This window comes from Tachyglossus aculeatus, chromosome 10, assembly GCF_015852505.1.
Source record: "Tachyglossus aculeatus isolate mTacAcu1 chromosome 10, mTacAcu1.pri, whole genome shotgun sequence".
NCBI classification, from domain to species: domain Eukaryota; kingdom Metazoa; phylum Chordata; class Mammalia; order Monotremata; family Tachyglossidae; genus Tachyglossus; species Tachyglossus aculeatus.
Genome location: NC_052075.1, coordinates 58,483,753 through 58,554,833, shown reverse-complemented (window position 1 = coordinate 58,554,833; position 71,081 = coordinate 58,483,753). Strand labels below are relative to the sequence as shown.

The 71,081-nt window shown below is 51.4% G+C and overlaps 1 protein-coding gene across 7 annotated transcripts; it reads left to right on the top strand.

Annotated features, from left to right (window-relative positions):
- Positions 1-26,720: 26,720 nt before the first annotated feature.
- PPP1R1A (protein phosphatase 1 regulatory inhibitor subunit 1A) lies at positions 26,721-67,532 on the top strand. 7 transcript variants are annotated; one of them, XM_038753257.1, is made up of 8 exons: positions 26,721-26,939; positions 31,981-32,041; positions 33,203-33,240; positions 33,565-33,628; positions 33,885-34,079; positions 65,798-65,839; positions 66,830-66,859; positions 67,387-67,525. In XM_038753257.1, the coding sequence occupies exons 1-8, from the start codon at positions 26,856-26,858 to the stop codon at positions 67,467-67,469; spliced, it is 597 nt and encodes a 198-aa protein (XP_038609185.1). In that variant the 5' UTR covers positions 26,721-26,855; the 3' UTR covers positions 67,470-67,525. The 7 variants fall into 7 exon arrangements, 5 of the variants coding, with proteins under 5 accessions (XP_038609185.1, XP_038609186.1, XP_038609182.1 ...); XR_005452594.1 differs by lacking the exons at positions 26,721-26,939; positions 31,981-32,041 and adding exons at positions 46,213-46,350; positions 52,648-52,805 and having other exon boundaries at positions 32,919-33,240; positions 67,387-67,532; XM_038753258.1 differs by lacking the exons at positions 65,798-65,839; positions 66,830-66,859; positions 67,387-67,525 and adding exons at positions 34,311-34,438; positions 34,736-35,171 and having other exon boundaries at positions 26,722-26,939.
- Positions 67,533-71,081: the final 3,549 nt, after the last annotated feature.

Sequence of the window (71,081 nt, the reverse complement as noted above, 5' to 3'; positions counted from 1 at the left end):
TCAGTTACCTTGTCTGTAAAAATGGGGATTAAGACTGTGAGCCCCACCTGGAACAACCTGATAACCTTATACTTTCCCCAGCGTTTAGAACAGTGCTTGGCACATAGTAAGCGCTTAGCAAATACTATTATTATTATTGTCTTCCCATGAGATTTGGTCCTGAGGGCAGGTACCATATTTCTTCCTCCTCCCTCTGTCCTCCTTAGACACAAGTGTGGGCTCCGGGCACATCCCAAATTTGCAGGCTGATAGGATTGTAGTTAGATTGTGGAAAGTCTTCAAACATTACTATTAGGGTGATTTCAACAGCGCCGGGAGGCTTATAGTGATGATGATAATGGTATTTGTTAAGCACTTACTAAGGACTGGAGTAGATACAAGATAATCAAATCCAGGGTTTGAGTCCTTGCTCAACCACTGGATGGGCTGTGCATCTTTGGCACAGTTACCTAACCTTTCTGAGCGTCCCAGGGATGGGCCGAGGAGCCTGAGACCGTGGTTGAGAAGGCCAGGGCCTGCTGGACTACTCACAGGAAAAGGCCAGCGAGATGGCCAGGGTGGCCATGATCAGGATCAGCAGTAGCTTCATGTCAGCGAGGAGGCCGAGGGTGGGGTAAAGACGGCTGTGGAATAGCTTCAGTGGAGGCTGTGGAGGCTTTGAGTGGCCGACACAGCCAAGGAGTCTCCAAGGAGTCTAGGAGTCTGCACGACTGACCATTGCCGGCCCTATAAAGGCTTCGGGACCAATGGGAGCTGGGCTGGGGTCTGGAAAGCCGGGGGAACAAGATTGAGGAAGGGGAAGGACTGTGCACCCGCCAGGCCTGGGTTGAAGCCGATCATTCTTCACCATTCCACTTATCCCTTCTTGCTTCCTCTGTCCTGTTTTCCTCCTGCTTTCCAACTGCTTTCCAACTGTTCCTCAAAAGGAAGTCCCCTCAAGTGTTCTAAATGCATGTTTTCCATCCAAGCCTCTGACCCCACCCTCTCTCCTCCTAATAATAATGGTGATACTTATTAAACATTTCCTATATGCTAAGCCCTGTACTAAATTCTGGGATAGGTACAAGAGAAGCACATCAGACACAATCCCTGCCCCACATAGGGCTCTTAGCCTAAGAAAGAGGGAGAACAGGTACTGAATCCCCATTTTATAGATGAGCAAACTGAGGTACAGAGAAGTTAAGTGACTTGCCCCAGGTCACCCAGCAGGCAAATGGCAGAGCCAGGACTAAAACCGAGGTCTCCTGACACCCAGGCCTGGGTTTTGTCTACTAGTCGGTGCTGGGAGCCGAATGCACTGGGACACAGGGGAAAAAAGAAGAAACGTGCAGGTGAGAGGCTGGCAGACCCATCTGGTTTTGCTGGGGCTGGGAAATCATCCAATCAATCAATCAGTAGTACTTATTGGATGCTTACTGTGTGCAAAGCACTATACTAAATGCTTGGGAGAGCACAATATAACAGAGTTGGAAGACACATTCTCTGCCCACAATAAGCTTTCAGTCTAGTAGGGGAGACAGATATTAATAGAGATAAATAATTTACAGATATGAGAAAGGAAGGGGAGAAGTGGGGACAAGGGGGTGGGGGAGCTAGGAAGGTTTGGACCAGGAACTCAGCGCAGACATGTTGGCTGCAAGATTGTTGGAAGATCAATATTGAGCTAAACCAAGCACTCCTGTTTGCACATCTCTTTTCACTGAGGAAGTTCTGCCTGGTTTGGCACAATCCAATTTGGGAATCAGACCGAGTTTTTCCTCTGTCCCTGGAGCCCGGGTCTGGGAAAGGGCAGCGTGGCCCGGTGGATAGAGCACAAACCAGGAAGTCAGAAGGACCTGAGTTCTAAACCTACTTCTGCCATTTGTCTGTTGTGTGACCTTGGGCAATTCACTTCATTAGGTCTTAGTTCCCTCATCTCCAAAAGGGGGATTCAATACCTGTTCTCCCTCCTATTTAGACTGTGAGCTGCATGTGGGACCTGTTTAACTTGAATCTATCTCAGCCCTTAGAATAGTGCTTGGCACACAGTAAGTGTTTAACAAATATCACTATCATTATCATTATTATCATAGAGAAGCAGTGTGGCTCACTGGAAAGAGCATGGGCTTGGGAGTCAGGGGTCATGGGTTCTAATCCCAGCTCTGCCACTTGTCAGCTGTGTGACTTTGAGCAAGTCACTTAATTTCTCTGGGCCTCAGTTACCTCAGCTGTAAAATGGGGATTAAGACTGTGAGTCCCATGTGGGACAACCTGATTACCTTGCATTCCCCCTGGCGCTTAGAACAGTGCTTGGCAAATGCCATTATTATTATTATTATAGCTATTATTATTAACCCAGTACAGACCCCCATACCCTCCACCTCCTCCCCAGCCATCAGGTATCTCCAGCCTGGAGGCAGGGGACTGCCCCAGATGACCTCTCAGAAATTGGAAATCACCTTCCTTCACCTCTGGGTTGTCCCTCTCTGATCATCCCTGGGCTGCCTCTGTTCACTCTGATTTTGGAGGCAGGGTAATGAACGAGATGAACTCTAGCAACCTTCCCCTTCTTGCAACAGCGGAATCCCCCTCAGACCAAGCGCTCCTAGGATCCCTGGTTTCTCCATGTCTGCTCGCTCAGCTTGGCCCCAGAGAGTAGTAAGGTCAGGGCAAGTCAGAGTCTGAACAATGATCTCCCTGCCCTCATAGTTCTCAGGTTTATTTATTTTTTGTTTATGATACTTGTTAAGTGCTTACTATGTGCCAAGCAATCTTCTAAATGACAAAATAGATATAAGATAATCAGGTTGGACACAGTCCCTGTCCCAAATGGGGCTCACAGTCTAAATGCGAGGGAGGAGGATTCAGTCCCCATTTTACAGATGTGGGTAACTGAAGCACAGAAAAATGAAGTGATTTGCCAGAGGTAACACAGCAGACGAGTGGCAGAGCCGAGATTGGAACCTAGACCCTCTGACATCCAGGCCCATGCTCTTTCCACTAGACTATGCTCAGGAGCAGAAAAACTCCTCCTCCATTGGCTTTAAAGCACGCCACCACCTTGCCCTCTCCTACCACACCTCAGTTCTCTCCTTCAACAACCCAGCCTGCCCACTTCACTCTTCTAGCGCTAACCTTCTCACTGTGCCTCAGTCTCACCTTTCACACTGCCGACCCCTCTCCCAAGTCCAACATTTGGCCTGGAACACCTCCCTCCTCAAATCTAACAGACTCTCCCCACCTTCAAAGCCTTACTGAAAGCACATCTCCTTATTGAAAGCCTCTTGCAAGAGGCCTTCCCAAACTAAGCCCCACTTTTCCTCATCTCCCACTCCCTTCTGTGTTGTCTGACTTGCTCTCTTTTCTCTCCCCGCCGATACTCACAACACTTATGTTAATATCTGTAATTTTATGTATTTGTATTAATTTTATTTATTTGTACTGATGTCTGTCTCCCCCCCCAAAACTGTAAGCTTGTTGTGGGCAGGAAATGTGACATTGTTGTATTGTACTTTCTCAAGCACTTAGTACAGTGCTCTGCACACAGTAAGCACTCAATAAATATGATTGAAAGAATGGATGAATGAATGAAAAACCCACATCCTAGATCGGTTGCCTGTTCCTGGGTTTACCGTCCCCAGAGAGGATGCTCTTCCTTGAGTCTAACCCAGCTCCCTCAATCAATCAATCAATGACATTTATTGAATGCTTACTGTGGGCCAAGCACTGTACTAGGCCCTTGAAAAAATACAGTACTACAGTGCTCTGCACACAGTAAGCGCTCAATAAATATGATTGAATGAAAGTTGGTCAACATGGTCCCTGCCTACAAGGAGCTTACAGTCTAGAGGAGGAGATGAACATTAATATAAATAAATAAATTACCGATATAAAAAAGAGTGCTGTGGGGTTAAGGGTGAGGTGAATCCCATATGCTAAATGATAACATTTATTAAGCACTTACTATGTGCAAAGCACTGTTCTAATAATAATAATAATAATGATGGCATTTATTAAGCACTTACTATGTGCAAAGCACTGTTCTAAGCACTGGGGAGGTTACAAGGTGATGAGGTTGTCCCACGAGGGACTCACAGTCTTCATCCCCATTGTACAGATGAGGGAACTGAGGCCCAGAGAAGTTAAGTGACTTGCCCAAAGTCACACAGCTGACAGTTGGCAGAGCCAGGATTTGAACCTATGACCTCTGTCTCCAAAGCCCATGCTCTTTGCACTGAGCCACACTGTTTCTCACAAGCAGCTTCTCATGTGCTTGAAGTATTAAGTACTTCCTCCTGCTGAAATTTCAAGCAATGTCTCCGATTCGGTCTGTGCAGACCCAAGGCCCAGTCAATTCATTCATTCATTCATATTCATTGAGCGCTTACTGTGTGCACACCACTGTACTGAGCTCTTTGGAGAATACAATATAACAATAAGCAGGCACATTCCTTACCCACAATGAGCTTACGGTCTATGTCTACCTGTGGAGACACCTCAGGGCCTAGAGCCATTGTTTAACATGGCCTAGTAGCTAGAGTCTGGGCCTGGAAATCAGAAGGTCATGGGTTCTGATCCCAGCTCTGCCACTTCTCTGTAGTGTGACTTTGGGCAAGTCACTCAACTTGTCTGGTCCTCAGTTCCCTCAACTGTAAAAGAGGGATTAAGTTCATGACCCCTACATGGGACATTAACTGTGTCCAACCTGATTATCTTGTACTTTCCCAGCACTTAGAACAGGGCCTGGCACATAGCAAGCGCTTAACAAATACTATAATTATTAATTATTATTAGTATGGTCCAGTGCTTCAGCCTTCTCTTCCCCAGCCGTGTGCCCCTAACTGTCTACTTCCTCAACCTGGTTCCAATTCCATCCCTGCCCAGGGCCCAGGCCCTGCCTTCAGCCTGAAGTCACGATGTCCCACAGCCCAGTCTTCCCCTACCTCTCTTTTCCCTCCCCACCTTCATGACTTTGTGAAATGGCAGGAGGCTATATACAGCAAGCAAGGGAGGGGCAGTCTCAGGGGATGCTGAGATGGGACTGCAACTTACTCGTCGGGGAGAGAAGGGCAAACAGAGGTTTTTGGTTTAGTTCAATGTTGATTTTTTAACAATTTGGCAGCCACCACACAAGCGCAGAGTTTCCGGCCTTAACTAAACCCAGACGGCTATCACAGCTCCTAACCTGAACACCTCCCTTTAATAAATAATAATAATAGTAATACTGATGGTATTTGTTAAGTGCTTACTATGTGTCAAGCATTGTTCTAAATTCTGGGGTAGATATAAGATCAGGATGGACACTGTTTCTCTCCCGCATGGGGCTCACAGTCTTAATCCCCATTTTACAGATGAGGTACTTATGAGGTATTTATTGAGCACATACCGTGCTTTGAGAGAGAGTACAATGCAGCAGACTTATTAGGCAGGATTCCTACCCTCTAGGAGATTAGCATGGCCTAGTTCATAGAGCTCCAGTGTTCAGAACAGTGCTTTGCACATAGTAAGTGCTTAACAAATGCCATCATCATAGAGCACAGGCCCGGTAGTCAGAAGGACCAGGGTTCTAATCCCGGCTTCAGCATTTGTCTGCTCCATGACCTTGGGCAAATCACTTCCCTTCTCTGCACCTCAGACAAGTAGCAGAGAAGGAATTAGAACCCAGGTCCTTCTAACTCCACTATGCTTCTTCCTTCCCCAGTCCCCACCAACCCCAAGAGCATAAGAAGCAGTATGGGATGGTGGAAGGAGCATGGCACTGTGAGTCAAAGGACCTGGGTTCTAATCCCCACTCTGCCAGTTGCTTGCTGTGAAACCTTGGCCAAGTTACTTAACTTATTTCATTCATTCTTCTTTGTTCTTTCTTCAGCCCCCCTCAACCCCAGTCAGATCCTGGAGTCCCTCACCTCGCCATCTCCACTTTCTTCCACACACCCCTGCAAACCAACCACACCTCGATAGTGCCTGTGCATGGGGGTGGAACAGCAGAAAAAAGAAGACAAATATCTAAGACCTGCACTGAGACACCTTATTGGGGCCGAGGCCAAAACACCTAAGACTTGAACCAGGATGGCATGCTGCAGGGGGCCAGACTCCTTGAAACTCCTCTGACATGGGACTATCTTCAGGAAACTTGGGGAAGCCATTCGGATTGTAATTTGGTGCCATGACTCGAATGACAACGCTTGACAATGGTCAGGAGCAGTCCATCACTCAGTGACCCTCAAGCACAACCGCAGAGCCCAACCCTCACACTCTGCTCTTCTGGTGCTAACTTCATTGTGCCTCTATCTCACCTGTCCCGCCATCGACCCCTGGCCCATGTCCTACCTCTGGCCCAGAATGCCCTTCCTCCTCAAATCTGCCAAAAGATCACTCTTCCCCACTTCAAAGCCCTAATGAAGGCTCACCTCCTTGAAGAGGCCTTCCCAGACTAAGCCCCACCTTTCCTCAGCTCTCCCTCCCACCTGCATTACCTTAACTCACTCCCTTTGCTCTTCTCCTCTCCCTACCCCACAGCACTTATGTATTTATGTATATATGTATAATTCTATTCATTTATATTGATGCCTGTATACTTGTTTTGATGTGTATGTATCTATAATTTTTTTATTTATATTGCTGCCTGTTTATTTGTTTTGGTGTCCATCTTCCCCCTTCTAGACTGTAAGCCCTCTGTGGGCAGGGATTGTCTCTCTTTATTGCTGAATTGTACTTTCCAAGCGCTTAGTACAGTGCTCTGCACCCAATAAGTGTTCAATAAATATGATTGAATGAATGAATGAATGAATGAATGAATGAATGGAGAGAAGTATCCTGGAGCCAGCCTACCAGTGTCGATACTGGGGTATCCAGGTTATTCTGATCCACTTGAGGGGGAGTAGAACAGGTCCACAGAGTACTGCAGGGCTGTTTAACCACATTAACCATCCAAGCGGGTTGTCCATATCCAATCAATGAATGGCATTTACTGAGCATTTACTGCATTTCAGTTAGATTTTCCCTATCAGTCACTCCATTGCATTTATTGAGCATTTAATATGCTTCAGTTACATTTTTCCTGTCAGTCAATCAATGGTATTTATTGAGCACATACTGTGCTTTGAGAGAGAGGACAATACAACAGACTTGGTAGGCAGGTTCCTTACCCTCTAGGAGATTAGCAAGGCCTAGTTTATAGAGCATGGGCTTGGTAGTCAGAAGGACCATGGTTCTAATCCCGGTTTCAGCACTTGTCTGCTGCATGACCTTGGGCAAATCACTTCCCTTCTCTGCACCTCAGACAAGTAGCAGAGAAGGAATTAAAACCCAGGTCCTTCTAACCCCTAGGCCTGTGTTCTATCCACCTTGCTGCTTCCTTCCCTAGTCCCCACCAACACCAAAAGCATAAGAAGCAGTATGGACTGGTAGAAGGAGCACGGCACTGGGAGTCAAAGGACCTGGGTTCTAATCCCCACTCTGCCAGTTGCTTGCTGTGAAAACTTGGGCAAGTCACTTAACTTATTTGTGCTTTGTTTACCTCAACTGTACAATGGGGATTAAATCTTGGCCTGTGAGCCTCATGTGGGACAGAAACTACATCCAAATAGATTAATTTGTTTCTATTCCAGCACTGAGAACAAATACCAGCTTTAAAAAACCCAGAATCCCCATCCCCAAACCCGCATGACTCTTTTTCTTTTCCTAGAACTCCCAGCCCCATCCAGATCCTCCAGCAAATCACCCCCATGACTTCTGTTCTTTCTTCAGTCCCCCTCAACCCCAGGCAGATCCCAGAGTACCTCACCTCGCCATCTTCCCTTTCTTCCACACACCCCTGCAAACCAACCATGCCTCAATTGTGCCTGTGCATGGGGGTGGAGACAGGTATTCTGGAGCTAGCCTGCCAGTGTAGTAACTGGGGTATCCAGGTTATTCTGATCCACTTGAGGGGGAGTAGACCAGTTCCACAGAGTACTGCAGGGCTGTTGAACCACATAGACCATCCATGCGGGTTGTCCATATCAATCAATTAATAGCATTTATTGAGCACTTATTCATTCATTCATTCAAATTTATTGAGCACTTACTGTGTGCAGAGCATTGTACTAAGCGCTTACTGCATTTCAGTTAAATTTTCCCTATCAGTCTCTCCATTGTATTTATTGAGCATTTAGTGTGTTTCAGTTACATTTTCCCTGTCAGTCAATCAATGGTATTTATTGAGCACATACTGTGCTTTGAGGGAGAGGACAACACAACAGACTTGGTAGGCAGGTTTCCTACCCTCTAGGAGATTAGCATGGCCTAGTTCATAGAGCACAGGCCTGGTAGTCAGAAGGACCAGAGTTCTAATCCCGGCTTCACCACATATCTGCTGTGTGGCCTTGGGCAAGTCACTTCACTTCCCTGTACCTCAGTTACTTCATCTGTAAAACGGGGATTAAGGTTGTGCTCCCTATGTGAGACAGGGACTGTGCCTAACCTATTTTGCTTGTATTTACCACAGTGCTTAGTACAGTGCCTAGTACATAGTAAGTGCTTAACAAATATCACAATCGTTATCATTGTTATTATTATTATCTAGTAAGGAAGAGAGACCTTAAAATAAGTTACAGATAGGGGAGGGAGCAGAGTTTAAAGATATGTTAAAAAAAGTGTTTTGGGGGTGAGGAGTGGGCTCAATATCAAAGTCCTTAGGGGGTACTAACCCAAGTGTATGGGTGACACAAGAGGCAGGGAGAATAGGGTGATGAGCCATGGGGCACCAATATGGGGGATTAGGGCAGTGGAGATAGCTCACCGGGAGCTTTCTCGGAGACAGAGCCGTGTATTGCCAGTTCCTAGCAGGATGATGGGCTGGAGCCAGGGTTTTGCCAAAACACCCAGGGTGCCAAGGAGACATGGGCACTGGGAACGAAGGTGGGGGAGACCCAGGGAGACCTGGCAGCAGGTCTTCCTAGACCCCCAGCTGCGCGACGATTGTGGTGGAGGGGAGGTGTCAAGGGGTTAATCAGATCTCCATCCACCCTGGACTCCGGCCCGCCCTGACAGAGACAATGGAGAGGAGGTATCAAAGGCTTAATCCGATCTTCATCCGCCCTGGCCCCGGGGCGGCTCCCGCGGCCTCACCCCAGGCCTGCTGGGGGCACAGTCCTTCCCCTCCCTCAATCCGGTTCCCCAGGCTTGCCAGATCCCAGCCCAGTTCCCATTGATCGCACCGCCTTTATAGGGCCCGGCCGGGGAGCAGTCTTGCACACTCTGAGACTCCCTCCAGACCCTCGGTGCCGCTACAGCCGCTATCAGAGCCCTTCCGCAGCCATCCCTGCCGTGCCCTCAGCCCCCTCGCTGACATGGAGCTACTGCTGATCCTCACTGTGGCCACCCTGGCCGTCTCACTGACCTCTTCCCGTGAGTTATCCAGCAGTCCCTAGCCTCCCCAGCTGCAGCATCGGCCTCCTCCAGCGCTTAGAACAGTGCGTTGCACATAGTAAACGCTTAATTAGAGAAGCAGCGTGGCTCAGTGGAAAGAGCACGGGCTTTGGAGTCAGAGATCATGGGTTCGAATCTCGGCTCCACCACGTCTGCTGTGTGACCTTGGGCAAGTCACTTAACTTCTCTGTGCCTCAGTTATCTCATCTGTAAAATGGGGATTAAGACTGTGAGCCCCACGTGGGACAACTTGATCACCTTGTATCCCCCCAGCGCTTAGAACAGTGCTCTGCACATAGTAAGCGCTTAACAAATGCCATTATTATTATTAAATGCCAACATTATTATTATTATCCCCAGGATGCCCAGAGAGGTCTGATGACTGTGCTGAAGATGCACAGACCATCTAGGGGTTGAGCATAGACTCAAACCCAGGATTTGCAGGGATACCAGCTGTCAGTTATGGGCCCCTATCCCCTTGCAGAAAGGATTCTGGCTCCAGAAAGTCCCAATGGCAGGGGTTTGACCTGCAGCAAGAGCAGGGAAGGGCCCCCATACACCCTGGGTAGCCTGACAATACAAGCCCAAATGCCCAGAGCCCGAATTTGTGGGCTACCCCAGCCTTCCCATCCAAGCCAGAGCTGGGTCTCCACAGCTGGGCAAAGCAAGAGAGCTGCTATTGCTGGGGATCAGCAGGAAGGGGTCAGGCTGTGGGAAGCTATCGGGGGGAGGGGCAGGAGAGGGGTGGTGACTGATCCAGGCCTGTGTGGGTTCCTAGAGCTCCCATGACCATCCCATGTCCCTACCCACCCTCAAGCCCCATGCCCTACATCCCTATCTGCCCAGTCACCTCCTCCAAGATGCCTCTCTGGCCCCCCTTCATGTCCTCCCCTGTCCTGAGCCCCAACCCCATCCTGTCTTTCCAGAGAGCACGCAGGAGACCTCAGCAGCCCAGAGCACGACCAACAGAGGTAAAGGGCATGGGATGGAGATTGATGGGAGTTTAGGGGAGGAGGAAGGCAGTGTCGGAGTAATGGGTCCATGTCTCTAGATGTTGGGTTTGGATCCCCCCCTCTCCCTGACACACACACACACACACACACACACACACACACACACACACACACACACACACACACACACACACACACACACACTGTGTGTTTAGAGTTTGGAGCTTTCCTGGGCCCAGGCTTTGCCCACCCAGAGTCTGGCCCAGGTCCCAAGTCAATTATTGGTTCTGAAGCATGAGGATGATTACCTGTGGATGGATGCTTGTTTTTCAAGAATCTAACTTATTGTCTGCCTCGCCTTTCCCCACTTCTCACTCCCTCCTGCCTCTCCAGTCCCCTGCCTTGCTCTACTTTGCCTCTCCCTGACCTCTCCTCTCCCCAGCAAAATTATTTCTCCACCCTTATTGACACCCATGCCCATTGCCCTCACCAGTTGTTCCAGACATTTAATTCCCTCCTCAAACCCCCTGTCCCCTCACCTTCTCCATTCCTCGTTCCTAATGACCTGGCCATCTATTTTATTGAGAAAACTGAAATTAACAGGCATGATCTCCCTAAAATCTCCCCTGCCTCTCCCCAGTCCCTCCCAGGTCCTTCTCCTTTTTCAACTCTCCCATCTTTTCCAGCCATATCTCTAGAGGAGATCTTGTGCCTTCATTCAAAATCCATCCCCTCCCCCTGTGCATCCGACCCTATCCATTCTCACCTTATCAAAGCACTTCCCTCCCTAGTCACCATCTTCAACCGTTCATTCTCCAATGGCTTCTTCCCCATTGCTTTCAAGCATGCTTCTCTCACCCCTATGATAAAAAAAACCTCCCTTGACCCCACGGCTCCCTCCATTTATCACCCTATCTCCCTTCTACAATTTCTCTCCAAACTCCTTGGTCAAATTTTCTACACCTGCTGGCTTTCCCAATTCTCTCCTTGACTCCCTTTAATCTGACTTCCTTCCCTTTCATTCCAGATAAACCACCTTCTCAAAGATCCCCGAGGTCTCCTCTTGCCAAATCAAATAGCCTGTATTCCATCCTAATCCTCCTAAACTTCTCACCTGTCTTCAACACTGTCTACCGTCCCCTTCTCCAGGAAACATTATCCTACCTTGGCTTCATTGATACTTCCTCTCTTGGTTCTCCTCCTATCTCTCTGACTGCTCATTCTTGGCCTCTTTCATGGGCTCCTCCTCTGCCTCCTACCCCCTAACTGTGGGTGTCCCACAATGTTCAGTTGATCTGCTGGAAGGGCAGGAAAGGTCCCTCGCACACCCTGGATTGCCTGGCAGTGGAAACCCAAAAGCCCAGAGCTTGAATCTTAGGGGTGCCCTGGCCTTTCCATACAGCCCAGAGCTTGTCTCCACAGCTGGGCCTAATGGAGCACACTGTTCTTCCTGGGGAGTGGCAGTCTGATAGGAGGGGTCAGCCTGCAGAAGGATGTTGGTGGGAGGAGCAGGAGAGGGGTGTGGCTGATAGCGGTCTGCGTGGGTCCCTGCAGCCCCCGTGATCATCCCTTGCCCCTGCCCACCCTCAGGCCCCACCCCTTTCTGCCCTGACATCTCCTCCCAGCTGCATCCCTGGTCCCCCTCCGATACCTGGCCCAGCCCTGAGCCCCAACCCCATCCTGTCTTTCCAGCTAACACGACGGCCACCTCACAAGGGACCTCGGCAGCCCAGAACACGACCAGCCAAGGAAGAGGGCCCGGGATTGGGGGTTGTTGGCAGTTTGGCAGAGGACAGGGTCCTTGTAGTGTGGGGGGGGTGTGGAGAAAGCAGGATGTCGAGGTGATGAGTCCATGCCCAAAGATGTGGGGTTAGACAACCCCCTCCAAACACCACCCCCTCAACACAAACACACACATTCCAGATCGGGGTATTCCCGAGGCTGTCCCACGGATGCACTGCCTTGGGCCCAGATTCTGCCCATGCAGTGTCCAGGACAAGCAAGCTCCCACCTAGGTCCCAAGAGAATTTTTGGGTCTGAAACATGAGGATCATTACCTGTGTGAACGGATTCTCGTTCGTGAAGAATCTGGATTATTGTCTGCCTCCCATTCCCCTCTCTCCACTTTCTCCTGTGGGTCCAGCCCCTTCCCTTGCTCTGCTCTGTCTCTCCAGCTCCTCATCGACCCCACCCTTTCCACTGACTCACCCATGGATTCCACCTCAGCCACCACTGCCCCTCGCCCTCCTCCGAGTGACTGACCAGGGGAAATGGACACATTGTCCTGCCCTCAAGGGGCTTCCAGTATGAAGGTGGAGACCAAAGAGCACAAATTTGTTCCCGACTGCAGTCTCTCCCCTTCTCTGGTCCTGACCCCACCACCATAAACTGAGCCATTTCTCATTGGGCAGTTTCATATGAGGGCTTGTGATTGACCATAAATCAGTCCCCTGTCCAATAGGTTGTGAGTCCCTTAAGGGCAGGCATAGGGTCTTCTCCTTTTAATCTACATGATTAGGTCTCCAGTTCAATATTCTGCATACAGAAGGTGCGTAGTACACTGTTTGATAAGCTGTAGGCTCCAGGTAGAGTGCTCTGCCCACAACTGGTGTCCTCACTGGTGATGCAAGGCATACCGTGGCATGGAGAAGTGGAGGTGGTCTGGAACCAGCCTCTGTCCTCTGGTCTCCAGCCATGGGACTCCTCCCACCACCTCGTCTCCCCTTCCTCAGCCTCCACCGTGTTGAAACCTTTGGCGGTAGTGGTGAAGAAAGTGTTTGAAGCTGTGGGGAATGATCTGAAGAACTTCGGAAAACAAGTGGCCAGACTCTCTAACATCTTCCCTCAGGGCCGCTGAGGGATGGAGAAGGAGCTGCAGACCCCGGACCAGCGAGGGCACGGAGGGTCCCCAGGAAGGCAGGCCTGGGTCCGGGCTGACTCTGATCCCGCGGACTAAATAAATCATCAGCATCCAGGTTTGGGTCGTGTCAGTCTGTGTCACAGCCAGGGCTGAGGTCGGTGGGGGAAATCGCCTTGGGCCGGTCAGGGGGAAAGGGGTGAAAATCAAAGTTTTCTCAGCCATATCCCTGTCTCCATGTCAGGGTTCGATAACCCATCCTCCCGTGAACCTATGTTCTCAAGGGGAAGGGAGGGTAAACCACATGGGTCCCAGAGTAGTAGGCTAGACAGGTGGACATGCCGGTCATTCTCTCCGTTCAGACAGCTTGACTCAGCCTTGACAGCTGAGAGCCTCTGGGGACATGGCCAGAGTGGAGGCCTTGAGAGAGGAGTGAGAAAATCCAGGAGGGATTCCTGGAGGAGGGGGAGGCTTCGAGCCACTGCGACCCCAGGACAACGGGGATGAGAAGGGGTAGGAGACAGGGAGTGCAGGGGAGGGAGGGGCTGCCCCAGACCAGAGATTGGGAGTGTTTTCCAGAGTTGGGGATGCGCCTCCCTGTTTCCCGGCTATCCCAGCACCTCCGCCCCCGGCCCATCTCCCTCTCCCCACTCCCTCATCTGTAATGCAGTCTCCCCCACCTCCAGCCCCTAACAATGATAGTAATAATTATTATGGTACTTATTAAGTGCTTACTATATGCAAAACACTATTCTAAGCATTGGGGTAGATACAAGTTAGTCAGGTTGGACACAGTCCCTGTCCCACATGGGGCTCACATTCTTATCCCCATTTTACAAATGAGGTAACTGAGGCACAGAAAAGTTAAGTGATTTACCCAAGGTCCCACAGAAGACATGGCAGAGTGGGGATTAAAATCCAGCTCCTTCTGACTCTCAGGCCTCTGTGCTTTATGCACTAAGCCACATGCTTCACATTAACTGGCCTGCCCAAGTGTGTGTGTGTGTGTGTGTGTGTGTGTGTGTGTGTGTGTGTGTATGAGGGTCTGAGCCCCCTGAATTCACCGCAAGGCGCTGAGGGAGCTTAAAACATCTCACTGACTGACCCCACCCCAATCCTCATCTACCTTCTCCCGCTTCTAGTCCAGTTCCCCAGCGCTGAGTGCCCTCCCAGTTCTTCCACTTTAGCCAATCAATCAGTAGTATTTATTGAGGGCTTACTGTGTGCAGAGCACTGTACTAAGCGCTTGGTAGAGTACAATACAACAGATTTAGCAGACACATTCCCTGCCCATAATGACTTTATAGTCTAGCTACAGCTACAGTCCAAGGCCAGCCCCTCCAGGAAGTCTTCAGGGATTACTCCCACTCACAGTTTCCCCTGTTTTCCTGGGATCTTCAGCCCCTTGGGGAGATGGGATCCTCAGGGGATCAGACCTCAGGGATATGGAAGGGTAGGTGCCTGTCTTCGGCGGGTCTGTGTGTCATCTCCAGGGACCCCTGTTTCCCTGAACCTTTCCCAACAGTCTCCATGTTTCTGCTCAGAGTCCCTTGCGGCTCTTTCCCTCCCCCAACCAAGTCCCAGCTCTTCTGGGCTGGGTCAGCACGTTCTTGGAAATTGTTGTCGAGGGGTTCTTGCCACGCTCCACCCCTTTCTTGGTTGCCTCGGTCATAGGGGGATTCTGACCAAGGCTTCACCCACGAGAGGCAGCACGAATGAGCGAGGGGCAGGAGGGATGGGATGCAGAGGATCAGCTGGGAGAAGGGAGAGGAGATTCAGGTGGGGACGAGGATGTGGGGCTGGAGGGCTGCGCTATAGGGAGAGGCTACAGGTGGTACATCAGTTTAGAACGGTGCTTGGCGTGTAGTAAGCACTTAAGTACTATTGACATTATTAATTCTCACTATTATCATTATTATTCTTATGGAGGCTGGTGGGAACGGGGGCTTCTTTGTGCCAGAATCCTTGCTATAACTCAGATCCACCATTCTCCACCTCTCCGTGGCTTAGTGGAAAGAGCACAGGTCTGGGAATCAGAGGATATGGGTTCTAATCCCGGTTCCACCATTTGTCTGCTATGTTACCTTGGGGCAGACACTTCATTTCTCTGTGCCTCGGTTACCTCATTAGTAAAATGGGGATTAAGACAATGAGCCCCACGTGGGATAACCTGATTACCTTGTATCTATTCCAGCGCTTAGAACAGTGCTTGGCATATAGTAAGCACTTAAATACTGTTGTTGGGTAGGGACTGTCTCTATCTGTTGCCACATTGTATGTTCCAAACACTTAGTTCAATTCTCTGTACACAGTAAGCTCTCAATAAATACGATTGAATGAAATACCATTATTATTATTATTATTATTATTATTATTATTATTATTATTCCACTGTAGCGGAAAGGGTGAGGGTCAGACTGGTAACCGGACAGAACAAAGGCACAGGAGTAAGGGCAAGGCCCTAGAAAACCAAGCCATCTCTCGATAGAATCCAAAAGCCACCTCTCCTCCCACCGCCCCCCACCCCCAAAGCGGGCTGTGGCAAGGGGTCTCTGGGGGAACTCTGGGGATTTCCAGGCTCTTCTGGAATCTCCTCTCAAGCTGATCCCAGACGAAGGCCTCCCCAACCTTTATGGAGGCACCACCCTCAATCCACCATCCAGACTGGGCTGCAACAGTCAGGTTATAGGTTAGACAGGAAGTGGGGTCCCTGGCAACCTAGAGAGAACAGACACATCTCTCCTCCCCTCTTCCCCACTCCAACTTTTCCTTTCCCCACTTGCCCTCCCTCTGCGTTGACGTGGAGGTAGAGGATGGGATGGCTTGACCTTAGGGGAGGGGTCAATGACTTCTGCTCTATGACCAATAACCCCCTCTTCTGCCGGAGACCCAGACTGGGAGTGGGGCAGGCGGGACCTTGCAATGAATAAAGTCAGACATGGAGTCAGCCGCTGGGTCGAATCGCTTTAATCTGGTTCTCGCCTCCGATGGGACGGCCGAGTGCCAAAATAGTTGGGGAGGGAGAAGACTCTGAGGGGAGGGAGTGTGGATGGTGGGGAGTCCCACCCCACCCCCTGCTCTCCTGGGAGGCCCCACCCCTGATTCTCCTCAGCCCCTGAACCACAGCCCAGCTTCCTCCAGCCTGTCCACCACATGGTCCTCCACGGTCTTCACTGTGTGGTCGACTCTCTTCCGGATCTCGCGGATGAAAGTCTGTGCTGCCACCATGAGGGGTCAGATAAGAGCCACAGGGTAAGTGAGAAGACCGGCTCCAAAACCCAAAGCTCCAAAGCTCCGACCCCCAATGCCTGTAGGCCTTCCTAACCCCTTCCCTCCTGCTCCCCATCCCCACACCCATAGCCCAGTTCCCCCTTCTCCCTCTCCTCTCCCCTTCCCCCTCTCCTTCCCTCTTCCAGCCACTTCCCGCCCCACCCCCAACTTTCAAGGAAACTCACATGTACTGTGAGGCTTGAGGTGGCGCCCCGACACGTACACTACCCGACCTCTCTCTGTGGGATGGGGTGAGGACATGCAAACTCTCTTTAAAGAGCAATGTCTAATCCTAACCTTGTCCCTAGGTCTCCGGGATGTGTCTACACGGTGGGGGGCAGGGGAGGGGACGGGACACTACCATATCGTCTCTCCCCGTAAACGAGTTACTATACAAACAAGGTGTGATGCTTAGAGAGCCTAAGCCCTCTTGTGGGGGTGGATTCTACTGACTCTGAGTCTAGACGGCAGAGCTCTAGGCCGGAGGTGTTTCCTGCTCTGTACCTTGATCCTCCCTCACTCTTCCGGCTGGATTAGACTGTCCTCCAGCTCTCACTCCCGAGGTCTAAGAACTCCTAGACCTCCCTAGTGTACTCCCCCGATCCCCACCCCACCCCATTCCGGATATCCTGCTCTGGGCCATGCAGGCCAGGGCAGAATCCAGGGAGGGGAAACCCTCTTTCAACCCCAACCCCAGTTCCAAGGAGGGAGGCCAGGGTAGGGGTCCACAGATGCCCCTTGGACTCCTTGAGGACTGAGAAGGGGTACCCACCTCCCTCCTGCATTCTCAGGGGGCCAGAACTCCCAGGAAAGTGGGAGGACTGCAATCAGAGGGATGTGGTTTAGCCACCCAGCCTGGCATTTTTCCGTGGAGGGGAAGGTTACCACTTACCCTCGTCTTCATAGCTGTATTCTGACCATTCCACGACCTCTTCCAGAAAGAGAAGGCCAATGAGCATCGCCGGCACCTCGACCCCCTCCCGCTGGGCTCTTCCAAGTCCCATGATGACGGCCAGCCCCCTGCATCCCCTCATCCCCGAGGGGTCTCCAAGCCTCTGGGCATAGGACTCTTTCACTTCCCCTGGGCTGGGTGATCACTTTTCAAACAGGGTTCAGGCCCAGAGAGGAGCGATGCCTTAGCCAACATCACACAACATGATCACTGACAGAGACAGGATCGGACAAAGGCTCTGTCCCTCCGCTGTCCTCTCCTCCAAGTTTTGATACCCTGACCTTCTTTAGCCTGGGTCTGGGCAAATGGGGATCAAATCCCCGCTCTTCCTTCCCCTCATACTGATAGCCCCTTGTGAGACATTGGCTGTGTCCTATCTAGTCATCTGGTATCTACACCAGTACTTGGCACAGAGCTTGGCACATTGTGCAGAATAAATTCAGGTAGTTCAGTCCCCTACCTTCAGGACTGCTTTGTCTTAAAGATTCCCAGGGTCAGAGTCCTTAACTGTTCCTAGCAGTGTAGGTGACTGGGTAAGGCCTTCTTTAAGTCTGACTGTAATCCCTCTTGCTGTAAATGGCACCTTTCTCCTCCTCCCCCATTCCTGCAATCTGGTGGGATGTGACTTCCAGACTCACTGGCAGAGACTGAGATGGACAGGCAGGCCAGGCCGAGCAGGACCAGAGGGAAGAAGAGCTTCATGTATGTGGTCTGTGGAGTCCCAAGAAGAGCCTGTGGGTCCTAGTCGAAATGAAAATGGAAGAAGTTGATCTGGGCACCCAGTTGTCAGTGGGTTTATAAAGGCGTCGGAGCTGGTTGCAGGCTGCGGACACTTTGGATATGGTCACCGCGTTGCGATCTCGAGCCACGCCTTCCCCAATCCATATCTGCCTGGACAACGGCAGACCCCCCACTTCCAGGAAATTCCCCTTCTCTGAAGTCTGGTTTCGAGAACAGCAGAGCTCCGGGGCTTGGGGTGGAGGAGTGCCCCCGGACATATCCGAGGCCTGCAGCTGTCCCCAGGGCAACGGTGGGGATGCGGCTATGTCGGGGTTATGGAAGGGGGTGGATGTGGACTTGGAGCATCAGTGGAGGTGGGTTAGGGGCAGGGGCAAGGTCAGGGGTTGATTTGGTCTCGGTGCAGCCGTGGGGGTGAAAGCAAGTGGTGGGGGGGGGGGGGGGGGGGCTCGGGCGGGGGGGGGGGGGGGGGGACGAGTAGGGAAGGGGAATGGGCGGAGTCGAGAAGCGTGGCTTAGTGGATAGAGTTTGGTTTGGGGAGTCAGAAGGACCTGTGCTTTAATCCTGACTCAGCCTACTGTGTGATCTTGGGCAGGTACTTTCACTTCTCTGTCCCTCAGTTACCTCATCTGTAAAACGGAGATTAAGACTGTGAGCCCCTGCATGCCTGCTGTGTGACCTTGGGCAAGTCCCGCCATCGACCTCTGGCCCACGTCATCCCCCGGGCCTGGAATGCCCTCCCTCTTCCCATCCACCAAACTAGCTCTCTTCCTCCCTTCAAGGCCCTACTGAGAGCTCATCTCCTCCAGGAGGCCTTCCCAGACTGAGCCCCTTCCAGCCCACCCAGTCCGAGGGGGGCTCCTGGACCCCCTGCTCGCACCCGTCCACCTTTGCCCTTCCCGGAGTCATGCATTCTCCACCCTCGGCGTCCCCAGCAGAGCTGAGGGAAGAGAGCCCAGCCTCGGGACTGGCGAGCTAACGGCCTCCCGGGCCTCCTGTCTGGGGAGCACCGGGCCGTTTTCTGCAACGCGCGGAGCTGACCATGGAGGAATCAGGTATGTCCTTTGGAGCAGGGCCGAGTGTGAGCCCAATAGTGGGCTCACAGTCTAAAATATGTATATATGTTTGTACATATTTATTACTCTATTTATTTATTTATTTATTTTACTTGTACATATCTATTCTATTTATTTTATTTTGTTAGTATGTTTGGTTTTGTTCTCTGTCTCCCCCTTCTAGATTGTGAGCCTACTGTTGGGTAGGGACTGTCTCTATATGTTGCCAACTTGTACTTCCCAAGTGCTTAGTACAGTGCTCTGCACACAGTAAGCGCTCAATAAATATGATTGATTGATTGATTGATTGATTGACAGGGACTTTGTCCAACCCAATTTGCTTGTATCCACCCCAGCACTTAGCGCAGTGCTGGGCAAATAGTAACGGCTTAACAAATACTATTATTATTATTATTCCTTCACGATCCCAGTCACTCCACAGTCTCTGATCGGAATGGGGGTGGAAAAATGGGCTGACGGGAGGCCGGGTTGGGGTCACAGGGGAGAGTCAGGAGAGTGGAGGGAAAGCCTAAGGAGTTGAGCTGCTCCCTGGCCGTGGGGACAGAAGGTTCAAAAGAACACAAGCCCACGGTTCCTCCCTGTGGCCTGGGGAGTCTGGGGAGACTGAACTCAGGTGGTGCAAGCCCCGGATGGTCCCACTGACTTGATTCTGGTCTTGTTTCTGCACAGCGGTGGAAGGGGAGTGGGGAGAGGGGACTGGAGAGGAAGGCAGCCGTCCTTGGCATGGACACTCGGCCCTGCTCCAAAGGACATGCCTGATTCCTCCACGGTCAGCTCCGCGCATTGCAGAAAGCGGCCCGGTGCTCCCCAGACAAGAGACCCGGGAGGCCATTAGCTCGCCAGTCCCGAGGCCGGGCTCTCTTCCCTCAGCTCTGCTGGGGACGCCGAGGGTGGAGAATGCATGACTCCGAGAAGGGCAAAGGTGGACGGGTGCGAGCAGGGGGTCCAGGAGCCCCCCTCGGACTGGGTGACCAGCGGCCACAACGTCAGGAGAAGGCACCCAAGCCGAGGTCAATCCTTCCTCCATATCCCCGGCTGGGGAATCCCCTCTCTCCCTGCAACCCCAGCCTGGGTTATGTCCCGTTTTCTCCCACCCCCTCTCCCATACACACACCCCGCCTCTCCCTGCCTCCTCACCCCATTTCAGGTGCCTGAGGGTGACTCCGAGATGAAGAGCTGGAGGGTGGGTTGTGGCTTTGTTCTGCAACAATTATTTCTCACACAAAGCCTGCATTCTCCTCGGTCCCGGGCCTGGCCCCACCTCACTGCTTTCCTGGAGATGCTCATTTGGCAGAAGACGGAAGAAGCAGGGTTATGGGATCCAGAAAGAGACGGCGAAGGGCTCCTCGAAACTCATCCCAGGGCCCTGTGGAAGCGGCACCTCACTCTCTTGGATCCCGCCTCCTGGGGTCAACCTCTTGCCTCCCTCAGGCAGGCCTTCGCTCCATTCCTCCGGACTGTGGGTGAGGTTCAGGAGAGACAGACAAGCCCAGAAAAGAGATGGTGGATTGAGGACTGAATTCTGATCTGGGGCTCTCGAAGGGAAGACTTCTAGAGGGCTGTCCCCCTCCCCACTGTGAGGTCCAGCGATTTATCCTTCTTCTCACAGCACCCCCCCCCCCCGCCCCCCGCGCGCCCTTCTGCATCCTGGGGTCTAATTCCAATCCCTCTCTCTGTCTGCCCCCGTTTAGGCGCCCGCGGTAGGAGGAATTGGGATTTTTCTACAGTCCAATCCACCAACTGATCCTTCTTCTGCACCTCAGCCATGCCAAAAGAGCTGGACTGGTTTAGGGCTGAGATGGGTTCGAAGGGAAGAGGAAGCAGAGATCCAGACTTCAGCAGGGTCTTAGATTACCCCTTCAGGAAGACCTCCAAAGTATCTCCCTGCTTCTCCCCGGCCAGAAAGTATTTTGGGAGATGGCTACCCCAGAATCTCAGCCCCAGACAAGGCTGGGAGAATAGTATTAGCGAGAATCTCACGCAGAGGGCGGAGCACTGGCGCCATCTCGTGGCCATTACCAGGCCTGTAGGCTGCTCCCGGTCTCATCCTCCCAAAATTCTCTGCCCAGGGTTCCGCCTCCTTTTTTTTTTTAATGTTATTTACCAAACACTTACTATGTGTCAGGCATTGTACCAAGAGCTAGGGTAAATACAAGACAATCAGGTTGGATGGACCCAATCCATCCCCAATATGGGGCTCACAGTCTTAATCACACTGTGAGAAGCAGTGTGGCCTGGTGGATAGAAACAGGGCCTCAGAGTCAGAAAGACCTGGGTTCTAATCCCAGTTCCTCGATTTATCTGCTGTGTGATCTTGGGCAAGCCACTTAACTTCTCTATGCATCAGTTACCTCATCTGTAAAAAAACGGAGATTAAGAATGTGAACCCCAAACGGGACATGGACTGTGTCCAATCTAGTTAGCTTCTATCTACCCTAGGGTTTAGTGCAGTGTGCCTAGGCCATAGGAAGAGCTTAATAAATGCCATAAAAATTTTGCATTGTCTATTCACTAAACAAGCCTGCAGGATCCACACTTGCAGGACCCTCAGACTCAGAATCCGGGGCTTCTGTCCCTACGTGTGCACCGCTGGGGCCCAGACCGAGGGCTGCAAATTCATTCATTGAGCACTTACTGTGTGCAGAACACTGTACTAAGTGGTTGGGAAGTACAAATCAGCAACGTCTAAAGACAGTCCCTACCCAACAACGGGCTCACAGTCTAGAAGGGGGAGACAGACAACAAAACAAAACAAGTAGGCAGGTGTCAATACCATCAGAATAAATAGAATTATAGCTGCATCATTAATAAAATAGAGTAATAAATATGTATAAATATACACAAGAGCTATGAGCTTGCCTTGGTAGCTTCTAACTGGTAGTGGGCCAGGTTCCATACTGTCTGATGTAGCAGCTACATCCCTGACCTTTCCCCAGGAAGGCCAACCCATCTGGGTGCAGGCCGGAGTGGAAGGTTCCAACAAACTGAGGATCCAGCAAAGGAGTAAGGTGGGAGAAGGGGCCCACATGCAGGCGGCATATATGTGGGTCAGTACTGCAGCTGATTTTCCCAGGGGCGGGGTGGGGAGGAGCTTCTGGGGGTAAGATGAGAGGAATGAGAGTTGGGGTCTCCTCTCTGTGGCTGCTGGCTCAGCCCAAGAAAACACACACACACACACACACACACACACACACACACACACACGCACGCTCAGTCATCACTTCAGCCCCAGACCTAAAAACAACCCCATGCTCGGCCTTCCCTAGCCCCCTCCCCAACTCTCTACCCACCTTCCCTCTTCTCCTCATCTTTCCAATCCGCTCCTCTCTTCAAAACCCACCCTGGTTCTCCACGTTCCACCACATCAAGAAAAAAAATCCCCCCAGGAGGTTTGAAAACTGAACACCTCTAATCCCCACTTTATAGATTAGCTCTCTTCTCCCTCTTCTCCCCAGCTCTCTCATTTCACTCCTTCCAAGTAGCATAGCCTAATGAAAGAGTCCTAGCCTGGGAGTCAAAGGACCTGGTTTCTAATTCCCACTCTGCCAGTTGTCTACTGTGTGCAAGTCACTTAGCTTCTCTGTGCCTCATTCATAACATGGGGATTCAATGCTTGTTCTCCTTCCTACTTAGACTGTCAGCCCCATGTGAGCTCCATGTATCATATCTGATTAACTTGCATTTACTCCAGTGCTTACAGCAGTACTTGAGACACAGTAAACACTTAACCAAAATAATAATGATGATGATGATGATGATGATGATGAGCCAACCTTCCACCTGTACCTTGCTCTCACTTCTTCTGCCTCAGTCTGCCCTTCACTCCCACTGTTTCCCCAGCCTGAAGCTGCCTCCCTCCCAAAATAAATCAGTGAGTTAATCAATCAGTGATATTTGTTGGGCGCTTACTGCACACAGAGCAATGAACTCTGCACTTGGGAGAGTACAGTAGAATAAGTAGGCCTAATCCCTGCTCTCAAGGAGTGTATATACCTCCCAATTTCAAGACTGTCCAGATTAACTCCCAGCATCCCGAATCATATAAACTCATCTTTAGTCACTCAAGTATCTACCTTTATCCATCCTCAGTGCTTACTATTTATGCTTGTTCAACTGTCTTATGCTATCGAGTTGTCTCTGATCTATCGTGATGCCATGGACATATCTCTTCCAGAATGCCCCAACTCCACTGCATCAGCGATTTATTTTGACTGCTCTGCTGGTAAATGCTTTTATGTCTGCCTGCCCTGTTAGAGTGAAAGCATCTTGAGGTCAGGGAGCATAACACTTGCTTGTGCTGAACTCTCCCAAAGTGTTTAATATTATTTTGCCCAGTTGATCAGTAAATGATAATACTACTAGTACTGCTGCTACTGCTACTGTTAAGTCTATTATTACTTTTCCGTGCACAGGGAAGGCAGAAGGAGGGATAGAACTGGAGGTGCAGAGGAGGTCCCTGTCCTTACCCCACCTCCCCACCTTCCAGTGCCTGGCCCAGAGGGAACCACACCAAGGTCTCGCTGCCATCTCTCCTGCTGCAGTGGAGCAGGGCGAGGTGAAACGCAGATTACAGAGGTTGGAGGGAGACTTCCCAGCCCGGGGGAGGAACGGGGGCATTTCTATAGGAAAGGAAGATGGTAATCTTGTAAATATCTTCCCCTCTATAGACTATAAGCTCGATATGGGTAGGGAATGTGCCTGTTAATTCTGTTGTACTCTCCCGAGTATTTACTACAGTGCTCTACGTATAGTTTGCGCTCAATAAATACCACTAATTGACTGATTGGTATGCAAATGAGTATGCAAATGAGCAACCAGGCCGCGCTAATTGAGGAGCTAAGTGGGAAAAGGAGGGAGGGATAGGGGGGAGCAGCGATCTTGACACCTATGCTCCCTCCGCTGTCCGGCGGCTGGGGGTGGGGCCTGAGGCTCTTTCGAGACGGGCTGGCGAGCCGCAGTTGACACCCGGCCGGTATGTGTAATGCTGTAATACGAGAGGAAGGGTGAGGGTAAGGAAGGGAGGAGGGCAGGCGAAAGGGAAGGAGGAGGGAGCCAGGCTATTTACAGAGGCCTGGCGGGGGGCTGGGAAGGCTGAGGAAACTGGAATCCCGGCACAGGGAAAGGCTCAGGTGGGAAATTCAGTAAAGAGGTGGACATGGAGTTCTTCCCTCCAATCCCAGCCCCTGCCCCCGCCCCTCTCCGCCCCCACTATCTGACTCCCCCAACACCCCAATCATAGCCCCCAGCCCTATGACCGCCCCCCAAATCTTCCTACCTCTTTCCCTCCAACCCCTGATCTCCCCCAATATCTCTACCCTTCACCTCTCTTCCCCTCCGACCCCTCAACACCTCTACCCTTCTCCCCGCAGCCTCTGAGTTACTCTCAATCCCCTTAAGCTTTGCCCTCCAGCCCCTAATTCCCTCCCTCAAATCCTTATTGCTCTCTCTCCGGCCTCTGGCCCTCTCAACATCCCCTGCCCCCACCCCAACCTCTTCCTTGGGACCGGACCATGACCCCTCCCTCTATTCCCCCTCAGGGCCTGACTTCCCCTGCTCCCGCTGCCCCTTTGCCATCCCTCAACGCCTCGCGCCCCATTCCCTGCCCAAGGGACCCTTGTCCAGCTTCTAGCCACTCCTTCCTCTCTCCCCCCGTCCGCGAATTTCCCTTCCCAGTGATCCCCCAACTCTGTCTCTGGTCCAGGAGTTGGGGAGAGGCCTGAAGGGACAGAATTTGGACTTCACCCTCGCCTGTCTCCCTGCCCCCTGCCCTCTCACCCACTTTCCAGGCCCCATAATTCAACCACGGGCTTGACATGGCAGTCCGGTTTCGCAACGCCTCAGCCGCCCTGCCGACCCGAGTCTCCCCCTCCCGCTTGGCCCCTCGACCCCTCGATCTGACCGTCCACCTGTCCGTCCCACCCCCTCCATATCTGCTTCTACCCGCAGAGGGTGGGGTGTTCCCTTAGAAGTGCTCACCCCCCAACCCCGCGCCCCACCGGTCACATTCAGGCTATTCCCCTGACTCCTCACCCCCAGCTCCAGGGATGGGGAACGCGGAGGGCGGGGGGAGGATCTATCGGGGGAAATTCCAGGAAAGAAGACTCCCCGCGTCGCTCCCTCCACGCCCTCCTGACCCCACCTCTCCTCTCCCCAACTCCTCGGGATACCAAGAAGTGCTTCCTGATGTCTCAACTGAAGCCTTCCTGCTGCAGGAGAAGGCCCTGTTTGTTATTTCTGATCTGGTGGAGCGAGAGAATAGGAGAGTCCCGGCTCTCGGGAAAGAAACCTTTATAACCCACGAAATCCTCCGCTACCCGGCTCTGGCCCCCATCCAGAGAACCTGGCTCCCATGTCTCTAGGCTGCCCTGCACCCATTCAGTCAGTGGGTACTTATTGAGCACTTATAGTGTGCAGAGCACTGTACTAAGAGCTTGGAAGAGTACAATAGAACAATAAACTGACACATTCCCTGCCCACAGTGAGCTTACACTCTGGTCCCACAGTCTGGTCCCCAGGTGGAAAGAGGCAGGGCAAAGCGGCAGCCTCAGCGTGGCTGAGGCAAAGCGGTGGCCTGCGAACCAGAGGACCTGGATTCTAATCCCAACTCTGCCAATTGATTGCTGTGTGACCTTGGGCAAGACACTTCACTTCTTTGAAGCAGGGTGTCTTAGTGGATAGAGCCCGGGGCTGGGAGTCAGAAGGACATGGATTCTAACCCTGTGTGACCTTGGGCAAGTCATTTAATTTCTCTGAGTCTCAGTAACCTCATCTGTAAAATGGGGATTAAGAACGTGAGCCTCTTGAGAGACGGACTGTGTCGAACCCGATTCACTTGAATCTACTCCAGAGTTTAGAACAGTGTTTGACACATAGTAAGTGCACAACAAGTCCCATTATTATTATTATTATTGTTATTCATTCAATCGTATTTATTGAGCACTCGTGTGCAGAGCACTGTACTAAGCCTTGAAAAGTACAATTAGGCAACAAATAGAGACAATCCCTAGCCAACAACGGGCTCACAGTCAAGAAGAGGGGAGACAGACAAGAAAACAAAACAAGTAGACAATATCATCAATAGCTTCATTCTCTGTGCCTGTTTCCTGGACCGTAGAATGGAGATTAAATCCTACTCCCTCCTACATAAACTGTAAACCCCAGGTGGGACGGGAACTATGTCCAACCTAATAAACTTGTATCTACCCCAAGCGCTTAGAACAGTGCTTCACACACAGTAAGAGATTAACGAAGACTATCAAACAAAAAGTTCAGGTCCGACGGGGGGCTCCGGGGTGACAAACTCACCCGGGTCCCGGGCTTGGGGAAAACCAGGAACCGCCCCCCTTTCGCCCCGGCGCCGGAGGGGTTAACCCCTACCCTCCCGAGCGGGGGGGAAAGCCGAGAGCCGGAGCCAATCGGAGCCGCCGAGGCGGCGGTGCTGGAGCCGGGAGGGGAGGGCAGGGAGAAGGGGAGACGGGGAGTGCAAGCGGGAGAGGCGGCGGCAACCGTGCGAACCCCGGGACCGTGTCCCCCTCCTCTCCCCTCCCCCGCCAGGCCCAGCACGCTCAGCCGCAGGGACCCAGGCGTCCCGCCGCCCCCTTCCTCCCCCCCCCCAAGTCATGGAGCCGGACGGCAGCCCCCGCCGGATCCAGTTCACCGTCCCCCTCCTGGAGCCTCATCTGGACCCCGAGGCGGCCGAGCAGGTTTGGGGGAGAGGGGGCCGAAGCCGGGGAGACCGGGAGGGGGGTCACGCTGGCCAGGTCTGCACCTGGAAGGAGAGGGCTTGGGGGGACAGAATGGGGACCCCAGGGACCGGCTCCTTCGCAAGCAGAGGAAAGTCACCGCCGCCCCAAACTCGCTGCTTCGAAGGGACCCAACGCCCTCACCACCCCCATCCCCAGACCCCTCCCCGCCATCTCCCCAACACCCCTCCCCTCCCCCAGCTATGGAGGGACCGGGGTGGGCTAGGGGTGGAGCAGCCTTTGCGGCTTCCCGGTCATTGTAGAGCTGTGGGTTCGCGGTTACAATGAAACCGGGGCTACGAGTCGGGGGCAGGAGAGGGGACGGGGGGGTCTTAGGGGAGGCAGGAGCGGGGCTGGGGTCGGGGGAGGGGCGTTCCCGTTGCGAAAGGACCATCTGGGGAGTGGGGCGGAGGAGAGAATGGGGGCGGAGGCCCGGCTGCAGTTGGGGGGATTCGGGGGCAGTTGGAAAGGAGGTAGCTCGGAGGGAGGGGAGTCTAGGGCCTGATTCCTGGGTCCTTCCGAGAAGCCTCTCCCCGGGGGGGTCGAGCTCCTCTGGAAGAGCGTTTGGGCGGGAGACGGGGGTCTCCTCCTGAGCGGGTGGGTGAGGGGCTTCAGGTTCCCTCCCCTCGCTCCCCGCCCCTGGGCTATTTTTAGCTCTGAGCAACCTGCCAGTCTAAGGACAGACGTCCCGCCCCCCTCTCCCTTCCCTCCGCCCCCAGCCCCCCGTCCCCAGCCCCCGGGTAGGGTGCGGTGTCGGCCGAGGGTCAGAGGTCGGGGTTCAAGGGGCGTGGCACTTCCCGGCCCCTTCCCCATCTCCTCCAGGGGTCTCTGAATCAGGTCCTGAGCTCACGCCTGAATTTCCTCCCGGAGGAAAGATGGGGACGGAAGAGAGAGCAAAGAGGAGAATGGAGGACCAGCCCCGGGCCCGGCTGAGGACCGAGGCTCTGATTTCGTCGGGGCAGGAGGGCGGCAGGCAGGGGTGAGGGCACGTGGTGAAGGCACCTTGGAGTCGGGACCGGAGGAACTCGGATGCTGGGGGATGCCCGGCCTCTTCCTTGCTCCCTCTCCCCTTTGCCCTCTAACTGGGCCTCAACTTCCCAGCCACACCACCTGAAAGTCCATCCTAGGTCTGCCCTCAATCCCTGCTAATGCAGGAACGGTACAAGCATTTGGGGAATAGGGAATCACTCCCTACCGATGGCCTGACATCACCTCAGACACCTCCCACAACATATTCCAATATACACACACTCACCTGTCTGTGCTCAAAAACTCTCTGATGTACTATATCATACATACACTCACCTGACTACACCAATATCCCCACGACATACAGTAGCATACATACCCTCTCCCGCCTGCTCCCTCACACACACACCCACACAAATACACATACACACGCGGATACTCTCACAACCATGCACACATATTCACCCACTTGAATACCCACACATGCCATCACATGGGCCTTCAGCGGGACACGCATGCAGACCCACACTCACGTGTACGTGCGCTCACACATACCCTGCATCCCAACGTCCTTGAGCGGTTGTGTCAAACAGATGGTGCTGCCAGTCCGCCCGGGGAAAGAAAGGTCCTCACGTGAAGAGATGTCTCTGGCCTGCCTCCTCATCCCCCGCACCCCATCCCCCATCTCCCACCTCATCTTCGGCCTCCGTGCCATGACACTCTCCGCACCCTTCCACCGCCCACTCTCCCCACTCCTCTGGAAGTCTCTCACCCCTGCCCAATCCAGAATCTAATAGTAATCCAACTTGCTGCAGGGGCTGGAGCAAGTTCTCTAGTGATATCGGAAAGCAGCCCGTCTCCGTTGCCCGGGGAATGACACTTCGTAGAAACCCGATCGGTTTCCCTCCCTCTCTCAGCCTTCGCTTCTCCAGAAGGAAAAATACCAACTCCTTTTGCCTGTCCTCCCAACCCGCGGTACCTGCCCCTGATCGCTTGGGTGCTGGAGTGACCCAAACCTTTCTTGGGTACCCTGATCTTGGGGAAAGGGGGTGAAGAAGTGAGGTTGGAGGCGGCAGAACTACGTTTCCCAGGAGGCCCTTCGACATACTTTTACAACCCAAACTTTATCAACAGCTCGAAGGCAGTGCCGCTTCCCCAGGACTCAGACAAAGGGGATATGCAGGGAGCATGTGCAAGGGTGGGGATGGTGGCAGGCAGTCGGCTACTTCATGAAAATTAAAGCAATTACGGGGAGAGTAGGCATTTCTGAAGCCAAACGCCGGGGTTGACCAGGTCCACGGAGTGGCCGAACTCGTGAATCCAAACTGGTGAATTTGCCCGACAATTTGCGTGTCATCTGCATGTTCGTGTCAAGCCCCGGGAGCTCTCCATCACCACGCCCATCGTCGCCTCTCCAGGAGGTTCAGTGGCAGGATGCTGGACTGCGGTTCCCTTGGGAAGATTTGTGTCTAATTTGTAGGGTTTTTACCGAAAATGATGCAAATTCAACTAGGCTCTTCTTATCCCTGCGCCCTCTCCCTGGAAGGGCCTCCAGTTTTCTGGTCATTGATCTGCAGGCAGAAGCAGGGCGGAAGAGCAATCGAAGGGACCACAGTCAGGGCAGCACCTGGGGTGGACAGCGACGACTCAGAGCAAGGGTCAGGGCCGGAGAGGGGTCAGGTCGAAGGTCGGGAGCCGGATTCAAGCGCTTTAGTACAGTGCTCTGCACACAGTAAGCACTCAATAAATACGATTGAATGAATGAATGAATGAATGAATGATTGAGGGAGCTGAGCCTGAGGTCTGGAAGAGGTTTTGTAGCCAAACCTGGATGGGGTGGAGGAGAAGTTGACTAATTTCACATCTCTGGAGAGGGAGGGGTAGGAGGTAGGAGGTGGGGGTAGGGTGCAGGTGGGGTAGAGGCCAACTGGGCTGTCAGAAGCCAGGACCAGAAGATTTGGGACAGCCCTTGCAGCACGAAGGATGTAGGTTAGATATGCAGGAGGACTTTGTGGCTAGCAGGGGGCGGCGGAAGGTCCCCCCCAAGAGACTAGGGATCTCCTCCTGTGACTGGGCGGTCGAAGGGGAGGGGCAGTTTAGAGGCAGGGGGATGGATGGGATGAGCTTTGGAAGTCGAGGGGAGTGTTATATAGGGAGTCTGGTGGCCCCGACTCTGAAGCTTCCCTGGCTTGTCCGCGGGGCTAGGTGGAGGCATTAAGGCCAACATCCCTTGGCCAGGATGAAATCAAACCATCAGACGAAAAGAGGCACTCTGGGTCGAAGTTGGAATACAATCAGATGGGACCTAAAAGAAAAGAAACAATAGAGGAGCAGTGTGGCATGCTAGAAAGAGCATGAGCCTGGCAGTCAGAGGAGCTGAATTCTAATACTGACCTTCTGTGTGACCTTGGGGAAGTCACTTAACTTCTCTGTGTCTCAGTTTCCTCACCTGTAAAATAGAAATTCAATGTCTTTTCTCCCTCCTACTTAGACTGTGACCCCCATGTGGGACAGGGGCATTTTCCGACATGATTAGCTTGTATTATTCCAGATGTAATGATAATAATAATAATAATAAATACAGAGAGTTGGGGAGGAAAGGGGGCGTATCTGGAGTATTTATTTCCATATTTTATACAGCCCGTTACTTAAACACTAACTCATGTCGCTTAATACAGTGTTTGGCTCATAGTAAACACTTAAATACCACAATTAATATTATCATGTTCATATCCCCTTCCCCCCTACTCCCATCTGTAATTTATTTTAATGTTGGTCTCCCCTACTAAACTGTAAACTCCTGGAAGGCAAGAATCATGTCTGCTAACTGCGCTGGTAGCCGGGGTGGGGCACGGAGTTGTGCGGATGGTGTTGGGGCTGGGGAGGAGCTGGGCTGTAATTATAGAAGGTGCCCTGTTTTGCTGCGTGGGATAAGGCTGGGTCGGGTTTTGTGGACTGATGTCGCGTTCAGTGGCCCAGGTGGGGGGTGGTCTCCATGTGAGGGGAGGGGGTGGGGGTGGGGGGCAAGGGAGAGACCTCGGTCCTGTGTCCCTGGGTTATTTCCAGGAGCCGCTGGGGCTATGGGGCGTGGAGAGCCGCAGGGGACTTCCACCTGCCTCTCCTACTTAGACTGTGGGCCCAATGTGGGATAGGGACTGTGTCCAACCTAATTATCTTGTATCTACCCCAGCTCTTACAATAGTGTTTGGCACATAGTAAGCGCTTAACAAATACCATTTTTAATAATAATAATAACGAATATAATAATAGAAAATAATCGTGGTAGGCTTAAGACTGTGACCCCCACATGGGACAACCTGCTTACCTTGTAGCTACCTCAACACTCAGAATAGTGCTTGGCACATAGTAAGTGCTTAACAAATACCATTAATAATAATGGTATTTGTTAAGTGCTTACTAAGTGCCAGACGCTGGGGTAGATATAAGCTAATCAGTTTGGAAACAGTCCAAGTCCCACATGGGGCTCAGAGTAAATACCATTATTATTATTATTATTATTAATCCCCATTTTACAGATGCGGCAACTGAGGCCCAGAGAAGTTAAATGACTTACCCAAGGTCACACAGTAAAACAAGTGGCGCAGCTGGGACTAAAACCCCAAACCTACTGACTTCCAGGTTCACGCTCTGTCTACTAGGTCAAGCTGCTTCTTTAATAATAACGATGATGATGACGATGATCAAAAAGTACCCTCTTCTCCCCGAGCTGTTAGATTTGGACATCCCTCCCCACCTCCACACACACACACACACCCTGCCTTGCTCACAGTCCCCCTGGCCAGGTTGGGTGGGCCACAGAGACCATATATCGGCTCTACTGGCCCGGTTAGCTCCATGGGGCCTGCCAGCCTGCTCCCCCCACCTATCCCCAGCCACGATACCCCCACCCCCAACCCCCACTCCCAGGGTGCCTGAGTGTCACCGGGCGAAGGGGCTCACGCTTAGGGCATTGCTTTGTACTGTCATTGTCGGCCACTCCCTTCCTCCCTCTTCTTCCCTCCCCGCACTGCAGATCCGCAGACGCCGGCCGACCCCAGCCACCCTGGTGCTGACCAGTGACCCCTCGTCTCCAGGTGAGTCCCTCCCCGGGTCTTCTCAGCCCTCTTCCTGCCCCCCACCCCCAACCCAGCCCCCTGACCTTCACCTGGGCCTGGACCAGGAATAGTAATAATAATTATTATTATGGTATTTGTTAAGCGCTTATTATATGCTAAGCACTGGTCTAAGCGCTGGAATCTCCAAGTACCACCAGCGCTAAAAATCCCACCTCTTATTCCAACTCCCTCTTCCATATTTGGGGAGGGACCTTCATTGCCTTAATCCCCCCCATCATGCACCTCACCCCCGAAGGAAAACCCTTAAAGGGCCAGGGGCCTGTACTGCAGCGTGGCTCAGTGAAAAGAGCACGGGCTTGGGAGTCAGCGGTCATGGGTTCGAATCCCAACTCTGCCACTTGTCAGCTGTGTGACCTTGGGCAACCCACTTAACTTCTCTGGGCCTCAGTTCCCTCATTTGTAAAATGGGGTTTAAGACTGTGAGCCCCACGTGGGACAACCTGATTACTTTGTATCTCCCAAGTGCTTAGAACAGTGCTTCGTACATAGTAAGCGCTTAACAAATATCATTACTATTATTATTATTAATGGGGATGGGGGGCGGGGCACAGGGGAGGTGCTCTCTCCAGCTGCGGGAATCAAGATGCTCTGATCTCCTGGGTGGGGGGTGACGGGGGAGGGGGAGAGCGGGGTCCCAGGATACTGGTAAGGATGGGGAGAGCCCTCACTCGGGACCCTGGAGGACGGGGGTGGTCAACCGAGAGCTGGTTGTCCTGGCAACGACCTATTAGTTTCCCCGGCAACAGAGACGCTCCCGGCATTTGAGAGGCGGTGGCAGCTGCAGTGAGCGGGCGGAGAGAGGCGAGAGTAGGGGAGGGAAGCTGGCTCAGTCCCCCACCCACCTCCACAATTCTTCCCCTCGGCTCCCCCAACCCACTCCCCCGCTCTCGTTTGGCCCAGAGAGAGCCGCGGCGCTCGAGATGGGGAGGGGGATTCAGGAAGCTTGGGTTTCCAGCTCGTTGCCCTGGCGACCATACAAGATTAACGTGCTGCTACCTGAACATCTGAGTCCGGATTTTCCCCGGACCTCGGGCGGCCCGAGAAGCAGGACTGGGGCTTGTGAAAGCGAGATCCCAGAGTCTCCCTCTCCCTCTCTCTCTTCCTCTCACCCCTTCGCAGAAATCGATGAAGACCGCGTCGCCAACCCCCTGCTCAAGGTGAGCGGACGGAAATGATGTCCTCCCCTTTCCTCCCTTCTCCTTCTTCTCATTTTCACTGTGTAGCATTTACTGAGCGCCTATAGCGTGACAAGCACTGTTATAAGCGCTTGGGGAGTGTAGTACAGCTAGTAGACATGAGTACTTGCATCCCAGGGGCTCACCTCTAACTCTTCTATGCACCCTACTCCTGGATCCATTTAGGGTGATCGGGGAAATGTACCCTCCCACCAGCCCATCGTCGCAGCCCCACTCTGCAGTGGGAGGGAGGGAAGGGTTGGGGTTCGTGAGAAGCTGCGGGGCCCAAATTCCGTCTCATTCCAGTCGACTCTCACAATGTCCCCGCGGCAGCGGAAGAAGGTCACGCGGACCACGCCCACTATGAAAGGTCGGTGATGCGTGGCCTCCCCGTTTCCCCACTCACCGCCCCTCCCCCCCACCGACCCATCTTTTCGTGAGGGGAGGCCTTCACCGAGGCAGGGGGATGGACACGATGGTCTCTCCATTCCTAGAAGGGACCGGACTGCCTTCCCCGCCTGCGAGAGCTGGCGTTCCGTTTGTCCCTCAGGGATGGGAGACAGGGTGGGTCCAGGGCCGCGGGCTTGGTGTGGGGAGGAGCCCACCCTCCCTGTAACCCGCCCCAGAGCTTCAGCTGATGGTCGAGCATCACCTGTGCCAGCAGCAGGACGAACAAGAGGAGGGGGCGGCAGCGGGGGGCGCCACGGCCCCAGGTGGTCGGGGGAAGTGGGATCCAGCGGCCGTGGTCCCGGATCCCCCCGGCCAAGACGCTTTTACGGACGCCGAGACGAGGCTCAACCCTGCCGGGACGGCGGCCAAAGGTAGGGGCAACACGAAGCCCCATCTCGGGAGCAGTGGACTGGCCGGAAAGGGCCGGGTGGGCTGAGCGACAGAGGGGAAAGGGCAGAGGGTTAGGAGAGGTACATCCTCTTTGCGCCCCTCTCCCCTTTCCAGCCGCATGCCCCTCTCTCCTTCCCCTCCCTCTCCCCCTCCTCCTTGCCTCACGCTGCTGCCCATCTCTCTCTCTGCCCCTTTACCCCGGCACCCAGCAGGGCCAGAAGGTCCAGTCGCTGACCTCGCAGCTCCCGAGGCCGGCCGGGTGGAACCGTCCACAGAGCCGCCGACGCTGTATATACCACCGCGGGGGGATCCGGGGGGCCTGGGGCCTGCCTCCCACTAGGTACGGGGCCGGGGTCCCGCTGGCCTCTGCGCAGGGAGTAGGGGTGACTGCGCTTAGTAAAGAGAAGGCTGAGGGCAGAAGGGGTCCAAAAGGTCATCCTCAGGGGAGAGGACAGTGGTCAGAGTGAGAGGGACAGGACCGGTGCTGCAACGGGAGGGATTAACAACAATTACGGTATTTATTAAGAGCTTACTATGTGCCAGGAACTGTACTAAGCACTGGGCTGGATTCAAGTAAATTGGGGTGGACACAGTCCCTTTCCACATGGGGCTCACAACCTCAATCCCCATTTTACAGATGTGGTAACTGAAGCCCAGAGAAGTGAAGTGACTTACCCAAGGTAACACAGCAGACAAGTGGTGGAGCCAGGATTAGAACCCATGACCTTCTGACACCCAGGCCCGTGCTCTATCCACTACGCGATGCTGCTTCTAGGTCAACCTGATGGAGGAACGCAGGCATCGCAGCAATGGGAGTTGGGGGGAGACCAGGGAACATCAGACTCCTTCGTTGGAACTTCGGACTGGGGGTCACAGACTTGGGCATTGATGCAATGACCCCCGAGGGCCCCACTCTGACCAGTTCCATCTCTCTCCACCCATAGGCCCGAGGGAGACGGGGCCAGAGCTGCCCGCGGCCGGAGCCTGGGTGGGGAGGAGGGGGGCGATGGCATTCCCTGGCTGTTTCTTCACTTTGAGAAAAATTCTGGTTTTAAAAAAAGATAAATTTGGAGGAGGTGGCTGCAGCCTCCTTCTTATCTGGCTTCAACCCCTGTAGGGGAGCCTGGCGTGGTGTGTGTGTGTGTGTGTGTGTGTGTGTGTGTGTGTGTGTGTGTGTGTGTGTGTGTGTGTGTGTGTGTGTGTGTGTGTGTGTGTGTGTGTGTGTGTGTGTGTGTGTGTGTGTGTGTGTGTGTGTGTGTGTGTGTGTGTGTGTCCCACCCTAGGAGTTTGGGGCAGGCTCGATATTGAGTGGCAGGGCCATGGGGGGCATGCACGCCCTCTGGTGGTTTTTCGAGGATCATGCACCCCTGCGACCAGCTGGAGGTGGGACAGTGGTATCGCACGGGAAAGAGGGACTGGCCTGCGGAGAACTATAATAATAACAATCCTTATTATTATGACATTTGTTAAGGGGGGTTCGGATTGGGGCGGGGGTCTGCATGGTGGCGGGGGAGGGTCCGTGCCTCCTCCCTTGACACACTTTGCATTCACTGCAGGCCCGCGGGGTGGGGGTCTGGGGAAGTGGTGGGAGGGGGCGCCTTCTGAGCAAGGCAGGCAGGATGCATAATAATAATAATGATGGCATTTATAAAGCTCTTACTATGTGCAAAGCACTGTTCTAAGCCCTGGGGAGGTTACAAGGTGATCAGGTTGTCCCACGGGGGGCTCACAGTCTTAATCCCCATTTTACAGTTGAGGTAACTGAGGCACAGAGAAGTTAAGTGACTTGCCAAAGTCACACAGCTGATGCATAACAGACAGGCAGGACGGAGAACGGGGGCAGAGGTGATTTGGAGGGCAGGGAGCCGGGGCACTGCACGGCAGGTGGACTAGGGGTCCGCAGGATGGGTGGTCGGGGGGTTGGTGGAATGAGGGTCTGGTGGTAAATAGGTTGGGGATTGGTGGACTGGGGGGGTGTTGGCGGGTGGGGAGGCTAGGAGCTGTTGGACTTAGAGTCTGAAGGGTGGGGGTTTGGGGCGCTGGTGGACTGGGGTTATGGAAGACCCCCCTGGGGGCTGTGGAAATGATAGTCCAGAAAGGTTGGCTCACTCTTTCAGTCACACCGTGCCGGGAATCACTGCTTCGAGGAAAAGAGCCTGGTCCCCGATGGACAGAGGGAGAGGTTAGGAGAAGGGGCCTCAGAGCTGCTGGGGGAGGACACAGGGGGAGGCGGGAGGATTCGAACTCGGAGCTTTGGGGTCAGCCCTGGAAGGACTCGATTTCTGCCGGAGAGACGCGGGAGATTCAGGAGGCGCAGGGGATTGTTTGAACACGGGCCCATCACCGGCTCCGCCGTCGCCCCCCTCCCAACCGCGGAAATCCGGTGAAACGATCGAAGGCAGAGACACTGCAGCGGCAGCCGCCGCGGGGACCGATCCTTCCGATCAAAAAGCGGAGCTGCGAAAACAGACGGAGGGTATTCTCTGCAGACCCCCAGAGGATGTGGATGGAGAGGGGGGCGGGGAGGGCGGGGGGCTCAGAATAGGGCTGCACCTAACCAGAGCCCGGGGAATTATGGAAATGGGGGAGAGGCCACCCACCCGGGGCGGGGGGGTTCGGACTGGCCAGCACTGGGGTAAGGGGGAGGCACGGGGCAGAGATGGGGGGCCTGGGCTTGGAGCTGGGGTTGGGGTGTTCTGAGAAGTGGGGTGTCCTGCTGGGGGGTGCAGTGCTGGAAGTGGGCCGAGGGATCGGAGGGATACAGGTTGGTGGCTGGGAGTGGGTAGGATCTCCAGCCCCTGGGTGGGAGTGGGGGAGGGATGAAGGGGTGTAGAAGGGGGGGGAGGGGCAGAGGGGTGTCTGTAGCCCCAGGGCTGGGGGGGGGGCATTCTGAGAGACAAAATCGGAAAGAAGAGAGAAGGCAAGAAAAAAGAGAGCCAGAGAGACGGGATGAAAGAAAGGGAGCATAGGACAGAGACAGAGACCTGAAAAGGTACTGAAAGAGAGAAAATACAAACAAAAACAGAAAGACCCAGGGAGGGGACAGACAAGCACAGATACAGGATCGGACAGAGAGGTAGGGTCAGACAGAGAGAAAGGAATACAGACGGAAAGACTAGAGAGAAAGGGTTGGATAGAGAGACAAGGACAGAGAGAGAGGGCTGGACGGGGAGACAGGAATACAAACAGGAAAGGATAGAGAGACAGGGATGAACAGGGAGAGGGAGACTGGACAGAGAGACAGGGCTGGACAGAGAGGCAGGAATAGAAGCAGAGACAGACAGAGAGACAGGAATAGAAACAGAGACAGAAAGAGAGACAGGAATAGAAGCAGAGACAGACAGAGAGACAGGAATAGCACCTAAGCACCTAAGACTGGAACCAGGGTGGCATGCTGCGGGGGGGCAGACTCCTTCAAACTCCTCTAACATGGGACTATCTTCACGAAAGATGTGGTCCCGGTCAGACGCTTAGGATCACCGGTTCAGGTGTCTCGAGACCAGGGTTCAGAACTCAATCAATCAATCAATCAATCGTATTTATTGAGCGCTTACTGTGTGCAGAGCACTGTACTAAGCGCTTGGGAAGTACAAGCTGGCAACATATAGAGACAGTCCCTACCCAACAGTGGGCTCACAGTCTAGAAGGGGGAGAAATTATATTTGTTAAGCGCTTACTATGTGCAAAGCACTGTTCTAAGCACTGGGGGGATACAAGGTGATCAGGTTGTCCCACTTGGGGCTCACAGTCTTAATCCCCATTTTACAGATGAGGTAACTGAGGCACAGAGAAGTTAAATGGCTTGCCCAAGGTCACACAGCTGAAAAGTGGCAGAGCCGGGATTTGAATCCATGACCTCTGACTCCCAAGCCCGCACTCTTTCCACTGAGCCATGCCGCTTCCCCATGGACTCGTGGACTCGACATATCCACGGGGTGGGACCAGAGGAGAAGCTCCAGTGCCACTTCACTCCGATGAGACCGAGGTTCTTCTGCCCATCCCCAGAGGAGGACTGACCCAGCCCGCACCCTCCGCTCCTCTGCCGCTTATCTCCTCACTGTGCCTCGTTCTCGCTTGTCCCACATTCGACCCCCGGACCACGTCATCCCCCTGGCCTGGAATAGCCTACCTCTGCACATCCGCCAAGCTAGCTCTCCCTCCCTTCAAAGCCCTACTGAGAGCTCACCTCCTCCAGGAGGCCTTCCCAGACTGATCCCCCTACTTCCTCTCCCCCTTCTCCCCCTCCCCATCCCCCCGCCTTACCTCCTTCCCCTCCCCACAGCCCTGTATATATGTATATATGTTTGTACGTATTTATTATTCTATTTATTTATTTTATTTGTACATATTGATTCTATTTATTTTATTTTGTTAATATGTTTTGTTTTGTTGGCTGTCTCCCCCTTCTAGACTGTGAGCCCGCTGTTGGGTAGGGACCGTCTTTATATGTTGCGAACTTGTACTTCCCAAGCGCTTAGTACAGTGCTCTGCACACAGTAAGCACTCAATAAATACGATTGAATGAATGAATGAATGGAGACAGAAAAGGATAGCGAGACAGGACTGGACAGAGAGACAGGGACAGAGAGGCAGAAATGGAAACACTGAGAAGCAGCGTAGCCTAGTTAATAGAGCACCGGCCTGGGAATCAGAAGGACTTGGGTTCTAATCCCAGATCCACCACTTATCTGTTGTGTAACCTTAAGCAAGTCACTTCACTTCTCCGTACCACTATTACCTCATCCGTAAAATGGGGATTGAGACTGTGACCCTCACACGGGACAGGAACTGGTCCAACCCAATTCCTTGTATCCAACCCAGCGCTTAGTAAAGTGCTTAGCACATAGTAAGCGCTTAACAAATACCATTATTATTATTATTATTATTATTATTATTATTTCACTTCTCAGTGTCTCAGTTATCACATCTGTTAAAATATGATTAAGACAGTGAGCTCCAAGTGGAACAAGGACTGTGTCCAACCTGATTAGCTTGTATCTACCTCAGCGATTAGTACTGTGCCTGGTACAGACTAAGCGCTTAACAAATACCATTTAAAAAACAGGAAATGATGATGATGACGGCATTTATTAAGTGCTTATACACTGTACAAAGCACTGTTCTAAGCGTTGGGGAGATTACAAGGTGATCAGGTTGTCCCACGGGGGGCTCACAGTCTTAATCCCCATTTTACAGATGAGGGAACTGAGGCCCAGAGAAGTTGTCACTTTCCCAAAGTCACACAGCTGACAATAGGTGGAGTCGGGATTCGAACCCATGACCTCTGACTCCAAAGCCCGTGCTCTTTCCACTGAGCCACGCTGCTTCTCTAAGATAGAGAGATAGGACTGGACGATGAAATAAGAAAGAATAGAGAGAGAGGGCTGGAGAGAGAGAGAGACAGACAGGAAAAAAGCAGATAATAATAATGGTATTTGTTAAGCACTTACTATGTGCCAAGCACTGTTCTAAGCACTGGGGGAAATACAAGATAATCAGGTTGTCCCACGTGGGGCTCACAGTCTTAATCCCCATTTTACAGATGAGGTAACTGAGGCACAGAGAAGTTAAGTGACTTGCCCAAAGTCACACAGCTGACAAGTAGCGGAGCTGGGATTAGAACCCACGACTTCTGACTCTCAAGCCCATGCTCTTTCCACTGAGCAACGCTGCTTCTCTTAGCAAGGCTGGGTAGAAAGACAGGAACAAAGGGAAAAGGGAGGCAAAAAGATGGGGATGAATAGGTAGATTTGGGATATCCAGGAAGAAGATATGTGGCTTTCCACTATATGTCTCGCGTCTGAACAGACATAATACCAGGGGTTGTGGACTAGGAGAAAGGAAAGAGGAGAGAGCAGGGAGAAGGGAAGAGGGGGAATTGGCGAGGGGCAAGTACCCAGACAGCAAACACTGCCCCCAACCAAGTGATTCTGCCCATCCGATTCAACCACCCCTAGCCCCGCTTGCCCCCGCCTGGAAGGAATCCCCTGGGTCACCCAATCCTCCCTCCAACCTCCATCCCGGTGGCTGGACGCATACGGGTGCCTGGTGGCCCCCCATCCCAGATTGGCTGACCGCAGGGCAGGAATAGGGCGGGGAAAGGGTGAAAATCTCTCTGGCTTCGATGCACGTTCCCTTTCTGTCCCCGAGCCCCTGGCTTGGCCTCCAGCCCCATTCCCCTGTGCCTGGTGTTTGCACAGCAACCGGCAGAGGACAGACGGGCCCGGGTCGTTGACTCTGCCCACTGCCCAGAGAGCTGTGTCTGCCACCTTGGAGTTGGGTGTTGTACTCCCATGTAACTCATTTTATCCAGACGCAGCCTCTGGAGGTCGGCAAGTCCTATCACATTTTCCAGATGGGGAAAGTGGTGACATGACTTGTCCTAGGTCATCCAGAAGACCAGGTAATAAACTGAGGCACTGAGAGGTGAACAGAGCTTCCTAAGGTCACAACGCGGGCCAGAGGTCGAGCTGGGATAAAAACCCCAGAATTGGGCTCTTTCCACTGCACCGTATTGCTTTGCACCAAGAGCGTTTACTTCTTCCCACTGACAGTGGCTACCTTGAAGACCTTATCTATTCGAAAACAACTCTATCATCATCCTGATTATAATAATACTAATTATGGTGTCTGTTAAGCCCTTACTATGTGCCAGGCACTGTACTAAGCGCTGGGATGGAAACAAGAAAATAGGGTTGGACACAGACCCTCTCCCATCTGGGGCTCATAGTCTCAATCCCCATTTTACAGATGAGGTCCTCCCCTCCCTATTGCCCCGACTCCCTCCCTCTGCCCAACCCTCCTTCCTGCCCCACAGCACTTGTGCATATATGTATGTATTTATTATTCTATTTATTTTATTAATGATGTGCATATATCTATAATTCTATTTATTTATATTGATGCTATCAATGCCTTTCTACTTGTTTTGTTTTGTTGTCTGTCTCCCCCCTTCTAGACTGTGAGCCCATTTTGGGGTAGGAATTGTACTTTCCAAGCACTTAGTACAGTGCTGTGCACACAGTAAGCGCTCAATAAATACGATTGAATGAATGAATGAATGAATGAATAGGCACAGAGAAGTGAAGTGAATTGCCCAAGGTCACAAAGCAGACATGTGGCAGAGCTGGGATTCAAACTCACATCCTCTGACTCCCAAGCCTGTACTCTTTCCACTAGGCCATACTGATTCCCCAGCTTAATGATTTTCAACATCAATGGTATTTATTGAGCATTTCCTGTGTGCAGATCACTGTACTAAGCGCTTGGAAGAGTACAGTACAACAGAGTTGGCAGACGCATTCCCTTCACACAATGAGCTAACAGTCTGGAGGGGAAAGAGATATTAATATAAATAAGTAATCTATAAATATGTACAGAAGTTCTGTGAGGAGAATATCAAAGCCCAAATGTCACAGATCCAAGTGCATAGACAACGCAGAAGGGGAAGAGGGAGCAGGGTAAAAGAGGGCTTAATCAGAGAAGGCCTCTTGGAGGAGCTGGGACTTCTACTTTTTATGAATATTACTTCTGTCAATCCTCAGCACTTGTGCACATATATGTTTAGTCAATCTTCAACTCCTTATTTACTATGACCATATAATTTGTAAATATTGTCATGTCTGTCTCTTCTCATACAGTGTAGGCCCCTTATGGACAGAGAACTTCCCATCCAGTGGGCACCCAACGAATACCATTTCTGCATGTGTGTGTGTGTGTGTGTGTGTGTGTGTGTGTGTGTTTCCCCAGGATCTTCCATGGGACTGGACCCTTTTGGATACCAAGGATCTTGTGTGCATGTGTGTGCGCATGTGTGTGTGCATTATCAGACAGATAATTGTTCTCTCTCACTTCAAAACCTTATTGAAGGCACATCTCCTCCAAGAAGCCTTCCCTGAATAGGCCCTCCTTTCCTCTTCTCCCATTCCCTTCTGGGCTGCTCTTACTTGCTCCTTCATTCATCCTCAAGGAGGGAAAGAGGGAGGAGGGTCCGGGATGGTCCACCCCGGCCCGTGGGGGCAGTGTCCAGCGGGAGACCAGCTCCCTCGAGTGTCCTAGTACCGCTGGGAAGACCGAGCCCAAATGGGGCTGGGCCGGGGTCGGGAAAGAGGTGGCCATCAGTGTTCTAGGCGGAAGGCCAGCGGTGGACATTCCCGGCCCCCAGGGAGGGTCTTCCTGTCCCCCGTTTGAGAGTCCCCAGTCTTCCTTTCTCCAATGACTCTTTAATAATAATGGTATTTGTTAAGCACGTACTATGTGCCAAGCACTGTTCTGAGCTGTACTCACCACTCAAGGTCACCACCACCGGTAAGGGCCCAGCCACTCCGGGGGCTCCCGTGAACGGGGTCCACCAGCTGCTCGGGCTGGGATTGTGGGTGCATGGAAGTATGAGGAACCAGTGACAGGGGGATAGTGGAGTTGAGAGAAGCAGCATGGCTTAGTGGAAAGAGCACGGGCTTGGGAGTCAGAGGTCGTGGGTTCTAATCCTGCCTCTGCCACTTGTCAGCTGTGTGACTTTGGGCAAGTCACTTAACTTCTCTATGCCACAGTTACCTCATCTGTAAAATGGGGATGGAGACTGTGAGCCCCACGTGGGACAACCTGATTACCTTGTATCTGCCCCAGCGCTTAGAACAGTGTTTGGTATATAATAAGCGCTTAACAAATACCATTATTATTATTATTATTACTGATCTCGCTGGATCTGGATTGGTTGATTGATTAACCTGGGAGCCAGAGGACCTGGTTCTAATCTCCTCTCAGCTACTCACTGGCTGTGTGACCTTGGGCAAGTCACTTAGCTTCACTGTGCTTCAGTTTCCTCATGGCCGGGGCGTTGGGGTGGGGGTGGGGGAACCGGATGGGAGTCGCCACGGGTGGGCTGGGGTCCTGGGGCGGCGGGACCCCGTGGGGGCAAGGCCTGGGGCCCGCAGGTTCCCCGTTGAATTCGGCAGTCCCGGGGCGTGGCCAGCAGGGGGCGCCTTGGGTTTGCCAGAGCCGTGCTGGGCTCCGTACTGATGGAGAGGACTAAACCCCTCTTTTCCTCTACTCTCCCTCCCCTCCCCATTGTCCCGACCCGCTCCCTTTGTTCCACCCCGTCTCCCCGCCCCACAGCACTTGTGCATATATGTATATATTTATAATTATAATTCTATTTATTTTTATTAATGATGTTTATATATCTACGTGGCTTAGTGGAAAGAGCCCGGGCTTGGGAGTCAGAGGTCGTGGGTTCTAATCCCTGCTCTGCCACTTGTCATCTGTGTGACTTTGGGCAAGTCACTTCACTTCTCTGTGCCTCAGTTACCTCGTCTGCAAAATGGGGATTAAGACTGTGAGCCCCATGTGGGATAAGCTGATTACCTTGTTTCTACCCCAGTGCTTAGAACAGTGCTCGGCACACGGTAAGCACTTAACAAATACCATTGTTATTATTATTATATATAATTCTATTCATTTATAATAATGGTACTGATGCCTGTTCACTTGTTTTGTTGTCTACCTCCCCCCTTCTAGACTGTGAGCCCGTTGTGGGCAGGGATTGTCTTTGTTGCTCAATCGAACTTCCCAAGTGCTTATTATAAGCGCTCAATAAATACGACTGAATGAAAGGAAGCCTTCTCAAAGGGCGATTCTTCAACTGCTCCTGAAAGGCCACAAGCAAAGTCACTGGTGGTCCAGCGGCCCGGCTTCCTTCTCTACAGGACCTGGTGCACGGCTTTGAGTGAGCTGTCTCCCATCCCAGAGACAGCTGCAGAAAGCAGACTTTCCCAGCTACCCTCCCTTGGGAGCGAGGACCGAGGAGAGGGGCAGAAGCTGTTTATTTTCCTGCCCGGAGGGAAGCAGGAAAGGGCTAGTGAATAGAGCTCGGGCCTGAGAGTCCGAAGAAGCTGGGCTCTAATCCTGGCCCCGCCACTTGTCTGCTGTGTGACCTTGGGCAAGTCACTTCACTTCCTTGTGCCTCAGTTACCTCATCTGTAAAATAAATTTTAAGACTGTGCGCCCCAAGTGGGACAGGGACTGTGTCCAACCCGATTAGCTTGTATCTACCCCAGCCCTCAGAACATAGGGAACATAGGAACACATAGGGAAGCAGCATGGCTCAGTGGAAACAGCACGAGTTTGGAAGTCAGAGGTCATGGGTTCTAATCTCAGCTCCACCACTTGTCAGCTGTGTGACTTTGAGCAAGTCACTTCACTTCTCTGAGCCTCCGTTACCTCATCTGTAAAATGGGGATTTTTTTATAATGGCATTTATTAAGCGCTTACTATGTGCAAAACACTGTTCTAAGCACTGGGGAGGTTACAAGTTGATCAGGTTGTCCAACGTGGGGCTCACAGTCTTAATCCCCATTTTACAGTTGAGGTAACTGAGGCACAGAGAAGTGAATTGACTTGCCGAAAGTCACACAGCTGACAGGTGGCGGAGCCGGGATTTGAACCCATGACCTCTGACTCCGAAGCCCGTGCTATTTCCACTGAGCCACGTTGCTTGAGCGGATTAAGACTGTGAGCCCCACGTGGGACAACCTGATCACCTTGTATTCCCCCCCCCACCCCCAGCGCTTAGAAGAGTGCTTCGCACTTGTGGGCAGTAGTAGTAAGCACTTCATAAATTCATTCATTCAGTTGCATTTACTGAGCACTTACTGTGTGCAGAACCCTGTATTAAGCGCTTGGAAAGTACAATTCGGCAACAAACACCATCATCACTTATGATAATTGTGGTACTTACTATGTATCGAGCTCTGGGACATGTACAAAATAATCTCCTCTGTAAAATGAGGATAAAATGCCGCTTTCCTCTGTCTTTTAGAATGTGAGCTCCACGCGAGACTGGAAGTATCTGACTTTTAGAAGAGGACGCTGCCCTTGAAATTGCAGACAGTTGGAACGTCCGAGAAAGGAGCCTTTATGTCCCAAGCTCCCCTTCAAAAATCTCGCGGACTCAGCCTCTGCCCCCTTCTTCCCGATTAACCTATCCGCCGGGGAAAGTGATTAACACTTTTGGAGCAAATCACAAGCCTTAATCACTGCCGCACCTCTAGCTTTTCATATTCAGAAGAACGCGGTTGATTCCATGGTTGGGACAGGTCATTAAACTGAGTACATTAGAAAGGGGAGGAGGGGAAGAAGGGTGTTTGAAGCAGCGCGGTCTAGTGGATCGAGCACCGATCTGGGAGTCGGAGAACCTGGGTTCCATTTCTGCTTTGCTACTTACCTGCCGAGTGACCTTGGGCAAGTCAATACACTTGGATGAGTCCCTTTTACGCACTTGACACTCACCCCACACTCAGCCCCCAGTACTGAGGTCCATATCCGTAATTTATTTTTATGTTTTTTCTCCCTCTAGACTGCAACCTCGTGGTGGGTAGAAAAGGAGTCTACCACCGCAGTTGTATTGTACAGTGCTCTGCACACAGTAAGCACTCAATAAATACGATTGATTGATTTATTGATTGACCTGAGGGGGGGGAGGGGTGTGCTGATGAAGTAGGAAAGGGGCTCATGGGGTGAGGGCAAGCAGGGAGATCCTGATAGAGGTCGGGCAGGCATCTTGGGAGTTCTGAGTTATTAATAATAATAATAGTGTTTGTTAAGCAAGAGAAGCAGTGTGGTTTACTGGGAAGAGCATGGGCTTGGGAGTCAAAGGCCGTAGGTTCTAATCTTGGCTCCACCACTTGTCTGCTGTGTGACCTTGGGAAAGCCACTTAACTTCTCTGTGCCTCAGTTCCCTCATCTGTAAAATGGGGATTAAGATGGTGAGTTCCAAGTGGGATCACCTGATTGTCTTGTATCTACCCTAACACTTAGAACAGTGCTTGGTACATAGTAAGTACTTAACACATATCATTATTATTATTATTAAGCACTTACAATGTGCCAGGCACTGTACTAAGAGCTGGGATGGATACAAGCAAATCGGGTTGGACACGGTCCCTGTCCCGCAGAGGATTCACAATCTTAATCCCTATTTTACAGATGAGGTAACTGAGGCCCAGAGAAGTGGAGGAACCAGAATTAGAACCCATTACCTTTTGACTCTCAGGCCCTTGCTCTATCCATTTCACCATGCTGCTTCTCTTCTGCTTCTGTTTTTCACTTTGTTCCCAGGGAGAACAAAGAGGCCACAGGAGAGCTCGGGCTTGGGCACGCTGAGAATGTCTCTTCAGTCATGAGGGGAGAGTGGACACATCATGAACAGGAAAGCAATGTGGCCTCCTGAAAAGAGCCCAGATTTGGAAATCCGAGGTACTGCATTCTAATCCTGTCTCTGTCCTTTCACTGCTATTTGATCTTGAAGAATTCAGTGCATATAAGAGTCCTCAGTGCTTAGAACAGTGCTTCGCACAAAGTAAGCACTTAACAAAAACCGTAATTATTATTATGAAGTTACTTCACTGCTCTGTGCCTCATCTGTAAAATGGGGATTAAATCCTCCTCCCTCAAATACAGACTGTGAGCCCCATGTGGGAAGAGACCATCCAACTTGATTATCCCGTATCTATCCCACCTTCACTTAATACAGGGCCTGGCACAAAATAGGTGATTAACAAGTATCATTTTAATAAAAGAAAATTGAGGGGAGTTGAGAGTGAGTGTGGGCTGGGTTGACAGGATATTGATGGGGCAGGATGGCAACTCAATTCTGATCCCTAATCTGAGGACCCAGGCCTCAGCCTCAGGCCTGGCTGAGCCCTGTCAGCTTGTCACAGCCCAGCTGGCACCATAGCCGGGATTGTTCTGTTTGCTCTCAACCTTCTCTTCCAGCCTGGTCCCCTGCCCCCTTCCCTCAACTTAATGCCCTCCTCCACTCCCACCCACGATGCCTCACGTCCCCCTCTGAGGTGCTGCCTTTATATGGTCCTACAGTTCGCACTGAACCCCAGCCACTGCACCTCCTAGATCAGATTGTCTGCCCACCCCGCCACCGCCACCATGAAGGTCTTCCCTGTCCTCAACCTGGCTGGACTCCTCTGCGCCTTCGCCTCGGCCCATGAGTCCGAGGCCTGATTACCGTCCTGTCCATCTATGCGGGAGGAGCGGCCGGCCGGCCTGGGCAGGGAGGGCGGAGAGGGACCGGGTCGGGTGGCCTTGGCCCTGGCGCTTTCCCGGCTAATTCCCTTTCCCGGGAAAGTCATGCACTGAGAAGCAATGTGGCTCATTGGATAGATCAAGGGGCCGGGAGTCAGAAGGACCTGGGTTCTAATACCGGCTCAGCCACTTGTCAGTTGGGTGACCTTAGGCAAGTCACTTCACTTCTATCTGCCTCAGTTACTTACTTGGTAAAATGGAGATTAAGACTGTGTGCCCCACGTGGGACGTGAGCTGTGTCCAACCTGATTACCTTGGATCTACTCTGGCGCTTAAAACAGTGCCTGCCACATTGTAAGCGTTTAACGAATATTAGAAATTCCACAGCAATTGTGAAGGAGAGAAATGGAGGAGAGGAACTTGAGACAGTGAGTGTAGACAATTCACTGGAGGAGTTTGGAGAGGAATGGTAAGAGGGAGTTGAAGTGCTTATTGGAGGGAGCCGTGGGGTCAAGGTAAGGAATTTTTTAGGATAGTGGAGACATGAGCAAGACATGAGCAAGCAAAAGGACGTAGTACCCCATTTCCTTGCTCCTCCTCCCCTCCTCATCGTCTCGACTCCCTCACTCTGCTCTAAACACAACCCCCTGCCTCACATCACTTGGGTATATATGAACATATGTATTATTCTATTCATTTTATTAATGATGTGTATATATCTATGACTCTATTTATATTGATGCTATTGATGCCTGTCTACTAGTTTTGTTTGGTTGTCTGTCTACCCCCTTCTAGTTGTAAGCCCGTTGTTGGGTAGGGATTGTCTGTGTTGCAGAACTATACTTTCTAAGCACTTGGTACAGTGCTCTATACACAGTAAGCACTCAATAGGTATGATCGAATGAATGAATGAATGAATGGTTGAAAATAGTGGGGAAGAAGCCATGGGAGAGAGAACGGGTGAAGGTGGTGGTCAGGGAGGGAAGAAGTGTGGGGGCAAGTGCTTTGATAAGGTGCGAAGGAATGGGGTTTGATGGCACAGGAGGAGGGGATGGATTTAGAGAAAAGGGAGATTTCCACGAGATACTTCTGGGAAAGATGGGAGACTTGAAGGGGAAGGAGGACAGAGGGACTGAAGAGGAGCAAGGAGCTTTCAGGTAGATTGTACCTGATTGTATCAATTTTAAGATATCACTTCTCTGTGCCTCAGTTTCCTCATATGTAACATGGGGTTTAAATTCTATTTCCTCCTCCCTGGGGTGTGAGCCCCGTGAAGGACAGAAATAGTGTCCTACCTCATAACCTTATATCTACCTCAGTGCCCCCAGTGCTTATAGCAGCACTTGGTATATAGTAAAAACTTAATAAATACCATTTAAAAAAGCACTTACAATGAATGTATCAAGCAATGTTCTAAGCGCTAAAGTAGTTAGAAGATAATCAGGTCTGATAAAGTCCCTGTCCCACATGGAGCTTAGAGTTTAAGTAGGAGGGAGACGCGGCTATGAATCCCCATTTTATAACTAAGGAAACTGAGGCACAGAGAAGTTAAGTGACTTGAAGAAGGTCACATAGCAGGTAAGTGGCAGAGCCAGGATTAGAAGCCCAGGCCTGGGGTTCAGAGGATCTGGACTCTTTCCATTAGGTTATGCTGCTTCCACTCTACTTCGGCAATGGTCAAACACTCCCCCAACACCATATGTACAGTGCTCTTGCACATAGTAATGCTCAATAAGCACCACTGATCGATGGATTGTGTTCAGAGAACATGTCCAACAACTCTGTTGCATTGTACTGTCCCAATCAGTGAAGTGAACTGCAAATAGAAAGAGTTTAGTAAATACCACTGAAGATGACTGTTAGAGAAACTGAAACGGGTACAAAGAGACAGGGCTGGGCAGACAGATAGGGAAGACAGAATGTTCACTCTGGATCTGGGATTACCAGGAAACAGAGTTGCGGTTTTCCATTTATTTGTTTCGCGTCTGAGACAGAGGGACATCAGAGTCCGTAGGGAAGGAGGGAGGAAGGCGTGGAATGTAGCAGAGATACAATCTAAATACTGCCACTGTCTACATGGCTCCGTCCATTGGACCCAGCCACCCTTCCCTTCCCCAGCTCCAGACTGCCTCGCCTCCAACTGGATGGGCTCCCTGCAGCCATCCCAACCCTCCTCCTGCCCAGTGGTCCAGCACCCTTGGGGATCGCTCTTCCTCTTTCCCTCCCTAAAATCCCCGCTCTGCAGTGGGCCTTTTGGGAAGTCCTGTCTGCCATAATAATAACAGTAATTAAAGGACTTGTTAAGCGCTTACTATGGGCCTATCTCTGTTCTAACCTCCAGGGTAGAAACAACTTAATCACTGTTGGATATGTGGTGGAGGCGGGATGAGCACAAAGGCCCTCCTGACTCCCAGGCCCTCACTCCTTTGCCTCTCTAATTATTTCCCAATAGCACATACATACACTATGTTGTTTTCACTTAGCTGCAATTTATTTCAACCTCTGTCTTCCCCTCTCTATGCTCCTTGTATGCAGGGATTGTGTCTAGCAACTTCAGCGTATTGTCCTCTCCCGAGTGTTTAGCCCAGTGCTCCCAACATTCCACACATGGTACTTAACAAGTACCACTGCTTTACTAATTGATTGACCTGAGGGTGGGGGTGCTGATGAAGTGTGAGAGGGGCTCAAGGGGTGAGAGTGAGCAGGGAGACCCTGATAGAAGTCGGCAGGCATCTTGGGAGTTCTGCGTTATTAATAATAATAGTGTTTGTTAAGCAAGAGAAGCAGCATGGTTCAGTGGAAAGAGCATGAGCTTGGGAGACAGAGGCCGTGTGTTCTAATCTCGGATCTACCACTTGTCTGCTGTATGACCTGAGGCAAGCTACTTAACTTCTCTGTGCCTCAGTTCCCTCATCTGTAAAATGGGGATTAAGACTGTGAGCCCCAAGTGGGATCACCTGATTGTCTTCTATGTACCCTAGCAATTAGAACAGAGCTTGGTTCATAGTGAGCAATTAACAAATGCCATTATTATTATTATTAAGCACTTGCAATGCGCCAGGCACTGTACTAAAGGCTGGGAAGGATACAAGCAAATCGGGTTGGACACAGTCCCTGTCCCATAGAGGGTTCACAGTCTTAATCCCTATTTTACAGATGAGGTAACTGAGGCCCAGAGAAGTGGAGGAACCAGGATTAGAACCCATTACTTTTTGACTCTCAGGCCCCTGCTCTAACCATTCCACCATGCTGCTTCTCTCCTGCTTCTGCTTTTCACTTTCTTCCCAGGGAGACCCAAGAGGCCACAGGAGAGCTCGGACTTGGACACGTTGAGCGTGTCCCTTTAGTCATGAGGGGAGAGTGGACACGTCATGAACAGAAAATCAATGTGTCCTTCTGAAAAGAGCCCAGACTTGGAAGTCCGAGGTCCTAAATTCTAATCCTGTCTCTGCCCTTTCACTGCTCTTTGATCTTGAAGAATTCAGCGCCTATAACAGTTCTCAGCGCTTAGAATAGTGCTTGGCACAAAGTAAATACTTAACAAGTACCACAATTACTATTATTATGAAGTTACTTCACTGCTCTGTGCCTCATCTGTAAAATGGGGATTAAATCTTCCTCCCCCAAATACAGACGGTGAGCCCCATGTGGGAAGAGACTGTGCAATCTGATTATCCTGTATCTATCCCAATTTAACTTAATATGGGGCCTGCCACAAAGTAGGTTATTAACAATTATCATTTTAAAAAAAGAACATTGAGGGGAGGTGAGAGTGACTGCGGGGTGGGTGGACAGGACATTGAGGGGGCGGGGTGGCAGCCCAATTATGATCCCCAATCTGAGGACACAGGCCTCAGCCTCGGGCCAGGTGAGCCCTGCCAGCCTGCCATGGCCCAGCTGGCACCATAGCCACGATTGTTCTGTTTGCTCTCAACCTTCTCTCCCGGCTTGGCCCCCGGCCCCCTTTGCTCAACTTAATGCCCTCCTCCACTTCCTCCCACGATGTCTCCCATCCCCCGCTACGGCGCTGCCTTTATAAGGTCCGATGGTTCGCCCTGAACCCCAGCCTCTGCACCTCCTAGATCAGATTGTTTGCCCACCCCTCCACCATGAAGGTCTTCCCTGTTCTTGTCCTGGCTGGACTCCTGTGCGCCCTCGCCTCAGGCCGTGAGTCCGGGGGCTGATGGCCGTCCTGCCCATCTATGTGGGAGGAGTGGCCGGCCGGCCTGGGTGTGGAGGGTGTAGAGAGAATGGGCTGGGCCGTGTTGGGGAAAGGGGGAGAAGTTGGCTATCAGCCTCCTGGATGGCCACTTATCTGTTGTGTGACCATGGGCAAGCCACTTAACTTCTCTGTGCCTCAGTTACTTCATCTGTAAAATGGAGATTACGGCTGGGGGCCCCACCTGGATCAACCTGATTACCTAGTAGTTACCCCAGTGCTTAGAACAGTGCTTGGCACCCAGCGCTTAACAAATACCATTATTTATTATAAAGACGGGGCACTTCCCAGCTCCAGAGTTGGGTTTCCTGTCCCCCTTTTGAGGGTCCTCAGTTCTCTTATCTTCAGTGACTCTTTCCCTCCGTACTTTAGAGGCCGCCACTAGCACCATCCCCGGGGACTCCATCATGACCACTGGTATGGGCCCGGCCGTTTCGGGGGCTCCCGAGGGCACGATCGGCCAGTCAGCCGGACTGGGCTAGTGGCGGAATGGAGGAGGTGGAGAGATGGAGACAACTGGATGGCAGGGTTGACCTCTTGGAAGATGGAGACTTAGGAAACCTCGGTTTCACGGTTCCGGAGCTCCGAACCAAGGCGGCGGGGGCGGGAGGGGCTGCGGAGAAGCGAGTTGGGGCGGAGGCAGGTGGGGAATGGGGAGTCCGATCTCTCTCCCGTCCCACTCGGTTTCCCTTTGCACTCTCTCTGCCCCGTTGGAGAATCCAATAACTTGGATTTCTTGGATGGTAAGTGTTCGGGCCCTCCTTGGGGGCGGCTCTGAGTGGGGGGCTCCGCCGGCTGGGCCGGGGGTTCGGGCTGGGGAGACTCGCTCTTTCCTCCCGGTTCCCCAATTCCAGCAAGCCAGGATCCGCCTGTTCTCCCGGTAGGCCTGTTCCTCCCGGGAGAGAGAGGCAGAGGCCGCGGGGAGAGGGTCCCTGTGAATACGGACGGACAGACGGACGGAGGCTCGGGTCCCAGACCTCTCCCCTTTGTCCCCAGAAACAGGCCCCAGGGGGACTGGGTTCTCCACTCGCCCCATGCCCCTTGACCAGCCCCTCCTCTCCCACCCCCACCACCTCAGTGACTTTCTAGTCCCCTGGTTGTGGCAAGGGCATGACCGAGTTGTTGTTTCCGTTGTCCTCAGAGTCACCAGTCCCAAAGCCCCTTCAACCGAGGTCACTGGGTCACATGGACCTTCAGGTGGCAAGAAGGTTGGAAACCCCCGGCGTGGGCTGGGTGGAGGGTGGAGGCTGGGAATAGGTTGGGGCCGGATTGAAGCGCCGCGCTTTCTCTTTCAGATTTATCTTATGTTTTCCGTACTCGGCACCGTACTCGACATTCTGGCTAGAGATGCGCAAGGCACGATGCAACCGTCTGTCCCGGCAAGGAACCCCCTAACCCTCCCCATCACCCACCCTCTGCTTGTCAATGAATAAAGAAGTAACAGCATCACCAGGTCGGTCGGCACGTTCTCTGTCTGCTCGCGCCCGCCCCCCGCCCCTACTGGTTCCGGTGACTCTGGAGATTGGAGGCGGGGGCAGTTAACGGATACAGATATTTGGGGTCTGGGGTTGCGGCTCCTGGATTCGTCCTGCCACACCCCCGCCTTCTCTGAAAGAGGTCACGAATCTCGGGGGAGGTGGGCAGGAGGAGGAAGAGGCAGGGAAGAGGACAAGAGAGGTCCCGCGTTGCCCTGAGGACACGCAGCAAAGGGACCGGGACAGGTGTTGACGGGGGGCGCAGAGGGAACTCGCTCTAAGGGAGAGGACGAGGTGAGGGCGGAGGAGCTGGGGTTCGGGCTGGGGGAGCAGCAGGAAGCCAGGCCGGAGGAACGGAGAGAAAAGATTCCGACAGTCAGCCTGATTGACGGGGGATCCCCTCCTCTCCCCTCACCCACGCCTTGGCACTCAATCAATCAATCAGCCACTCGCCAGGCATTAGCCCATGCTTACCCCGAGGAGTCGCCTGGGATGGCAAGGCAATCTGACCCTCCCCGTGACCTACTCTCAGCTCTCTGACTAGTTCTCCCTGCGATCTCCCTTTTTCTCTCCCGGGGGATATGCGTATCCGAACTCCCGCAGGGGAGCCAGGAAAGAAGCACGGTCACGCCCACCCCCTCGTTCACTAGTTTCTTGTGACCAAGTGTTAGAAAATAGCACAGTGTCAGGGGGCCCATCTCCCTTCTCAAGTCCACACTTCACTCAGTCGCCTAAAGTGTTGTTCGGCATATGTGATAGTAATTATAGTATTTATTAAGCGTTTACTATGTGCCAGGCACTGTACTAAGCGCTTGGTGGGGGGTACGAGCGTATCGGGTTGGACACAGTTCCTGCCCCGCATAAAGTTCAGAGTCTTAGTCCCCGTTTTACAGATGCGGTAACTGAGGCACAGAAAAGTTCAGCGACTTGCCCAAAGCCGCAGAGCGGACCAGTGGTGGAGTCAGGATTATAACCCATGACCTTCTGATTCCCAGGCCCGTGCTCTACCCACTACGCCACGCTGTTTCTCATGTAACCTCACTCCTCCAAATATTTCAATAGCCACCCTTTCCTCTCTGCATCAAGCAGAGACTCCTGATTGTTGACTTTAAAGCAGCCAGTCAGCACTCTCTCTCTCTTCCAGTGGACTCCCGCTCACACTCCACACAACCTACTCATTGCACCTCATTCTTGTCCTTCGTGCAGCCAATGTTTGGCTAATGCCCTCCCTTTCTTCCTGGAAACCCCCCACGTTTCACATTTGACAGATCACAGCTCTCCCCATCTTCGTAACCCACCTTGAACCTCACCCTCTTCAGAAGGCCTTGATTGATTAAGCCCTACTTCCCTACGATGAGGTCTCTTCCTCAGCAGCCCATAGCACCGATGCTTCACCACCTCCTCAAATCAATTACACGAGTGTTTGACAAAGATTTATTTACACTTATTTACCTACTTCTTCTATGGCTCTGCTTGGGCCATAGCCCCAGTACCAACAATTCCAGGGTCAGCTCAAAGCAACCCCTCTCCCTAATTCCACACAGCCTCTGGGTCACCCTCTACCCCACACACACATCCAGCTCCAAAACAACTTGATTCAGACCCACTGCCTTCCCAGTTCTAATGACCTTCTGCGTCAGCAGACTTTAAATCTTTCCACTCCTACTCCAACCCATCCTCTAACAGCACTATGTCCCCTGCAAGATCTGACATCCCCTGGTCAGTCCCAAGGGCACCCCAAACCCAATGTTGTCTTCATCAAATCATCAATCATTGCAATTTAGTGAGCCCTTACTCTATGCAGAGCACTCTACTAAGCGCTTGGGAGAGTACAATTCAATAGAGTTGGTATACATGTTCCTTACCCACAACGAGCTTACAGTGTAGAGGATGACAAACTTTAATATAAATAAATGATTAATGGATATGTATGTAAGTGCTGTGGGACTGAATGTGGGGTGAATACCAAGTATCCAAAGAGTACAGATCTAAATGTATAGACAATGCAGAAGGGAGAGGGAGTTGGGGAACTGGGGAAAGCCTCTTGGAGAAGATGAGACCTCAGTTAGGCTTTGAAGATGGGAAGATTGTGGTCTGGCTTACACTGAGGGGGAGGGATTTCCAATCTTGAGGGCGATTGTGGGAAACGTGTTGGTGGAAAGATGGCATCATGGATAGAGCAGAGGCCTGGAAGTCGGAAGGTCATGGATTCTAATCCCAGCCTGCCACTTGGCTGCTGTATGACCTTAGGCTAGTCACTTCACTTCTCCGTGCCTCAGTTACCTCATCTGTAAAGTGGGGATTGAGACTGTGAGCCCTTGTGTGGGACAGGGACTATTTCCAACGTGATTAGCTTGGACCTACCCCAGTGCTTAGCCCAGTGCTTATGAGCCTGGCACATAGTAAGCACTTAACAAATACCATTATAATTAGTATTGTTTTTATTAGAGGGTGATGGAGAAGGGACAGGATATAGGGGAAACGAGGCCTTAGTTGTGGAAAATCTCCTAGAGATGTAATTTTAATAAGGTTTTGAAGGTGGGTAGAGTGATTGTCTGTCGGTTATGAAGGGGGAGGTAGTTCAAGCCAGAGGCACGACATGGGCAAGGTGTCAGTAGTGAGACAGATGAGCAGATGAGCTCAAGGCACAGTCATTAGGTTCGTGAGAGCCGAGTATAATGAAGTGAACGTGCTGCGTTGCAGTAGGAAATCAATGAGGAAACATGGAGGGCTTAAAAGCCAATGGTAAGGACTTTCTTTTTGATGAGGTGGTAGGTGGACACCTGCTGGAGATTCTTGAAGAGTGGGGAAACATGTACTGAATGGTTTTGTAGAAAAACTACCTGGGCAAATGAACTGTCAGCACCATCTCCTGCCCAATCCTGACAATCACTGGATCAGCCCGAAAGCCCAACCCCAGCCCCGACATCCTTTATGTCAGCACCATGACCTAGTCCCCACATCACTTACGTCAACTCTATGACTTTCCAATTGCCATATCCCCTGAGTCACCCCAGCCCCCCCCCCCCCCCCAGTTTCAACATCCCCTAGGTCAATCGCAGCCGCCTCCTGTAATTCCCTATTGTCCCCTGGGTCCAGCCCATGGACACCTGCCCCAGATGGCTAGTTGGACAGAGTGGGGCTGGTCCCACAGGCACCAAATATCTCCTGGGAGTCTGCTTCTACTGTCAGGGCCTCGGGGACAGGTATATTCATTTCCTCATTTCCTAGAGAAAATTCTCCACCTTAGTACCTGGATTGGTTTATCGCCCGCTGGGTGATAAACAGGCCTAGGATTCAGAAGGTTCTAACCCCGTATCCATCACTTGTCGGTTGAGTGCCTCAGTTACCTCATCTTTAAAAAGGCAATTGAGATTGTGAGTCTCATGTGGGACAGGGACTTTTTCCCACCCAATTACCCCGTGCTTAATACAAAGCCTGGCAAATAGTAATAGCTTAACAAATACCATAATTACTATTATTATTATCCCCTTTCCTCCATCCACACTCGTGCTCCAGACTGTGAGCCCGTTGTTGGGTAGGGATTGTCTCTGCTACCTAATTGTACTGTCCAAGTGCTTAGTACAGTGCTCTGCACACATTAAGGGCTCAATATATACGAATGAAAAATGAATGAATGCTCTCCATGCACACATGCACATTCACACAAATACGCACACACACAAGCATACACACACACATCAACTGTTAAGAGAAGCAGCATTGTCTAGAGGATAGAGTACAGGTCTGAGTGTCTGAAAGATCTGGGTCCTAATCCTGGCTCTTTCACTTGTCTGTGGTGTGACCTTGGGCAAGTCACTTAGCGTCTCTGTGTCTCGATTAACTCCTCTGTAAAATGGGGGTTAAGACTGTGAGCCTCGTGAGGTACAGGGACTGTGTCCAACCTCACATCTTGTATCTACAACAGACTTTAGTATGGTGCCTGGCACATAGTAAGAGCTTAACAAATACTATAAAAAAAATACCCAACAACTGCCTCAAGTACTTATAAAATTATTCACACCCATTCCCAGCGCTTCCAAATCTTAGCACAGTGCTTGCCTACTAATGAGTGCTTAATAAATACAATGCAATGCGATAATTATCCCCGGGAGGGGGGGGTGCGCAAGGTGTCAATGAATCAGTCAATGGTATATACTGAATGCTTCCTATGTCATAATAATAATAATGAGGATGCTGGCATTTGTTAACCACTTACTACCTGCAAAACGCTGTTTTAAACGCTGGGATAGATGCATGGATATCAAGTTGTCCCACATGGGGCTCACAATCTTAATCCCCATTTTACAGGTGAGGTAAATGAGGCACAACGAAGTGAAGTGACTTGCCCAAAGTCACACGACTGACAAGTCGCCGAGCCGGGATTAGAATCCACGACCTCTGACTCCCAAGCCCGTGCCCTTTCCACAGAGTACTGCAGTAAATGCTTGGGAGACTACAATGCAATAGTTGGTAGACCTGATACCTGCCCTTAAGGAGCTCACAATTTAGTTGAGGACGCAGACATTAAAATAAATTACAGATAGGGGAAGGAGCAGAGTAAAAGGCTCTGCACATATGGGCTGTGGACTGGGAGTGGGGAGAGTTAGAAAATGCTTAAGAGGTACAGACCCAATTGAATAGGCAGAAGGGAAGGTGAATAGGGTGGGAAAAGTCAGGGAAGGCTTCTTGGAGGAGGAAATAAGAAACAGCTTGGTCTGGTGGAAAGAGCCCCAGCCTAAATATTTAGGCACTCTTCCCTACCCCAACCCTTCAGCACTTATGTTCATGGGCTCATACTCCCCTGAATACCTTACCTGTAAATTATTTTAATGTCTGTCTCCCCCTATAGACAATAAATTCCTCGGGTTCAGGGATCATCTCTACTTACTCTATTCTTCTCACCAAGACTTTAGTCCACTGATTGATTGATTGACTGATTAACCTGGGATCCAGTGGACCTGGGTTCTAATCGGCTCTCAACCACTTACTGGCTGTGTGACCTTGGGCAAGTGACTTAGCATTCCTGTGCTTCACTTTCCTTATTTAACAATAATAATTGTGATATTTGCTTACTACCATAACAACGATAACAGAAGAACTATTAGAAAGTTTGCGGGTTATGAACGAGGACAGGATGTTCTGGAGAAAATAGATCTATGAATAATAATAGTAATAATAATAATGGCATTTGTTAACCGATTACTATGTGCAAAGCACTGTTCTAAGCGCTGGGAAGGGGAAACAAGGTAATGAGGTTGTCCCATGCGGGGCTCACAGTCTTAATCCCAATTTTACAGATGAGGTAACTGAGGCTCCGAGAAGTTAAGTGACTTACCCAAGGTCACACAGCAAACAGGTGGCTGAGCCGGGATTCGAACCTATGATCTCTGACTCCAAAGCCCGTGCTTTTTCCACTGAGCAGCGCTGCTTCTCCGAAGTCGCGACGAATCCTCTCGACGGCACTTAAGGATAATGATAATGACAATACTTTGCTTATTGTGTACCGAACTCTGGGACATATACAAAATAATCTCCTCTGTAAAATGGGGATCAAATGCCATCCTTCCTTTTAGAATGTGAGCTTCACGCGGCACAAGGAGCATCTGACTCTTAAAGGGGCCTCTGCCCTTGAAATTGCAGATAATGGGGCCAGCCGGTAGAGGAGCCTGGATGTCCCAAGTTCTCCTTTAAAATCTTCGCAGGCTCAGCCTCTGCCCCCGTCTTCTCAATTAATCTATCCTTAGAGGATAGTGGTTAACACTTATAGGTGCTAATCTCGAGTCCTAATCACTGCCGCACCCCTACCTCTTCATAAATAGAAGAACGCGGTTAATTCTGTGCTTGGGACAGGTCATTAAACTGAGAGTGCATTAGAATGGGGCAGAGGGAAAGAAGGGTGTTTGAATCAGCATGCTCTAGTGCATGGATTCATTCATTCAATCAATCGTATTTATAGAGCGCTTACTGTGTGCAGAGCACTGTACTAAGCGCTTGGGAAGTACAAGTTGGCAACATATAGAGACGGTCCCTACCCAACAGTGGGCTCACAGTCTAGAAGGGGGAGACAGAGAATAAAACAAAACATATTAACAAAATAAAATAAATAGAATAAATATGTACAAATAAAATAAATAAATAAATAGAGTAATAAATATGTACAACCATATATACATATATGCTGTGAGAAGAGGAAGGAGGTAAGGTGGGGGGGTGGGGAGGGGGAGGAGGGTGAGAGGAAGGAGGGGGCTCAGTCTGGGAAGGCTTCCTGGAGGAGGTGAGATCTCAGTAGGGCCTTGAGCTCTCAGTAGGGCCTTGATCTCTCAGTAGGGCCTTGGATGGATCACAGACCTGGGAGTCAGAGAACCTGGGACAGAGTTCCGACTCTCCTATTTACCTGCGGTGTGATCTTGGGCAAGTCAATACACTTGAACCTGTCCTTTTTACGCATTTGACGTTCACCTCAGCCCCACAGCACTGAGGTCCATATTCGTATTTCAATCGTATTCCTTGAGCGTTTACTGTGTGCAGAGCACTGTCCTAAGCGCTCAATAAATTGACTTTTATGTCTGTAATCCCTCTAGACTTTAAATTCTTGGGGAGCCGGAAACGTGCCTACCAACGCAGTTGTATTGTATTCTCCCAAGCACTTAGTACAATCAATCAATCATATTTATTGAGTGCTTACTGTGTACCAAACATGACACTAAGCGCTTGGAAGAATACAATATACCGGAGTTAGGAGATATGATCCCTTGTCTACAACGAGCTTACAGTCTAGAGGACACAGACATTAATATAAAATAAATAAATTTATGTAGTACAAATAAATAAATTATAGATATGGACATAAGTATCGTGGGGCTGGGTTGAGGTGAATAAAGGGAGCAAATCGGGGTGAAGCAGAAGGAAAAGAGAGAAAGGGAAATGAGTACTTAGTCAGGGAAGGCTTCTTGGAGAAGATGTGCCTTCAGTAAGACATGGACGGTGGGGAAAGTAATTGTAGGATATGACAGGGAGAGCGTTCCAGGCCAGAGACAGGACATGGGCGAGATAGACAAGATCAAGGTACAGAGGGTATGTTGGCACGAGAGGAGCAAGGTGCACGGACTAGGTTGTAATAGGAGAGCAGCGAGGTGTGATAGGAGAGGGCAAGGTGATTAAATGTTTAAAAGCTGATGATAGCATGGAGTTTCCGTTTGATGCGGAGCTGGATGGGGAACTACTGGAGGTTCTTGAGGAATAGGGCAGCCTGGACTGAACGTTTTAGTAGGAAAATGATCTGGGCAGCAGACTGAAGTATGAACAACAGTGGGGAGAGACAGGAGGCAGCGAGGTCAGCAAGGAGACTGATATTGTAATCAAAGCCGGATAAAATAACTGCCTTGGATGATCATGATAGTCGTTTGGATGAGAGTAAACGGTGGATTTAGCAATGTTGTAAAGATTGAACCGACAGGATTTAGTAACGGATTGAATAGGTGGGTTGAATGAAAGATATGAGTCAAGGATAATGTCAAAGTTGCGGGCTTGTGAGACAGTAAGGATGGTGGTGCCGTCTACAGTAACGGGAAAATCGGAGGGGTGGGACCGGGTTTGGGTGGGAAGATAAGGAGTTGCTTTGGACATGTTACGTTTGAGGTGTCAGCAGGACACACAAGTAGAGATGTCTTAAAGGTACAAGGAAATGCAAGACTACAGAAGGGGAGAGAAATCGGGGCTGAAAATGTAGACTTGGGAAGTATCTGCATGGAGATGTTAGCTGAAACCGTGGGAGCGAATGAGTAGGTGGAGTATAGAAGAGGACCCAGAACTGAGCCGTGAAAGACCCCCACAGTTAAAGGGTGGGAGGGAGAGGAGGAGCGCATGAAAGGAATTAAGAATGATCGGCCAGAGAGATAGAAGGCGAGGCAGGAGAGGACAGGGTGAGTGAAGCCGAGGTGGGATAACGTTTCCAGGTGAAAGGGAATGTCGACAGGGTCGAAGGCAGCTAGAAGGTCGAGGACGATTAGGATGGAGTAAAAGCCGTTGGATTTGGCAAGAAGGAGACCAATGATGACCTTTTTGAGGTCAGTTTCTGTGGAGTGAAGGAGACAGAAGCCAGATTTGAGGGGAAGGTCATGCACTGAGAAGCAATGTGGCTCATTGGATAGATCAAGGGGCTGGGAGTCAGAAGGACCTGGGTTCTAATACCGGCTCAGCCACTTGTCAGTTTGGTGACCTTAGGCAAGTCACTTCACTTCTCTCTGCCTCAGTTTCTTACTTGGTAAAATGGGGATTAAGACTGTGAGCCCCACTTGGGGTATGAGCTGTGTGCAACCTGATTACCTTGGATCTACTCTGGCGCTTAGAACAGTGCCTGCCACATAGTAAGCATTTAATGAGTATTAGAAATTCCACAGCAATTGTCAAGGAGAGAAATGGAGGAGAGGAACTTGAGACAGTGAGTGTAGACAATTCACTCAAGGAGTTTGGAGAGGCATGGTAAGAGGGAGTTGAAGTGCTAATTGGAGGGAGCCGTGGGGTCAAGGTAAGTAATTTTTTAAGATAAGGGAGTCATGAGCAAGACATGAGCAAGTAAAAGGACGTAGCATCCCATTTCCTCTGCTCCTCCTCCCCTCCTAAACGCCTTCACTCCCTCACCCTGCTCTAAACACACACACACCCCACCTCACATCACTTGAGTATATATGTACGTATGCATTATTCTATTTATTTTATTAATGATGTTCATATCCATAACTCTATTTATATTGATGCTATTGATGCCTGTCTACTTGTTTTGTTTTGTTGTCTGTCTCACCGCTTTAGGCTGTAAGTCCGTTGTAGGGTAGAGATTGTCTCTGCTGCAGAATTGTACTTTCCAAGCACTTGGTACAGTGCTCTGCACATAGTAAGCACTCAATAAGTACGATCGAATGAATGAATGAAAGTAAGTTTGATAACAGTGGGGAAGAAGCCATTGGAGGGAGAACAGGTGAAGATGGTGGTCAGGGAGGGAAGAGGTGTGGGGGCAAGTGCTTTGATAAGGTGTGAAGGAATGGGGTCAGATGGCGCAGGAGGAGGGGATGGATTTAGAGAAAAGGGAGATTTTTTTGATATATTTCTGGGAAAGATGGGAGACTTGAAGAGGAAGGAGGACAGAGAGACTGAAGAGGAGCAAGGAGCTTTCAGGTAGATTGTACCGGATTGTACCAATTTTAAAACATCACTTATCTGTGTCTCAGTTTCCTCATCTGTAAAATGGGGTTAAAATTCTATTTGCTTCTCCCTCGGGTGTGAGCCCCATGAGGGAGAGAGACTGTGTCCTACCTGATAACCTTATATCTACCCCAGTGCCCCCAGTGCTTAAAACAGCGCTTTGCATAGAGTAAATACTTAGCAAATACCATTTAAAAAAGCACTTACAATGAATGTATCAAGCACTGTTCTAAGCGCTACAGTAGTTAGAAGATAATCAGGTCTGATAACGTCCCTGTCCCACATGGAGCTTAGAGTTTAAGTAGGAGGGAGGCGCGGCTATGAATCCCCATTTTATAGATAAGGAAACTGAGGCACAGAGACGTTAAGTGACTTGCAGAAGGTCACATAGCAGGTAAGTGGCAGAGCCAGGATTAGAAGCCCAGGCCTGGGGTTCAGAGGATCTGGACTCTTTCCATTAGGTCATGCTGCTTCCACTCTGCTTGGGGGATGGTCAAACACTCCCCCAACCCCATATGTACAGTGGTCTTGCACATACTAATGCTCAATAAGCACCACTGATCGATGGATTGTGTTCAGAGAACATGTCCAACAACTCTGTTGTATTGTACTGTCCCAATCAGTGCAGTGAACTGCAAACAGTAAGAGTTTAGTAAATACCACTGAAGATGACTGTTAGAGAAACTGAAACGGGTACGAAAAGAGACAGGGCTGGGCGGACAGATAGGGAAGACAGAATGTTCGCTCTGGATCTGGGATTACCAGGAAACAGGGTTGCGGTTTTCCATTTATTTGTTTCATGTCTGAGACAGAAGGACATCAGAGTCCGTAGGGAAGGAGGCAGGAAGGTGTGGAACGTAGCAGAGATCCAATCTAAATACTGCCACTGTCTACGTGGCTCCGTCCATTGGATCCAGCCATTCTTCCTTTCCCCAGCTCCAGACTGCCTCGCCTCCAACTAGATGGGCTCCCTGCAGCCATCCCAACCCTCCTCCTGCCTGGTGTTCCAGCACCCTTGGGGGTCTCTCTTCCTCTTTCCCTCCCTAAAATCCCCGCTCTGCAGTGGGCCTTTTGGGAAGTTCTGCCTGCCATAATAATAACAGCAATTAAAGGACTTGTTAAGCACTTACTATGGGCCAATCACTGTTCTAACCTCCAGGGTAGATACAACTTAATTACTGTTGGACACGGTACTTGCCCCAGCAGGGCCTCACAATCTTAGTCCCCATTTTGCAGATAAGGTAACTGAAACCCGGAGAAGTGACCTGCCCAAGATCATGCAGCAGACATGTGGTGGAGGCGGGATTAGCACAGAGGCCCTTTTGACTCCTAGGCCCATGCTCCTTCCACTTGGCCATGCTGCTTCTCTGATTATTTCCTATAGCACTTCCATATGCTGTGTTGTGTTCACTTATCTGCAATTTATTTCAACCTCCGTCTTCCTCTCTCTATGCTCCTTGTGTGCAGGGATTGTGTCTAGCAACTTTAGTGTATTGTCCTCTCCCGAGTGTTTAGCCCAGTGCTCCCAACATTCGGGACATAGTGTGTACTTAAGTTCTGAGTTATTAATAATAATAATAGTGTTTGTCAATCAAGAGAAGCAGCGTCGTTTAGTGGAAAGAGCATGGGCTTGGGGGTCAGAAGCCATGGGTTGTAATCTCGGCTCCACCACTTGTCTGCTGTGTGACCTTGGGCATGCCACTTAACTTCTCTGTGCCTCACTTCCCTCATCTGTAAAAAGGGGATTAAGACTGTGAGTGCCAAGTGGGATCACTTGATTGTCTTGTATCTACCCTAGTACTTAGAATAGTACTTGTTACATAGTAAGCACTTAACAAATGCCATTATTGTTATTATTATTTTTATTATTATGTGCTTACAATGTGCCAGGCACTGTATTAAGGGCTGCGATGGATACAAGCAAATCGGGTTGAACACAGTCCCTGTCCCGCAGAGGGTTCACAGTCTTAATCCCTACTTCACAGATGATGTAATTGAGGCCCAGAGAAGTGGAGGAACCAGGGTTAGAATCCATGACTTTTTGACTCTCAGGCCCTTGCTCTATCCATTCCACCATGCTGCTTCTCTTCTGCTTCTGCTTTTCACTTTGTTCTCAGGGAGACCAAAGAGGCCACAGGAGAGCATGGGCTTGAGAGTTCTGGGTTATTAATAATAATAAAAGTGTTTGTCAAGCAAGAGAAGCAGTGTGGTTTAGTGGAAACTGCATGGGCTTGGGAGTCAGAAGCTGTGGGTTCTAATCTCAGCTCTGCCACTTGTCTGCTGTGTGACCTTGGGCATGCCACTTATCTTCTCTGTGCCTCAGTTCCCTCATCTGTAAAATGGGGATTAAGACTGTGAGCTCCAAGGGGGATCACCTGATTGTCTTGTATCTACCCTAGCACTTAGAATGGTGCTTGGCACATAGTGAGTACTTACAAATGTCATTGTTATTATTATTATCATCATCATTATTATTATTATTATTATTATTATTTTATGCTTAGAATATGCCAGGCAGTGTATTAAGGGCTGGGAAGGATACAAGCAAATCGGGTTGGACACAGTCCCTGTCCCGCAGAGGGTTCACAGTCTTAATCTCTATTTTACAGATGAGGTAACTGAGGCCCAGAGAAGTGGAGGAACCAGGATTAGAACCCATGACCTTTTGACTCTCAGGCCCTTACTCTATCCATTCCACCATGCTGCTTCTCTTCTGTTTCTGCTTTTCACTTTGTTCCCAGGGAGACCAGAGAGGCCACAGGAGAGCTCAGGTTTGGACATTCTGAGAGTGTCCCTTCAGTCATGAGGGGAGAGTGAACACGTCATGAACAGGAAAGCAATGTGGTCTCCTGAAAAGAGCCCAGACTTGGAAGTCCGAGGTCCTAAATTCTAATCTTGTCTCTGTCCTTTCACTGCTGTTTGATCTTGAAGAATTCAATGCATATTAACAGTCCTCAGAGCTTAGAACAGTGCTTGTCACAAAGTAAGTGCTTAACAAATACCATAATTTTTATTATGAAGTTACTTCACTGTTCTGTGCCTCATCTGTAAACTGGGGATTAAATCTTCCTCCCTCAAATATAGACTGTGAGCCCCATGTGGGAAGAAACTGTCCAACTTGATTATCCTGTATCTATCCCAACTTCACTTAATACAGGGCCTGGCACGAAGTAGGTGATTAACAAGTATCATTTTAAAAAAAGAACATTGAGGTGAGGCAAGAGTGAGTGCGGGGTGGGTGGGCAGGACATTGAGGGGACGGGGTGGCACCTCAATTCTGATCCCCAATCTGAGGACACAGGCCTCAGCCTCAGGCCCGGGTGAGCCCTGCCAGCCTGCCACGACCCAGCTGGCAACATACCCAGGATTGTTCTGTTTGCTCTCACCTTCTCTCCCAGCCTGGTCCCCGGCCCCCTTCCCTCAACTTAATGCCCTCCTCCACTCCTGCCCACGATGCCTCCCGTCCCCCGCTGAGGCGCTGCCTTTATAAGGTCCGACGGCTCACCCTGAACCCCAGCCACTGCACCTTCTAGATCAGATTGTCTGCCCACCTTACCACCTTGAAGGTCTTCCCCGTTCTTGTCCTGGCTGGACTCCTATGGGCCCTCGCCTCGGCCCGTGAGTCCGGGGGCTGATGGCCGTCCTGTCCATCTATGCGGAAGGAGTAGCCGGCCGGCCTAGGCGGGGAGAGCAGAGAGGGACCGGGTGGGGTAGCCTTGGCCCCGGCTCTTTCCCAGCTAATTCTCTTTTCTCTCTCGCTCCCCCGAAGAACATGACACGACGACGACTACAGCCTCCTCCACCGCGACAGGTCAGACCGGGATCCGGGGCTGCAGCTCCGCTCTGCCAGGGCCAGGGCTGGGGACTGGAGGTGGGGTCAGGGAGGGGAGGCAAGGAGAGGCCAGGCCCAGGGCCCGGGAGGCCGGCCGAGGTTCAGACCCCTCTGAGTGAGAGGACCCGAGGATGAGCCATGCATTGGGGATATTGGGGAACGATGGAGGAGGGTCTGGGATGGTCCACCCCGGCATGTGGGGTGGGTGTCCAGCCAGAGACCAGCTCCCTCGAGTGTCCTAATACCGCTGGGAAGACCGAGTCCGGACGGGGTGGGAGACGGGCTGGGCCGGGGTGGGGAAAGAGGGAGAAGTTGGCTATCAGCCTCCTAGATGGCCACTTATCTGTTGTGTGACCAGGGGCAAGCCAGTTAACTTCTCTGTGCCTCAGTTACCTCATCTGTAAAATGGGGATTAAGGCTGGGGGCCCCACCTTCGTCAACCTGGTTACCTATTAGTTACCCCATTGTTTAGAACAGTGCTTGACACACAGCGCTTAACAAATACCGTTATTTATTATTAAGACAGGGCGCTCCCCAGCTCCAGAGATGGGTTTCCTGTCCCCCGTTTGAGGGTCCTCAGTTTTCTTTTCTCCATGGACTCTTTCCCCCTTACTTTAGAGGCCACCACTACCATCACACACGGGGACTCCACCATGACCACTGGTATTGGCCCGGACTTTTCAGGGGCTCCCGAGGACACGATCTGCCAGTCAGCCGGACTGGGCTAGTGGGGGAATGGAGGAGGCGGAGAGATGGAGACAGGGGGATGGCGGGGTTGACCTCAATGAAGACGGAGGCTTGGGAACCCTCGGGTTCACGGTTCCGGAGCTCCGAACCAAGGTGGCGGGGGCGGGAGGGGTGGCGGGGGCTACGGGGAAGCAGGTTGGGACGGAGGCCTGGGAGGAATGGGGAAATCCGATCTCTCTCCCGTCCCACTCAGTCTCCCTTTGTGCTCTCTCTGCCCCACAGGAAAATCCACCGTCATGAAGGACAGAAGTTGTAAGTGTTCGGCCCCTCCCTGGGGGCGGCTCTGGGCGCGGGTCTCCTCCGTCTGGGCCCGGGGATGCCCGCTCTCTCCTCCCGGTTCCCCAATTCCCAGCATGGCCGGATCCACCTGTTCTCCCGGTAGGCCAGTTGGTCCCGGGAGAGAGAGGCAGAGGCCGCGGGGAGAGGGTCCCTGTGAATACGGACGCACAGACGGATGGAGACTCGGGTCCCAGACCTCTCCCCTCTGTCCCCAGAAACAGGCCGCTTTGGGACTGGGTTCTCCTTGGCCAGCCCCTCCTCTCCCACCCTCACCACCTCTGTGACTTTCCGGTCCCCTGGTTGTGGCAAGGGCATGACCGAGTTGGTGTTTCCTTTGTCGCAAGAGTCACCAGTCCCAAGGCCCCTTCACCCGGGGTCACTGGGTCACCTGGTCCGTAAGGTGACAAGAAGGTGGAGACCCCTGGCGTGGGCTGGGTGGAGGGGGAAGGAGGCTGGGAATGGATTGGGGCCGGAGTGAGGCACTGCACTTTCTCTTTCAGATTGGCTACGTGCATACCGAATCGCTCTAGTTTTTGGCTCAAGACTCGCGAGGGATTATGCACCCAGCCTGGCCCCGCCCTGAGGCCCCTAACCCTCCCCATTACCCACCCTCCGCTAGTCAATGAATAAAGTAATAACAGCATCACCCGGTCGGTCTGCTCGTGTTCTGTCCACTCGCCCCCCGCCCCCCGCCCCCACCGGCTCCGGTGGCGCTGGAGATTGGAGGCGGGGGGATACATTCATTCATTCATTCAATCGTATTTATTGAGCACTTACTGTGTTCAGAGCACTGTACTAAGCGCTTGGGAAAGTACAAATCGGCAACATGTAGAGACGGTCCCTACCCAACAACGGGCTCACGGTCTAGAAGGGGAAGACAGACAACAAAACAAAACAAGTAGACAGGTGTCAATACCATCAGAATAAATAGAGTTATAGCTATATACCATCAGAATAAAGAGTTATAGCTATCTACACATCATTAATAAAATAAATATGTTCAAATAAAATAGACTAATAAATATGTACAAATTTATACAAGTGCTGTGGGGAGGGGAAGGGGGGCGATGGGGACCGGGGGAGGAGAGGAAAAAGCGAGGGTTCGGTCTGGGAAAGCCTGCTGGAGGAGGTGAGCTCTAAGTAGGGATTTGAAGGTAGGAAGAGAGCTAGTTTGGCGGATGTGTTGAGGGAGGTCATTCCAGGCCAGAGGAAGGATGTGGGCCAGGGGTCAACAGAAAAATATGGAACGCTTCACGAATTTGCGTGTCATCCTCAGTGTGAGGCCTGCGCAGATAACCTGACGATATAAAATACTACACAAATGACTCCTGGAGAGAGGCTGCTTTTGTCTCGGTTCTCATGCTCTATCTAATTTATCTAAATTTGTAACCCTTCTCACTCGAAGTCTAATAATCTGGATGTAAGGCAACAGGGAACAAGAAGGCCACACTGACCACTTCACTGCCATTTTCCGAAGTGCATGCCACGGGTTGGTGTGTGGTAGTATAGTGGAAAGAACATGGGCTCGGGAGCCAGTATACCTGGTCTCTAATCACAGGCTCTGTCTACTGTGTGACCCTGGCCAAGTCACTTTATTCAATCATTCAATCGTATTTATTGAGCGCTTACTGTGTGCAGAGCACTGTACTTTACTTTTCTGTGCCTCAGTCTCCTACTCTGTAAAATGGGGATGAAATTCCTATCCTCCTTCCCCTTTAGAGTAGCAGCGTGGCCTAGTGGATAGAGCCCAGGCCTGGGAGTCAGAAGGACCTGGGTTCTAAACCCAGCTCCATTACTTGTCTGTTGTGTGACCTTGAGCAAGTCACTTCAATTTTCTATGCCTCAGTTCCCTCTTCTGTAAAATGGGGAGTAAGCCTGTGAGCCCCATGTGGGACAGGGACTGTGTCCAACCCAATTTGCTTGTATCCACCCCAGCGCTTAGTACAGTGCTCAGGACACAGTGAGCACTTAACATATACCACAATTATTACAATTATTAATTAGACTGTGAGCCCCATGTGGGACCGGGTTTTGAGCATGAACTGATTCTCTTGCATCTACCCCAAGGCTTAGTACAATGGTGGGCACATAGAAAGCGCTTAACGAATATCACAATTATTATCTGGCAAACTCACCTAATGATACAAAACAGGTTTATGTTCACGTTGTACACGGAAAAGTCAATGAACACTACTCTGGTTCCACGGGTGAGCCAGCTGTTCATCTCTGCCCCTGCTCTCTCCCCCTCTCTCCAGGCTCGCATCTCCTCCTGCCTTCAGGACATCTCCATCTGGATGTCTGCCCGCCACCTAAAACTCAACATGTCCAAGACTGAACTCCTTGTCTTCCCTCCCAAACCCTGCCCTCTCCCTGACTTTTCCATCTCTGTTGATGGCACTACCATCCTTCCCATCTCACAAGCCCGCAACCTTGGTGTCACCCTCGACTCCACTCTCTCGTTCACCCCTCACATTCAAGCCGTCACCAAAACCTGCCGGTCTCAGCTCCGCAACATTGCCAAGATCCACCCTTTCCTCTCCATCCACACAGCTACCCTTCTCGTTCAAGCTCTCATCCTATCCCGTCTGGACTACTGCATCAGCCTTCTCTTTGATCTCACATCCTCGTGTCTCTTCCCACTTCAATCCATACTTCATGCTGCTGCCCAGATTGTCTTTGTCCAGAAACGCTCTGGGCATGTTACTCCCCTCCTCAAAAATCTCCAGTGGCTACCAATCAATCTGCGCATCAGGCAGAAACTCCTCACCCTGGGCTTCAAGGCTCTCCATCACCTCGCCCCCTCCTACCTCACCTCCCTTCTCTCCTTCTACAGCCCACCCTGCACCCTCTGCTCCTCTGCCGCTAATCTCCTCACCGTACCTCGTTCTCGCCTGTCCCACCATCGACCCCCGGCCCACGTCATCTCCTGGGCCTGGAATTCCCTCCCTCTGCCCATCCGCCAAGCTAGCTCTCTTCCGCCCTTCAAGGCCCTGCTAGAGCTCACCTACTCCAGGAGGCCTTCCCAGACTGAGCCCCTTCCTTCCTCTCCCCCTCGTCCCCCTCTCCATCCCCCCATCTTACCTCCTTCCTTTCCCCACTGCACCTGTATATATGCATATATGTTTTTACATATTTGTTACTCTATTTATTTATTTATTTATTTATTTTACTTGTACATATCTATTCCATTTATTTTATTTTGTTAGTATTTTTGGTTTTGTTCTCTGTCTCCTCCTTTTAGACTGTGAGCCCACTGTTGGGTAGGGACTGTCTCTATATGTTGCCAACTTGTACTTCCCAAACGCTTAGTACAGTGCTCTGCACACAGTAAGCGCTCAATAAATACGATTGATGATGATGATGATGATGATGGCCTGCGTTCTCACTTTGCCTCCAGGCTTTGTCTCCCACCATTTCCCTTCCGCTCCCTCCGACTGGATGAGCCGGACCTGAAGGGACCGAAATGCTGGTTCTGCCCACAGTCTGGGCATGAGACGGCAACCACAGTAGTGCAGGGCTTGGAGGGAGGGAAGAGGGACAGCAGGCTGCCTGGGAACCAGACCAGAGGAGCAGCGTGGCTCAGTGGAAAAGAGCACAGGTTTTGGAGTCAGAGGTCATGGGTTCAAAGTCCGGCTCCGCCACTTGTCAGCTGTGTGACTTTGGGCAAGTCACTTAACTTTTCTGTGCCTCAGTTACCTCATCTGTAAAATGGGGCTTAAGACTGTGAGCCCCCCGTGGAACAACCTGATCACCTTGTAACCTCCCCAGCGCTTAGAACAGTGCTTTGTATATAGTAAGTGCTTAATAAATGCCATCATTATTATTATTATTATTCTCCTTCCCTCTTAGACTCTGTGTCCTATGTGGGATAGGCAATCTGTCAGATTTAATGATCTTATCTCCACCCCAGTGCTTAGCACATAATAAATGCTTAACAAATGCCAGAATTATTTTAGTGGTGTTCCTTAAGAGCTTACTATGTGCCAAAAGTTCTAAGTTCTAAGTAGGTACAAGTTGATTAGGCTGGACACAGTCCCTATCCCATATGGGTCTCATGGTCTAAGTAGGAGGGAAAATGGACATTTTATTCCCATTTTACAGTTGAGGGAATTGAGGTGCAGAGAAGTTAAGTGATTTACCCCAGGTCACAGAGCAAACATTCGGCAGAGCCGGGATTAGAACCGAGGTCCTCTGA

Excerpts from the sequence above, each read along its gene's own strand:
- PPP1R1A (XM_038753254.1), top strand. The coding sequence starts at position 33,004 with ATGGGGAGGGGGATTCAGGAAGCTTGGGTTTCCAGCTCGTTGCCCTGG. Across the intron at positions 34,080-65,797 it reads TGCCGGGACGGCGGCCAAAG|AACATGACACGACGACGACT; the intron begins GTAGGGGCAACA and ends GCTCCCCCGAAG. Across the intron at positions 65,840-66,829 it reads AGCCTCCTCCACCGCGACAG|GAAAATCCACCGTCATGAAG; the intron begins GTCAGACCGGGA and ends TCTGCCCCACAG.